The 72089-nt window shown below is 33.3% G+C and overlaps 4 protein-coding genes and 1 pseudogene across 9 annotated transcripts in view; all 5 read left to right on the top strand.

Moving 5' to 3' along the window:
- Positions 1-1334, top strand: part of LOC110113178 — a 1488-nt gene extending 154 nt beyond the window's left edge. The window contains exon 2 of the mRNA XM_020845640.1: positions 301-1334. Coding sequence (XP_020701299.1) covers positions 301-1334 — 1034 coding nt within the window. The remainder of the gene's footprint in view (positions 1-300) is intronic.
- A 4387-nt stretch (positions 1335-5721) lies between these two features.
- On the top strand, positions 5722-17504 carry LOC110113452 (probable mitochondrial adenine nucleotide transporter BTL1). 4 transcript variants are annotated; one of them, XM_020846071.2, is made up of 6 exons: positions 5722-6052; positions 6282-6431; positions 8516-8610; positions 11630-11963; positions 14758-14995; positions 16642-17504. In XM_020846071.2, exons 2-6 carry the CDS (start codon positions 6318-6320, stop codon positions 16890-16892), a joined length of 1032 nt encoding a protein of 343 aa, XP_020701730.1. In that variant the 5' UTR covers positions 5722-6052; positions 6282-6317; the 3' UTR covers positions 16893-17504. The 4 variants fall into 4 exon arrangements, with proteins under 4 accessions (XP_020701730.1, XP_028556917.1, XP_020701722.1 ...); XM_028701084.1 differs by having other exon boundaries at positions 6222-6431; XM_020846063.2 differs by having other exon boundaries at positions 5722-6079.
- Positions 17505-24112: 6608 nt separating this feature from the next.
- Positions 24113-26642, top strand: LOC110113436 (pentatricopeptide repeat-containing protein At2g34400). Its single transcript, XM_028701076.1, has 2 exons — positions 24113-25047; positions 25680-26642. The coding sequence occupies exons 1-2, from the start codon at positions 24149-24151 to the stop codon at positions 26629-26631; spliced, it is 1851 nt and encodes a 616-aa protein (XP_028556909.1). The 5' UTR covers positions 24113-24148; the 3' UTR covers positions 26632-26642.
- A 6174-nt stretch (positions 26643-32816) lies between these two features.
- Positions 32817-40434, top strand: LOC110113444 (annotated as a pseudogene).
- Positions 40435-50520: 10086 nt separating this feature from the next.
- LOC110113424 (putative inactive cadmium/zinc-transporting ATPase HMA3) lies at positions 50521-64305 on the top strand. Of its 3 annotated transcripts, none has more exons than XM_020846015.2 (10): positions 50521-50628; positions 52023-52231; positions 53323-53580; positions 56453-56550; positions 56975-57230; positions 57322-57459; positions 57955-58282; positions 58426-58628; positions 61871-62070; positions 62863-64305. In XM_020846015.2, the coding sequence occupies exons 2-10, from the start codon at positions 52042-52044 to the stop codon at positions 64093-64095; spliced, it is 2904 nt and encodes a 967-aa protein (XP_020701674.1). In that variant the 5' UTR covers positions 50521-50628; positions 52023-52041; the 3' UTR covers positions 64096-64305. The 3 variants fall into 3 exon arrangements, with proteins under 3 accessions (XP_020701674.1, XP_020701679.1, XP_028556937.1); XM_020846020.2 differs by lacking the exon at positions 50521-50628 and adding an exon at positions 51723-51877; XM_028701104.1 differs by lacking the exons at positions 50521-50628; positions 52023-52231; positions 53323-53580 and having other exon boundaries at positions 56457-56572.
- The last annotated feature ends 7784 nt before the right edge of the window (positions 64306-72089 follow it).

Genomic DNA, 72089 nt, shown 5'->3' with positions numbered 1-72089 from the left:
GTATTCTGAATTCTCTCCCGAGGAACTGGAGCAAGGTCTTCGCTCCAGATAATAACGCCCCAAAATCTCTTGAGTTTTTACATCATCCATCTGAGCCTGACATAATACCTTTTTCGAGTGAAAAGTTGTGCAAGGGAGGGGAAGAATGGGATTTATGCCTGGTTGGGTACTCGATCGGGCGCAGACTCTTTTATGAGGCTCTGCTGGGGGCCATGAACAAGACCTGAAGCTTAAAAGGTACGTTTAAGTTGCTCTCTCTCAATGATGGATTTTTCCTTCTTAGGTTAACTTGCCAAGAAGATTTTGATACGGTATGGTCGAGAGGAGTCTGGTTCCTGTTGGGTAAGCCTTTTGTGCTTCAAAAATGGCATCCCAAGTTCATACCGAAGAAGGAAGAATTTTCGTCTGTCCCGATCTGGGTGAAGATACACGATCTACCCCTTGCATGTTGGAATTCAGAGGGTATCTCTCGAATAGCTAGTAAAATTAGTGTTTCGGTGGCTGCAGATAAGCTAACTGAGCAAAAGTTCAGGCTCACGTATGCTCGAATTTGTGTTCTAGTTGACAACAAAGCCACATATCCGGAAGAGATTCAAGTATCTTTAGATGGCGACGTGGTAAGCTTAAAAGTTCAGTATGAATGGCGTCCACTTCCCTGCGAATACTGTAAGTCTTTAATGCATTTTTCTGCATCTTGTATGGAAAAGCCTAAGACTGATTCAGATGAACTGGAGAAAAATAAAACTGTTAATCGGGGTAGGAGTCACAGTAGGAATGCACGAAGCAGAAACAAGTCTAGGAGTCAGAATTTCTCTAGGCCTCCGCCCACTAATGTGGTGCATCAAGCCCCGCTCAGTAACGCTGCACAATCCACAAATCACAATAACGTCAATATATCAAATGCATTAGGCCACCCTTTGCATTTTCAGCCGCACTCCCCAACTTCCCAGAATCCCCATATCAATTTAGACAATTTTGGAGGAGAAATGCCTTCTTCGGATTTGCCTATTAATGAGGATGTTATTGTGTCAGGTATCCCTAACCTGAATTTTCCCAATGAGGCATTCTCTTCTTCGTCTACTTCTCTGAACACAAAATCCCCCGCCAAGACTAAAGATATTATATCCCCAAATAAGTTTGAAGTCCTCAATATAGAGGAAGTCAACTCTCAACACACTGAAGATTTAGAGGGCGTGGATGGAAAATTAGACTTATCGATTAGTGGCAAAAGCATAATGCCGGAGAAAAATAAACAGACTCAATCGAGTGCTGCGTCAAAAAAACCTGCAAGGGGAAAGCAGAACAAAAAACCCCAGTCTCACCCAAACTCTTAATGTTTTTTCCACCCATGGCGGCATGGAATATCAGGGGATTTAATCACCCTGATAAAGTGTTATGTTTCAAGCGACTCATACAATCATTCAAGCTAGACTTGGTTTGCATATTGGAAAATAGGATTAACTCTCATTCTTTAAGAGATCCTTTTTTCGAAGCTTCTCATTCTCTTTATTCTAATGAAGCAAGTTGCAACAATTTTGATTTATCTGCCTCGGGTCGGATTTGGATAAAGTGGAATGCCTCAAAACTTATGTTTAAGCCTTCTTATATCTCGTCTCAGGTTATTTCGGGGACAATTTGGGTTGCTAACCTTCCTCTGTTTCAGCTCTCTGCAATATATGCGGCTAACAGTCATGCTGAGCGCAAACATCTGTGGAATTCTATAGCACAATTGGCTCCTGCTGCTGGTTTCCCTTGGGCTTTCATTGGTGACTATAATTAATGTAGGTATGCCAATGAAAAATTAGGAGGTACTCCTATTACTCAATCTGCACTGTTAGATTTTAACAATATGATTTTTAGTAATAGCCTTGTGGATTTGCATTCGGTTGGCTTTAAATATACATGGTTCAATCAGCGCACTAGTAATCCTATACACATAAAACTCGATCGTGTTTTAGTGAATGAGGGTTGGTTGAATATGTTTACTGATTCTTACTGCTCATTTCAAAGCCCTTCCTGCTCGGACCATTGTCTAATCATTTTACACTCTGGGTCAAATGTCCATGTGAATCATCGCTTCATATTCAAAAACTACTGGTCTAATCTAGATAGTTATTGGGCCATTCTTCTTGAGGCTTTTTCCTCCCCTTGCATAGGGAACCCTTTATCTCATCTCAGTAAAACTTTGAAGCAGATAAAATGTGCTATTAAAAAAGAGGAGTGGTCCTCTTCCACATGCGTTTCTAGGCATTTGGATAACTTGAATAATAAATAAGCTAATCTGTTGGTTAAGCTTCAGAATGGCCCTATCAATCCTGCATTAAATCATTCATTCAAGGAGTTAAATATGGAGCTTGCTAAATTCAACTCAACGTATGCCTCTTGGATCATTCAGAGGGCAAAAGTGAACTGGATTAAAAATGGGGGAGGAGGACTTAAAATTCTTATATGCTAAAATAAGAACTAGAAGAGGTTCTAATAACTCTGTGGCAAATCTTCTTGCTAATAATTCAGCATCTTCTAGATCTGAAGTGGTTAACTCCCTTATTCAATTTTATCAAGGCCTCTATAACCCCTTTCCCCCTCCTAATGAGAATCTGAATGGTTTTCTTGTTGGGGTGTTGTTACCTCAAACTCAGGTTCACCGGCTTTCTTCTTTAGTGCTGGATGAGGAGATTAAACATGCAGTTTTCTCAGGCTCTACTAATTCAGCCCCGGGGCCAGATGGTTTCAATTTCTTTTTTTATAAGTCGGCTTGGCATATAATTGGTCCATCTGTCTGTATGGCCATTAAATCTTTTTTCCAAAAATGTTATATGCCAAATGGTGTAAAGGCTACTGCACTGGCAATTATCCCAAAGCACAAAAATGCTACTGCTATTTCTGAATACAGACCTATAGCGTTATGTAACGCCATCTACAAAATTATTGCTAAGGTGCTTGTGGAAAGACTGAAACCAGTGATGAACTTGATTGTTATGGACAATCAAGCGGGCTTTGTCAAATCTAGAGTATCCACTGATAACATACTTCTAGCTAATGAAATACTATTTTTTGCTGGTAAGAGAAGGAATTACAACACATTCTGTGCAAAATTGGACATAAAAAAGGCTTTTGACTCTGTTAGCCGAGAATTTTTGCTTGCTAGACTAGTCCAAAAAGGTTTTCCCAATCTTTTTATAAACTGGATAAAATCATGTATCACTGATGTGAATTTCTCCATAGTGCTCAATGGGGCTCTAGAAGGCTTTTTCTCTTCTTCTGCAGGTCTACGTCAGGGATGCCCTCTTAGTCCCTATTTATTTTGCATAGTCATGGATGCTTTCTCAAACCTATTGGAGAGTATAGGATTTAAAGGCATATCCATTGATAATTACTATCTTTCTCATATATTATATGCAGATGATGTATTAATTTTTGGGGAGGCTACATTGGAGAATTGCAATATTTTGGCCAACACTTTAAGGGATTTTGCCAATTCATCGGGTCTCCAAGTTAACTATGAAAAAAGTGCTATTATGTTCCCCAGAAATCAAAGACACACTCAAGATATATGTCAAGCTCTAACTATATACAATATTGTCAACAAAATAAATTACCTTGGTATTCATTTATCATATTATAGATTGAAAATAGAAGATTACTTGCCTTTAATGGACAAAGTCAACAAGAAAATGAATGGCTGGAAGGCCAACCTCTTGTCTTTTGCGGGTAGGCTGTAATACATCAAATTCACTATTCAAAACACAATTGCTTATTGGATTAGAGGGTCCATATTACCAAAATCAGTTTACAAATTTCTCAACAAAACAAGTGCTAGGTTTTTGTTTTTTGGGGACACTACGAATGCTAAAAAGTTACACATGATTTCTTGGGATAAAATTTGTAGACCCAAAAATAAGGGAGGTCTTGGCATTCCTTCCATCTCTGCTATGCAATTTGTGTACAATTGTTCAGTTATATTTAGGATGTATAACTGTACCACTCCTCTCTCCACGTGGCTTCTCTGTCAATACAAATCCCCTTGGAGACCCCTCAGTTTGAACCTTGTAACAAAAATATGGAAACTCATATGTAAGACTGCTTTTGAAGTTAAACATTTCTTTAATTTCAAAATAACCCAGAATGCTCCAATATCTTTGATCTAGGATCACTGGTTGCATAATGTGACTGTATCTGAACATTTAGGGGGTTATTCAATGGATGACTGTCCTGATTTTTTCTTGAAAGACCTGATAACTGGAACTCAATGGATTTTTCCTGAATCCATTTCTCCTTATCTGAGAAATTTGGTTGCTGGTATAAATACCATTGGGGATGAGGGACCGTGTCTGTTATGGAAAAATAGGTCCAATTATAAATTCAAAAGCTTTATAGAAGAATTCTATGCGGATTATCAAACTTGTTCATGGCATAAAATGGTGTGGGCTAAAAGAAACATCCTCAAGCATTCGGTATTTGTCTGGATGGCACTAGTTGGTGGTTTAAAGACAGCTGATGCTCTTATTATGAGAAACATTATAGTGCCTGGTACTTGCAGCCTGTGCCATTATCACAATGAAATTGTCACACATCTGTTCTTTGAGTGCTCTTATATTTTTACCATTCTCACTGCTTTATTTCCTGGAATGAAATACTTTCTTTTCAGGCCAACCATTATGCAGGTTTTTGAATGGGTAAAAGTTCAATACAAAGGAAATGCAAAAGTAAAAAATTACTTTTATGTGACTGTTTGTTGTGCTATTTATCATATCTGGAGAGAAAGGAATGGTAGGAGATTTGGTAACTCAATCAATTGTGACACTTCTCTGTTGCATGTCATAAAGAGAAATTTATGTGAAAAAACACTAAAATGGGGGAATTCTATGGATCTAATGGAATTACTGTAGGTTGGCAGACGTTCTACGTGCCTGCTTCTTTATTCATTCTATGGCCCTATTGATGCAAATGTCCCAGATTGGTGTATGAAGCCTCCTGGACAATGATGATGCTCCCAAAAATTTTGTATTGGTTACCTTGGAAGGTCTACGGGCAACCAGGGAGTTCAATATGCTCAAAATCCTGATTCACTAATTCTGAGTCCATGTTTTTTATGGCTTGGGAGCTCTTTATTTTTTGACGGTCCTCTCTGGATTAATGCTCGTCAGTATGTCTCTACAGGGAGCTTTTCATGGTACGCTATGGCTTGGGAGCTCTTTATTTTTTGACGGTCCTCTCCGGATTAATGTTCGTCAGTTTGTCTCTACAGGGAGAATTTCATGGTACTCTGCTGGATCAATCTGTCTGTAGGGATATATTTATATTTTGTTTTACTGATTTTCTTTTGTATTTTTGCAGCAAAGCTGATAGTTATAATGAGGATTTAAATTTTGTTTAGCAGCCTTTATTTGCTGATAGTTTTTGGTTAACTACTACTGGCAGGTTGTGGTAGTAGTCAACCTTATCATTGTATTCTTTTTGCTGGAATGAATTGGGCCAAGTCCTAAATTTTCCCAAAAAAAAAAAAAAAAAATTCAGAAGAGGAACGTTTCATCAGCTCCTTATTATAACCAATTTTGATATCATAGAGATATCTTTTTAAGCAATTTCTTCCTATAATTAACCTTCAAAGATATTTAGTTTATTACCAAAATTAGAGTTGTATAAAGTTAAATTTAACAATTTCTCTTTTTGTTAAAATAGTAGTAGCGCCTCATTTAATCCTCTATACAAAGGCAACAGGGAAAGCCAGATTGAAAACGATGATAGCAAGTTGCAGGTTGCAAGTTGCTGAATAGTTCAACTTCTGTGGAGTGTGGAGGAATCTCCAAGTCGGTCCGCTTTTGTTGACGCTTCCAGAGGCTTTCCAAGTTTAAAATATTCCAATTTGAACTTTCAAAGGGAGGTCTGCGAAGGGAGAAAGTGAGGGAGAGAAAATCTGCGGAAAAGCGAGGCAGAGAGAACGATAATATAAAATATATATAGATATATATATGTTCTGAGAGAGAGAGAGAGAGAGAGAGTGCAGCAGCCGAGTTGACGCAGAAAATCTTGTGTATATCCAAAAGAGGAGGTAGATAAAAGGAAATACCTTTCACAGGCAAGAAAGAAACAAAAATCATGCGAAATATGCCATTTTTGTTTTTATAATTTTTTCACGTTTCGAATTCCTGTATTTGAATGCAATCTTTGATTTTTTTTTCCAATTTTGTAACTTTCGGTTTTGCTGAAAATATCTTCAGAATCTTGTGATTATTTCTGGAAATAGAAGTTGGGAAGCTGATCCATGGTTTTTGAACTAGAATCGTCGAAGCGAAAGGAGCCCTGGGTGCTGGGTGATGCTTTTGGAGAAGGACATGGCGATTTCCAACAATTTCGAGGTGGTCAAGGGCTCCGCCGCTTCCCCCGCAGCAGTCGAGCTCCGTCTGCCTGACGTTGGCCGAGCCCTGAGGGTAGGTGTTTCTTCTTCTTCTTCTTCTTCTTCTTCTCTAGCAATTCAATGAACAATTCCCCTTCCTGCGCCTATTGCTGTCCTTAATTCATTTTAATTTCTTATATTGGTAAATGAATTTTTTCCATGTTAGTTTTGATTGTTACGTTTGTTGCACAAAATGTCTGATTTTTTTAAGTATAGCTCTTGATGGTTCCATGTTAAGTGATCATGGAAACCTAGTTCATAGAGTTGATCTTTCCTATTAGCATGAGTAATGGCTTCTCTCTGTTGGTTTAATATACACCATGCTTTGTAGGGGACATATTTATAATACTTGTTGTTTTGTTCAATGTTAAGTAGATTGCAATACCATCTAGATAACAAAATTATTCATATAACCGTGTTTGTATGTTATCTATTAAGATCAATGCTGATTATGATATTTATGTTGTTGCCTTTTGTTTTAAGCTGTCTTCTAGTCTGATATATTTTTACATTTAGGCCAATTAAGGCAGACTCACACACACATTGATACACAAGACTCGAATCCAAGACCTCGTAGTTGGTAACCTAAGCTCCCAACCAACAGACCAAGACAAGCTGTGTTAGCATTTGGATGGTGACAAACATTACAGACATTTAGATGCGATTACTATTGGATTTGAGTGCCTTTATGAAGTTGTCATCTAAAGACTAATGAACAAAACAAATAAGATCTGTTAATAACATAGCATTTAATAGTAGATGTCAGCGAATCAAGCAATGCAATAATTAAAATGCTTTTTGAACAGGGATCTAGTGAGCTCAATACTCCAACAAATAAAAAGCAAATGAAATTATTTAAACTTTTGTAGTTAGCATGCATGAAGAGGAAATTTTACTTGTTTTTGAACAGCATGAAGGAGTGCAAAATAAAGTACGAAATGACATTCTCATGTGTGCATTGATGTGAATATCTATGAAGCTTTTGCTTTTGAGGGAACTTGAATTGGATTGTTTGTCATTTTCTTAGTTCAGTCAGCTTAATCATAGAGTTAAACACTTAGTTCTATGATTTGAGTACTTATTTTTATGTAACACCATCATAGTTTCTATCAATCTTTCTTTTTTTCTCGCTCTAACGTCCAATCTGATGTCCTCTTCTTACCTAGCAGTTGGGCACTCCATTTTCCTTTTTGGTACACACTTATACGGTTCTGGTCAATTTTTTTTGCTTTTTTTCCTTCAACCTAGCACCACCATTATAAGAAAGCCTCCTTCCAAGAGATTGATATTTTGGAAATCTATTTGCTACCACCTTCAAAAATGAGGTAATCTTTTTTTTTTTTGGGTTCTTTCTCAAGCTTAATTTGGAATCATGCTACTGTTTGTTGTGCTTCTCTTAAACAGTTTTACTTACATTTTGCAACTTACCAACAAAGGTTGGATCTGTTATGATGTAGAATTAGAGTCTTCTAATAATCCACTCATAATTTACTCACACAGGCTTTTCTTAAAGCATCACTCACAAGCCTACATTTTGCACTGCACGTTTAGCCTGTTACTGAAATATACTTAAATTGCTTTGCTTTCATTTCATGTTTTTACCATTTGCTTTTGTGAAGTGATAAAGACTGGTACTTCTTAAAGCTGCTTGGTATTGCAACTTTAATTGGTTTTAAAGATTCTATGTAGAGGCCTTCAGCTTAGGTCATTTGGTTATTCTGTTGTCTCTAACAGATTCAGCAGCCAAGTAGATTGCAATTGGTTTTTTTCTCTAGGGAGTACCATGGGAACTTATACAGAACAGCTGCCATTATTAATTAGATGATTTGGCCAATGGATGCTTCTCATGTTATCTAGTCCAGCTGAAGTTCTTTATAGTAGGGGCACTTTACTGTTGGTTTTTGTTCTCTTTTTGGCAAAGTGTTGTTCCAACCTCAACTCCACATTCCCCTTTCCCCTTCCCCTAAATAAAGCCAAAGAGTGACTGAAACAAGAAATGTAAACCACAAGCTTCAAATGATTAGTGTTTTGGTCAGAATTGTCAAATGCAAGTTTTGATTGCTAAGAATTGCATTTTGTCCTCCTAGAAATTTATCATTTTTTCATGTTTTGTTGCAGAATTTTGTTATTAGTAGAGAAGCAGGAGAGTTTCTCAGCGGTGCGTTAGCTGGTGCCATGACAAAAGCTGTTCTAGCTCCTTTGGAAACCATCAGGTGCGCTTCATTCTTTAGTTTAATTTTGAACCCTTTTGCCTGTTTTGTAAATGTTAAGGTTGATAGGTTTATAATTCCATCTCAATCCTTGTTATATATATATTTTTAGCGGTAACTAGCCACAAAAAAAGTGTGAAATTTTTAATTGTTTTTGAAAAGTACGATCATAACTCTACGCCTTCCGTAGAGACTTGCAAAAAATTAAGGTTAACTTCCCATGTATATGATTGCCTTTGCTGCATTGTTAGTTAGCAATGACCTTAAAATGATAACTTTGCTTTAGCTTGCACGATGTGATTTGTGATTTGTTGCTATTTTGTTTTTTGTGTACTGATTTGAGAATTTTGTGCATGTGTATTGCTTCATATTTAAAATCTTTAAAAAGATTTGTGTTTCTCTTTGATCATCCTTTTCCTCGAAGCAAGCAAATGTGAAGATAACTATACTGTATTCATACTTGTTCATTCATTGTTCCCTTCTTCCTGTGTATCTAACAAACTTCTTAACCTTATGCTTCACATTCAATTCAACAATGGTGAACCATAACATATTGATCTATTCTCTCCCAAGATCAACTTGAATCACGATGAATTTGAATGAGAAAGAAATTTAGAGATTTTTGAGGTTTTTCCTTTAGAAAATATCATTGCTAGTTCTATTAATTAGAGAAGTTGAGTGTTGGGAAGATGAGGAGTAAAACACCACAAGCAGTGGAAAAGTAAAAGACATCACGATTTAATATAGAAAAACTCAAAATAGGGTAAAAACCACGGAGTCACACCACACCAAGAAATCCACTATGAAAATTGGGAGAAATAAGTATAGATATCTCTTCTCTCCCACTCTCTCCTTTCTTCTCTTCTCACATGCACCATTCTCACACTTGCCCTAACTAAAAATACAAGAGAAAGCAAGTAAAATAACTCCAAGGGATGCAATTATTCAGAAAACGAGAAAGAAAACCGTCCAGTCCGTCTTGCTGCGCTGCGGCGCCAGTTTGAAACATTGCGGCGCTCAAGACTTTGTCTTGAATCGCTGCAGTATCATATCTAGGCCGTTGCGGTGCTCTGCTCTTTGTTGTTTAACGCTGAAGCGCTCGAATACACAACGCTGAGGCGTTAAACCAAAAAAAAAAAATCCAGGTGCAAAGCACCCGAACCCAAGCAAGGGGTAAAACCCCCCGTACCCTCTGGCGAACACGACAAGCTTTGAGGTCCGAGACAACAGAACAACCAAATTGATCAACACAACCAGATTCCATACATAACAAAAGAGCCGATGTTAGGTCGATAGCCAATCGTAAAACCTATGCCAAAGCCCTTAAAATTAAAGTTGTTTGTTTAACATTATCGAACATGACTCATCATGATCTAATTTGATTATGATGAGAAGTGCACAGCTTTAACTAATTTTGGTGAAAAGTGTGTTAAATGTTGACAGCATTTAAGATTATAATTGGATTTTCTACACAACATTCAAACACTCTAAATGGTTCGACACTATAATTTGTGGATAAAATCATAATAAATTTCATTAAATGAAAGGGGAGACATTGAAAGATATATGGGAAGATTTTGAGATATATCAATAGCAATAATGTATAGATAGTAATGGATAGAAAGTTAAAAGAAAAAAATTGCTAAATTGAGTAGTAGTTAATGGTTTGGAGTAAGGTGATAACAATGATTGTTTTCGAGTTAATTTTCAAAGAGACTGTTATAAATGTGCTAGCTCTTATACTTTTCTTGCTAGATTAAAAGATAGTATGAGCAACTTCGAGAAGATATAGATGAGTTATGAACATGTACACTTAATAAAGCGAGAACACTTATTCTTAAAAACTTATTATGTTTTCATTGATTGTGCAAGGATTCATAATGTTCATGAAATTTAAGATAGAAATGCTTTTTGAGAAGCTGTATTTGATTTCACGGATCGTATGCATGGAGAAATGAGAAGAAAACTTAGTTACTTATACATGTATAACTACTAAATCATAATATGACTTATTTTTTAGATGGTAAGACATCTCGCAAAAATTGTTAGGAGATTCCAAGAGAAAGTTTGGCCAAACCATATATATAGTAGTAGTATGGATTTTGATTTTTGAAGTATAAAGTAAGATTCTAAAAAAAATTATTGCTTTATTAAAAGGTGGAATCTAAAAGTTGAGAATTTATTAGGGTTTTAAGAAAGTTAGTTTCGATTGGCTAATTGCAAATTTGATTGAACTAAACTTATTGCAAGATAAGATGACTTGTTGCATTAGAAAGATTTTGCAATAGATGTTTTAGGAGTCTAGAAATAGATTATATAAATTCAAACAGAATTGGTGGTGGAGGAATTAGGTACCAGATATTATTAAGGAAAAGAAATTTAACTCCTAAGTGTGACAAAAATTTAAAACCGCTAAGGCTTACAATCAAGTGCACCATGGTAATTTGGTGGATTTTTTTCTATTTTTTGTTTGCTTGTTATGATGCATTGTAAAAAGAAAATAGTAAGCATTACATAAACTAGTGGGTTGTTGGATGCAAGGCATGCAAGGTTGAGAAGCATTGCTCAAAGAAATTTGTGTTTCTGATGCGCATGAGACTTTGATACACAAGAACTAATGCAGATTTGACGGTCTATAATCTCTATATAAGCCACTTTCGCCATTGTAGATTTTCTTAAAAATTAATAGGCTTTACTCTGATCGACTCAAATCAGTTTGAAAGTTGACTTAAAATCGATTGCTTTTGAATTGACTCAAAACTAAATGAACTTAAAATCAAAATTTGGATTTTGAGTTGAGATGGACTTGCTTGAATTTGCTATATATCATTCTTACTCATCATTTTTAGAAAAAAAAAGTTTCTCTTGCTGCACTTAATGGCAATTAGTTCATTCTGGCGCCGTATCCTTGTGACTAGTGTAGTTAAATACAAACTTTTTTTTGTTTGGGTCATTGCTATTTTGTATTTTTTAGATGTGCATCCTACTTGTATGAAAATGTTATGTGGAATGCACTTTGCAGGACAAGAATGATTGTTGGAGTTGGATCCAAACAAATAGCTGGCAGTTTTCTCCAGATCATTGAAGAGCATGGTTGGCAAGGGCTCTGGGCTGGAAATACGATCAACATGGTGCGAATAATACCAACTCAGGCGATTGAGCTCGGAACTTTTGAATACGTCAAGCGTGTGGTATCTTCAGCACAAGAGAAATGGAAAGACCAGGGAAATCGAAAGTTGCAAGTTGGCAATCTAATGGTGGATCTTTCATTCTCATGGATCTCTCCTATTGCTGTTGGTGGTGCGGCTGCCGGTATCGTGAGCACACTCACTTGCCACCCTCTTGAAGTAATAAAGGTAGATGGAGATTTTGACAGTGCTCCTGCTATATTAAACTAGAAAATAGGTCACCTTTGACAAATGTCTTTTGATTATACAGTAACATGTCTGCTGAAATTCCTTATGTTTATGCTGCACATAATTGATCCTCCTACTTGCTGATCTTGGATGACTTTTCAATTGTGAAGAGGTTGATTATTTATATTATGCTGCACGTTTCTGTTACATTATTTGTATTCTTCAGGAATAAGAATAAATATATCAATGGTATTTCTTAGATCCATATATCATACCTTAAATTACGATGCCTTCCTCTTGGCTATCGTTGCTCAACTAATTTCCTTTAGATTGTGTCATTGCACGCTTATTGGATTGTTTTTGTACTCGCTGATTTCCTAATTGCTGATCTAACATAACTCTTTCCGTAGTCTTATTTTTCTCTAGGATGCTTGTGATAGAAAATAGCCACTAATAACGAAAATTTTTCTGAATTTCAGAGAAATTTAGCTAAAATAGAGCAGATTTTTATAAAAACTGTAGGAAATCTGAGAGAAAAATACTTGAAATTCACTAATAGAAGAAGAAAAACAGCACAAGATACACGGATCTTCAATTCGAGAGTAAGAACCAACTCTCCAAATCTCTAGCGAAAGACCAGAGCCCAAGCACTATACAAGAAATCCCAAATTCAGATTCAAATTCCAGATAACCCTAACCCTAGCAAGACCAGGCTAATTAAAGCAAAAGAACAAAAGTTAAAAAAAGGATAAAAGTTTAATCCCTAAACAGCCCCTAATTTGAAATTTTCCTCTAATACAATGCTTAATTATTGTGTGGGCCCCATCTACTTAGCCGCCCCCCTTGGGCCCTCCGCCTTTAGACAAAAATTGGTCCACTAGGGACCGGTTCAGCCGGCCCCCCTTGGGTCGGCCTAACAGCTTGTTTTGCTTAAGGAGTATCATGCTAGAAGAGAATGTTATGGAGACTAAAGGAAAATTATGATAAATCTATAATTAGTTAAGGTATATTGTATAAATTTAAGTATTTGGTAGTAAAAAAAATAGTAATATTTAAAATGTTCGTGACAAAATTACATATAATAGATTGAGAAATGATATTAGAATAATAGTTGGAGCATTACTTGTCAATATCAAATAATACAATATAACAAAAGAGTCCCTTAGAGCATGCACCACATTGCACACCACATAGTACTTGACAATAGCCAAATTAAAAAAAAAAAAAGCTAATTCAATAATGTTAGAAAGAAAATATCCTAAAGGAAAAAACATTATCAATGTCTCATAAATTGAAGATAAGATGGCTTTAACATATATGAAGTTAACCAAACAACTAAATTGAGAAATAAATTATAATGGCAAAGAATCGATTAGATTTGTAAATGAATAATCACAATTGTAGCAATACATGATATTAGAATAAAATGTTTTACTTCTTAGGCCCAAACATATGAAATAGTTTTTGCAAGTCTCGTATTAATATATATATCATCGTGGACTATATAATTTTACCTCCGTCATTATCATTTCCGGAGTCATAGTCTTCTTCGGCCCAAATATGCTCATCTAAATGAAAACTCATTTTTTTACTTAGATTGGTCTCAATTATATTTTATTTCATGGACACCACTAGCTTTCAAATTGGTGCTTCATGTCAACTCTTCCTCACCAAATGCTAGTTCATCTTCATCATCTGTCATTATCCAAATTTATTGCTAACCAATTATTAACATATGGGTCATCAAAAGAAATTGGGTCAAAGATGTCACAATTGTTTAGCATCCAAATCAAGGCCCTATTATACATCTAAACTAAATAACTCATGCTCAAGCCATTAAACTAAAAAAATTGAATCAAAACAATTAAAATATCATTTAGAAAGTTGAACCAAACAACTAACGCATGTTATAGAGGATATAGAATACAAATAGAGCTCATAGTAGACACTATTTGCACTTTTGTGCCTTGATATGCTAATAACATTGGAGTTATTCATTGTTATATTATAAGTTATAACACACTCTAATGCACTATAGATTTAAGTGATTTGTACATTTATGGCAGAGAAAATTAATATGGAAGGATAAGGAAGAGGGGTATAGGTAACTTTGATTGAAATTATGCAATAGAATTGCGTAGAATATATTTTACTCTTCATGCAACACTCAATAATAATGATTAGAGAAAAAAGTTTTATAAAATCAATCATAAATAGTTGGGAAAAAACTAATTATGATGATGATGATGTCTTATTATTAGAACTTTAAGATTGAAGCTGCCTTTTAATTTCATTAATGGTCACAGAGTTTTATGTTACTCGAGTAAGTTTCTATCTCCCTGATACAACGTCAATGATTTTATCGGCTATTCATTACAAGGTTCCTTTTAATTCCTAGGTTTACAATTGAAGTACTACCATGGAATCTTTACAGTGCAATTTCATGCTTTCTATTTGAGTAAACATTTTATGCTATTCTGTATCTCTGATTCTAACTATGCTTATTTATTCTGCATAGAGCTCTCTCTCAGTGAAGATGTTGAGCCCCCTATATGCTGTTTCACACTTTCTTTGATTTAGGCTTTGTTTAGGACAGCTTTTTTACTGCTTATTAAAGCGGCTTTCTCTTAAAGCGGCTTTCTAGTACAAAATTTTAATTTTTGTACTAAAAAGCCAATTTAAGAAACAATAAAAAAACCGTCCCAAATGAAGCCTTAAACTTTCTTGTTGTATCATTGAGGAGAAACTTCTATGACAGATTGTACTGATCTCTGGTCACATTTTTATGCTACAGGATCGTTTAACTGTGAATCGAGAGATTTACCCTTCCATTAGCCTTGCTTTTAGAAAGATATGCAAAGATGATGGTGTTGGGGGCTTATATGCTGGCATTTTTCCAACTCTTGTTGGCATGCTTCCTTACAGCACATGTTACTATTTCATGTATGAGACAGTAAAGTCATCATATTGTCAGTCAAAGAAGAAAAAGAATTTGAACCGCGCCGAGTTACTAGTGATTGGGGCTGTTTCAGGTGTGATTTATGGCCTTATTTAAAATGCTTGCTGCAATTATCATGCAATTGACACTTGATTCTTAAGGGTTTTTTACATGCAATGTATGGTTACGATTGGTATAGCTTTTTGTTATCTGCTTTTTGCTTTCTTGAACTGTAGAACCAGTTTTATGTTTAATTTGGGACAGTTTTCTTATTCTTTTTAAAAGTAATTTTTTAGTACAAAGTTCTCTTTTTCAAAAAAAAGTTTGTACTAAAAAACTGCTTTAAGAAGCAACAGTAAAGTCATCCCAAATGAAACATTATGCTACTTGGTGTAACAATTTTGAGAAAAAGTCTAGCTGTGTGAAAATTCAAAAGCAACTTGGAACAACACTTGTGATGGCAGTTTCTTTAAATTTTATCAAGTAGTTAAATAATTTTGCATTTAATTTAAATATCATTATGATTAGAATATTATATTATTATTATATGAAATCCAGAATATGCCCATTTTGCTGATTCTATTAATTCATCAGTGCAGTGACAAATTTTTTTTCAAACAGCTTTTTACAACATTTTAGACAGCCGTAATGTGATTTTAGCAAATAACCATTTATCTTAGAGTACAGCTATAATTTACAGTATAACAAATAACCATTTGGGATTAGATATGATTTTATTCTACTTTGGTAAATTTTTATTGCTAATAGTGCTCTTGATTTTAGTTAAGAAGTGATATGCTGGAAAGCTGATTCTATGAAAATTAATTCATTTGCTTGCTAATTTTATTTGTTTTCAAACCTGTTGAAATTCCTGGATGTTTACTATTATACTTTTATCAATTGGGCTTAGCGACTCTTGTTTCTGATTTTCATTGAAGGAAAGAGAGTTTTTGGATTGACTGTTAATTAGCAATTTGTGATTTTCAATTTTTATTTTCGTGGAAGTATTCATCATATCAGTTGCCTTAGGCCATCTCCAACCGAACTCCATATCACCATATGCCATCGCCCATTTGCTCCATTCGAACTCCAAATCGCACGCCAAATTCCGGTAGGTAAACAGCGCAACATCAATATTGGCGTCGGACTGTTCACCTACGCCGTAAAAATTTGCTGCGGGATTTGCCGAAGAAGTGCGGGAAAAAGGAGAAAAGCATGCCAAAGATGGTAACCTTCATAGGAAGTGAGCGAAAGAAGAAGAAATGATGTTCGATTGGAGATGAATGATTACATTTTGAAGTTTTATTACATTTTTGAGTGGAAAATGGGGTTTTCAGTAGGAGATGCCCTAAGGAAATCATGACCTTCATTTATCCTGCATTAAATTTGTTTGTTTTGAACTTATTTCTTGTGTCTATTGCCATTTTCTTAGATTATGCTATGCTTGCACCTCTTCTTTGTGGTTCTACATCCAATTCTTTGTCTGATACTTCTATACACAAAACAAGCTAATAGCAGACTGATCAACCCCTTTGCAGTTTCATTGGGAAAAATTGCTTTTAAACTCATGCAATGAAACTGATGTGGTACTCCACGGAGGAACTTAAAAGAACAATCTTTTCTTTTGAAAACACCAAATTTAAGTAGTACCCATCTCTCATCATTGATATCAAATTGGAATTTGTCATTTTGTAATTTTACATTTCTTTTTTCACTTCTTCACTTTGTTCTAATTTATAGGCTTCACGGCGAGCACCATAAGCTTTCCTCTAGAAGTAGCACGGAAACGGCTCATGATCGGCAAAATGCACGGAAAATGCCCGCCCAACATGGCGGCCGCACTCGCAGAAGTCATTCGGGAGGAGGGGCTTCTCGGCCTCTACAGAGGATGGGGGGCAAGCTGCTTGAAGGTCATGCCTTCATCTGGAATTACCTGGATGTTCTATGAAGCATGGAAGGAAGTTCTACTTATGGATAAATTCAAGCAATAACAACTAAGGTGTACAGGTTCTCTGAAAGATACCTGACTACCATGAATTTGGTGGATCTATTTAAGTCATCCGCCTATTAAGATACTCAAAGCAGAAAGTAGCATATTTGTTATATGCTGGAATTCCATGGTTCACAAGCCCCTTTAATACAATCAAAATTAGCCAAAGGCTCATTCGGTTGCTTTTAGACATTTTTTGAGGGATTTTGAAAGTGATTTTAGAGTTTAAGCATATTTTTCTAACTTCCAGCAACCACATGGGCCCTGAGATGATTCAGAAGTGATTTTGAAGTTCTCATAGCTGACAAGATTGATTTTTTTGGCGGCCATTTCTTTTGGTTGTTTTGAATACTGAGCTTTCTCTCCTTAAGATTTTGTTTGGGATGGTTTTCTTGCTGCTTCTTAAAGCAGCTTTCTAGTACAAAAGTTAATTTTTTATACTAAAAAGCTGTTTTAAGATGCAATAAGAAAGCCATCTCAAAACAAAGCCTAAGTGTCAGAAACAGGAACAGGATTTACAGGTGTATTGAGTTATTGCAGGCTTATTGCCTTTGCTGTCACTGATGCTATATCTACACTGTTTATCTGTTTAATTCCATTAAATTTTTCTTCAGGTTTGTTTTTATTATTCTATGAATGTCAGACTAAACAGAAATAGAATCTGAAGAGGAGCAGCAGCATGTTTAAGGTTTGTTCTATTTTCTCCGTTATCCCTTCCTTCAATTGTGAGCTTTTTCCTCTTTGATTGTTTATATTATTCCAATGGTTTATACACGAGATGGCTTATTATGACTGCCTTTGATTCTCTTCCTACTTTGTCATTTGAAATAATTGTAAATCCTTTTAAGGTTTTGTTTGCCTTAGCTTTCTTATTGCTTTCTAAAACAGCTTTTTAGTATAAAAAATTTTAATTCTAGAAGTTTTTGCACTAAAAAATTGTTTTAGAAAACAGTAACAAAGCTATCCTAAATGAAAATAAATTTTGTGTTGATTGTATTTATAAAATAATTATGTTTTTAAGAAAATAAATATTTCATTTTTTATTTTATTTTTAATGTAAAAAATAAAATCATTACATTTAAAAAATTTGGAGAATGCTAGTGATATTTAAAATCAAGATTGATTTTGAATTACAATTAATCAAATAATTATTTTAATTATATAGCATATAGAACCTTTTATTTTTTTTTTTTTGTATTATTTATGTTCATAAGTTTTGTTCTTTGAAGTGTAGCTCAGTGGTATTCTATGTTGTTTTATCTCTTTCCAAATATTTAAAAAATAAAGTGCATCAAATTTGAATAATAGTATGAATTTATCTTTCACAAAATTACAAACATTATTTATCAAATATGAAGATATGGTCAACGATATGCGTGATTGTTACACAACTGCCCTTGGCCTATTGGTTGAGAGCTTAGGCTTCCAACTAAGAGGTCCAAGGTTCGAGTCCATGTGTATGCGTTGTGTGTGTGAGTTTGCCTTAAATGGCCTAAATGTCCCAAAAAAAGATATGCGTGATTGTTCTTCTTGTGAGGGGAGCGAACCATAAGGGAGGCGAGCATTGGCCTTGGTTAGGATGATGAGCATTTATGTTGTCGGTGAAGATGAACGTCAACCTTGTTTGCGATGATATGTGGTGGGCGCTATTTGCTACCATAAGTGTTTGTTTTTGTGGTGAGAATGGGTGTAGGCATTGACATGCATTGACACTGGTGGTGACGGAGAGTGAAGACGGTGGTGGTGATTGAGGTCACTGACCTTAGTGGCAATGGTTCATGTCAACTTTGGTGGCGAAGATGTGTGGTTGTGACTGGCTTTAATTCTTATTTTTTTATTTAATCTTGTTGAGTATTATTTGTATTTTTTTAATTTATTAAAATAGTTTTCACTAATTTTTTGTTTATATTATCTTAGGTTTATTCATTCTTTTTTAATTCTCTGACACTAATTATAACTGCTTATTTAATGAGTGCATTTTTTTATCATTCATTGTATAAGTATAAATCATCCAAGTAAGTTTTCATTTACTTAGGCTTCATTTGGAAAATTGACTTTAAAAAATTAATTTTTTTTTTAAAAATATGCTCTATAATAAATTAATTATATGAGCTTTTTAGTAAAAAAAGTTTTTTTTATTATTATAAATACCTAGACTTAACTCTAGAAGTAACAAGCTCATATATATTCTTATTCTTTTGTATAATAGGACTAAGATATTTGAAATAATCACATATTTATTGTAATGCAATAGTGTTGGGTATGAGGGAGTAAAACACCACAATGATAAAGCAAGCAAGAAAGTAAAAGCAGCGGAAAAATAAATGACACCAAGATTTAACGTGAAAAAATTCAAAATAGGAAAAAAATCACGGAGCAACGCCACACTAAGAAATTCACTATGAAAATTGGGAGAAATAAATATAGATTTCTCTTATCTCTCACTCTCCCCTTGCTTCTCTTCTCACATACACCGTTCTCAATATATGCATTATAGAAATACATGAGAAAGTCAAGTAAATAATCCTAAGGGACACAACCATTCAGAAAAATTAGAGAAAAAATCATCCAGTCCGTCACGCAGCGTTGCGGCGCTAGTTTGAGGCATTTGAGATAACTTTTGACCACTGCTTTTTAACCGCTTTCAAGAAATTTTTGTACTAAAACCTGCTTTAGAAAGTAGTAAGAAAATTATCCCAAATAAAGCTTAAATTTGGAGTGTTGTTTGTAAATAAATAGGATAGGCCGAGATAACCTCAACTGACTCTTACAAACACCCAAATAATCAAACTATCAGCTATCCTACCATTGCACAAGTATTGGACAATTGTCTATTCGATCTTTTTAAAATCATATTGATTTTTTTTAATGAATCATCGATCGATACAATTTTTGCAACATATGTATGATTGACCATCTATATCATGATCATTTATAATAACCAGGGATATCAAAAGATCCTACAACTAGATCCAATGGTCACAAGTAATTCTCAAATGGATATCATGTAATAACCTTTAATACAATACATATTTTGATCTAAAACATTCAAATTATTTTTAAAAAATCATTATAAGTTTAATTTGTAAACCATTTTCATCATAATATAAATATTATTATGCTTTAATTATAATAATTTTCTCTTAATTTTATAGATAGTGTAAAAAATTGACATATGTTGGTACAATTGAGTTTTCTTGAATAGTTAAGTGTTCATTTTGAGAACTAATTTCACCAGTCTTCTAGACATGCTGGTTATTTTATAAGTATTTTTTTTTTTAATTTTTGGATCCCGATATTTAAATATATAAAAGAAGTTATATAAATTGCATGCTAAAAATTTAATAATTAGAATAATTGCCAAAATGCCCTTAACATTATTTATTCTTAAATATCATATTTCACTATAAAATCCAGAAATGGAAATTTTATATTCATTTTCCCCAAGGACAGAAGGAAAAAAAAAAGAAAGGAAAAAGAGAGGAGAGAGAAAAGAAAATCCATGGTATGAGGTTTTAGAGACAATTTTATAGTTGATCATGTTGAAAAAATTATTTGTCTTAAGGTAGTGTGTCGTTACCTTACCTCTGATTTTAATGATTTTGTGCATTTTATTTCTTATAATTTTAATATGGTCAAAACTTATAAAAATTACAATATCTTTATTTTTAGTAAACCTCCATCATATAATTTTAGTATATTGTAGTTTTAATCATTCTGCACATATGGACATGAATGTATTAAAATTTCAATGTATCTTTTTATATTTTTGGAATTTTTTTTTCTAATTTTAGAAATTTAGATAAATATAAATATTGGATAAATATTAGTCAAAGTCCTATAATATCAGTGTATGACATGCATACTTGTTATTTTGGGTATATACATGGTGAAAAAGAGATACTGTTTTATTTATTTATTTATGAATTTTACTAATTTTGATTCACTTGATACAATGAGTTGAACGTTGAGTATAATATCACTTGTTTATTATGTTACACATAAGGAGGGTTGATCGAAAATGATTAACTTATTTAGGTTGGTTGGAGATATGTTATCCTATATAGGACAGTGGATCGATGAGCTTATCTTTAAAATAAAATTTGTGAATAATCATCAAATACTATATGACATGCATATGATAATGACAAGTGTTATGAAATCCCTTAAGTAAAAAGAAGCTAAACTCTTAAACATTGAAGTATTTTTTGGTGTAATAATTTGAATTTCATTAAGAAACTTTGCAGTTAAACATGCTCAGCTTAGAGAAATCCAGTGATGGTTGGCTTCCAAGGAAGTTACACCAACTTAACAAAATTATAAGGCCCTTAGACAAAAGCGGACAATATCTCGATACTTAAGAGTTTGAGCTATTACAAATAGTATCAGAGGAATCTACCAGCTCAAAGATGAGAATTAAGTGTCATATAAGTAAAGTGTTACACCATAGGAGTCACCTCTTGAACCCTGTATGAGACAAAGTGCTATGTGGCGTGAGTCGCCACTTGAACTTGTAGAGGCCACCTCTAAAATCCTATTTGCTTAATGGATGATTCTAGGATAACGATACTTATGAGGGTTTCAGTCACTTAAGTGAGGAGATGGTAAAAATTATTAAGTAAAAAGAAGCTAAACTCTTAAACATGAAGATGCATTTTGATGTTATTGTTAAAATTTTATTAAGAAACTTTGTAGTTAATCGTTATAGTCTCAAAGAAATCCTAAGATGAGTGACCTCTTGGAAAGTTACAACAAAAAGACAAAATCGTGAAGCCCATAGGCTATAGAGGCAATTATCTCGATATTTAAGAGTTTGGGTTGTTACATGCATATTGATGTAATAATATGCAATATAAACTATTTTGTAATTGTTGTGTATAAGAATGACATAACTTACTGATCATTGTTCACTTGGTTACTGATTACTGCTCTTAAGATATGTTATTGTACTAATGTTTATTGATCATATGGCATGTTATTGGTTCATTTATTGTTAATGCTTTCATAATTATGTGTTCATACTAATAGCGATTGAATGATTACATGCATATTGTTCATATTACCTTGCATTGATTTCAGTCGTTGGTTTTGATTACCTACTAGTTGTTAGCTCACTCTATTGTTTGCCTTATTTTCAAGAAGGGGTTGGAAAATTTTTACTCGAAACTGATGGTTAATCCATCAAAAATTATGTCGAGCTTAAGTAGAACTGGCAGAATTTTTCAGCTATACCACAGGTATAAATGCCGGTGAATACCGACGGTTAATCTGCCGACTTTATCGTTGGAATTTCAAGTAGTCTCATAACTGCCAGAAATTCCGTCGATATTTTATGATTTTCCTGTGGATCAATTCAATTAAGTGAGGAAAAATATGAGACACAGGTTTTAATTTAATTTTTACATTTTATTTAGTTTTATTCTTTTATGGTTAAAAACTAAAAGATAGACTGATAAATATATGGATTAAACACTTGGCAAATGTATATGAATTTTGAGTAATTAATATAGTTTTGTATTTAATGTTTATATGATTTTTAGTTACTTCCACTGGATTGATTTATGTTGATGAATTCATTGAAGCTCTAATTAATTATCTAAGAGATTAAAATATGCAACTTTTATAAAATTTAATCTTAGGGCATTACATATCATTCCTTGTATAAATTTAATTTTATCATAATATTTGGATCATAAGTACAATTCACCAAATATAATTACTAAGAAGAATTTTCTTTACTTTATAATAAAAATACTGCCAAATTCTAATTATTTTCATCAGCTTTGATTTTTTTTTCATAAATCAAACTCAAATAATATACATCTAAACCTAATAACTCTCATTAGACTACTAAATTTTGGATATAACTTTGCACTTAAGTTTTAAAAATGTTCCTCTTAAGCAATCTCTAGATTATTAAGGATTTGTTTAGTACATAATTTCATAAAATCAGTGAAAAAATAGTTGCAAAAAATTATCCCAAACGAAACCTAAGAATATGTTTGCGACCTCTTCGGCTTCTAATTAATTTGGTTGTTAAGTTGCTATGTGAAAATCAACTTATTAGCATTTCTCATTGTAAATACAACTTTCCACAATAAATTTTTTTTTGAAAATCAACAAAAAACATTGGCTAGATATAATGACGGTCTTTGAAGCGAAGCAATGAAAAAGATGTCCCAAATAAACCCTAATGTTTTGTTTGGGATGACTTTCTTAATGCTTCTTAGAGCAGCTTTCTAGTAGAAAATTTTTAATTTTTATACTAAAAAACTGCTTTAAGAAGTAGTAAGAAAGCCGCCCAAACGAAGCCTAAGGGGCTATTTGGTAGCAGGATTTAGGCCGGATTTGAGGTGGATTTGAGCGAAATCCAGCCAAACGGCCTAAAATGCAAAACCAAATCTCAAGCAAATGAAAGTCGCTTTAGACGGCAAACTCTGCCTTTTCGTGCTAAATCCCAGATTTCCGAAATCCCATTTTTTGACAGATTTGTGAAATCATTTTGCTTGAGAGGAAGAGTCAGCTTGTTAAATCCACTCTATATCAAATAGTCATATGAGATTTAATAGGATTTATTATGAATGTTACCAAATAGATTTTAGAATTTAGGATCCTCAACATTTTCAAAATCCGAATAAGAATTTACGAAATCCTACTTAAATCAAATCATGGATGCTAACTAACAGCCCCTAAGTCTCCAAACTTATATAATCAAACCAATTCATTATCATGAGAGAAATTATTGTGTACGCAATTCGAACGCAGAGTAAGGTTTGGATGCTGCGTATTTACTGCTTATTTTACTGCATATTTTTTGATATATAATTTTTTACGCATTTTTCTACGTATTTATTGTGTATTTAGTGAGTATTATTTATTTGCTGCTTATTTTTCACAAAAAAATTATGTATAAAAAAATAGGCAAATTATTGCATCCGGTCACCGGACACGTAGAATAGGTTCGGACATCCAATAAAAACATGCCACGTCATCTGCACTTTTGACTGCGCTTTAAGTGCTATTTAGGTGTGCTTTAACTGCGCTTTACCTGCGCTTTTGACGCGCTTAATTTAAAATAATATTTTATTAATATCCGGACCTATCTCTGCGTCCGGTGACCGAATGCAATAATTTACCTAAAAAATATGCAGTAAAATAAGCAGCAAACAACATCCGAACCTTACTATGGGTTCGGATTGGATTGAGTACACAATAATTTCTGAGGAGTTTCTACGATAATCTAACGATTTAAAGTTTATGAAGAATTTACCGATCCTCTTAAGCTTCCCGCCATTCCAGGCACAAATGTTCAAACCGAAAGCCTTTGTGCCTTTGTCATCTCCAGCTCATCTCTTATCTCTTCTCAAACAATCCAAAACCCTAGAATCCATCAAGCAAATCCACTCCCAGATGCTCGTTTCCTCCCTCCATTTTCAAAACCACCTCCTTTGCAAGCTCGTCGACCTCAAATTCTTCTCCTACTCCTTCCTCCTTTTTTCCCAAATCCCCTCTCCAAATGACTTCTCCTTCAATATTATGATTCGTGGCCTCTCCACTTCATGGAAAAGCTACGCCTTAGCCCTCAAATTCTACCTCCGGTTACTTCAGTCTGGTGAAAGTCCAAGCAAGTTCACCTACCCTTTCGTCTTCATTGCTGCTGCGAATCTACCGTCCGCTTACCATGGCCTTTCGGCCCACAGCTCTGCTATCCAGCGTGGTCTTGACTTAGATCTCAACACCCAGCATTCGTTGATCACTATGTATGCTAGATGCGGTGATTTGAAGAGTGCATGGAAGGTGTTTGATGGAATTGCTGAGAGGGATGTGGTTTCATGGAATGCAATGATTTCGGGGTGTATGAAGATGGGTTTTTCCATGCAGGCTTTGGAGTTGTTTTGGAGGATGAGAAGGGAGGGGTTTGATATGAATGGGATGACAGCGGCGAGCATACTAGCGGCATGCGGAGAGGTGGGGGATTTGAAGTTGGGACAGGAGGTGGCGGCGTTGGTGGAGGAGAGTGGAGTGGAGATGAATTCATTTATTTGGTCCGCATTGATTGACATGTATGGAAAGTGTGGAAACCTTGAAGAAGCGAGAAGGGTTTTTGATGAGATATCGAATCCGGATTTACCTGTCTGGAATGCAATGATTACAGGGTATGTCTAGATTTCATAATCTACTTAGTTTATTTTGGTTAGCCATTGAACTTATTTTATCACAGACCATAAAGAATGGATGTACTGCAAAACCAAGTGGTCTTTTTTTTGTTGAGTGTGATAAGCTTGCGTCCTTCTAGATTAGTGGCATGGAAAACGAAAATATTTTATTTAGGTCCAGTTAACATGATTTTAAGCTGAAGGTATTATCTGATAAGTTAGCAGTCAGAACAAAATGCAGGTTCCTGATATATCCATAAAGGGATTCATGAGGATGACCTAAGTAAACCATCTTTCTTGACTTTATTCTTATTTGATTTGTTATTGATGGTGGTGATTACAGTCATGGTGATTATCAGGTTTTTTTTATTGATGATTTTTCTTATCATATTTTCCATTTTCATGTTGATTGCTTCTTTTGGTATGGATCTACCTGATCACACAGCTGCGTGTTTTCTTTAAATCTAGGTAGGCAGTGTTCCATAGAATTATTCATCCTTCCGATTGACATTGCTAACTCTGATTGAATGTTCTTTCCTTTGTTTCCTTGTGTGCAATAAAATGAAAGAAATAATTCATAAAAGATGCTATCTTTTTGTAACTTTTGGTTGACTTAATTATGTCTGGACCAGGTACTCACAAAATGGCTTATCCAATGAATCCATCAAGCTATTCAACACCATGAGAGAAGCAAATGTGGAGCCAGACAAAATGACATTAGTTGGAGTACTGTCAGCTTGTGGTGCCACTGGTGCCCTAGAATTAGGAAGGTGGGTGGATGATTTTGCTCTAAGGAGAGGTCTTCACCACAATGTTTATGTTGGTACAGCTCTCATTGACATGCATGCCAAATGTGGGAATGTGGACCGTGCCATTACCATTTTTACTTCCATGCCTAGTAGGAATATTGTTTCTTGGAATGCCATGATCTCTGGTCTTGCCTTCCATGGTAGAGGCAGGGAGGCCATTTGTCTCTTCTCCAGAATGAGGAATGAGGAGCCAACTCTTCGGCCAAATGATGTAACTTTTATCGGAGTACTCACCGCCTGTGTGCACGCTGGATTGGTTCGAGAAGGCCGCGATTGGTTCAGTTTGATGAAGCCTAAGTTTGGAGTAGTTCCAAAAATTGAACACTACTCCTGTATGGTGGATCTTCTAGCTCGTGCTGGAAACTTGGAAGAAGCATGGGATCTCATGGAAAAAATGCCAGAGAGGCCTGATGCTGTTATGTTGGGGGCTTTGCTCTGTGCTTGCCGAAGTTTTCGAAATGTTGAGATTGGAGAGAGAGTTATGAGTAGGATTCTGAAGTTGGAGCCTTTAAACTCAGGAAATTATGTTATCTCTTCAAAGATTTATGCATGTTCAAAGAGGTGGGATGATTCTGCAAGGATGAGAGGGTTGATGAGAGAGAGGGGTGTTTCCAAAACACCAGGTTGTAGCTGGATTGAGGTAGACAATGAAGTCCACGAATTCCATGCTGGTGAAGGTTTGCAGGCAATATCCACTGAGATTCATCAGATCATTGAAATTTTGATAGATGAGATGATGATTCATGGATACAATCCAAACATCAGCCTAGTATGAGGAGCTTTTAAGGTAGTTTTAAAGGGAATGATTGCTATTATAAATTGGAGAATAAGTTGTAAAGTCAATTTATTCTGGGTTTTAAAGATGACTCTTTTGGAATTACTGATGGCATCAATTTCCTTTTTCAGTAACACAGTCTGCAAGCTTTGGTAACTTGGTTGTTGGAGCTGCGATCAGAAATGGCTTTGATGCTGGGAGATTTACAAACGTTCAATCAGTAACAACCATCACAGAGCCGTGCTACTTATTTTGCAGTAAGTTCTATACTCTTGCTTCTCAGATTTCTAAATGGTGAAGTCATCAGTTTTATTCTGTACATGGCTTTCTTTTTTGGCCAATTATAACATATTCACATTATAGTAGAGGCAAGAAGAAGAGAAAAATAAATGCAACTTTTCAAACAAATTCAATGGTCAATAATGAACATGAATTCTTTTAAATGTAACTAAAACCTTGATTGGTTGTATGTATGTCGGGACACAAGCTAAATCAAAGATTATTTTAGGTGTTTGAATTTTTTTATTTTTTATTTTTTTTTCATTTTTTATGTAATGTTTCTAGGCTCTCAATTCAGTCTATGATCTGGACAATTATATTTACCAAGAGCCATTGTTCTTCAGAAATATGTAAAGCTCGACAAGAGAATAAAGAATAATGCTACCCTCTTTAAAAAAATTCACTTATATTAGGATCTGATGTGGCAGGTTTCAAATTTAAATTTGGTAATCAATTACTTGAAACCTAAAACAGAGCTATCTAATGCCATTAGTTGAAACAAAAAAGTTGGATTTTGGCTTGCTGTTCAAGCAAACCCATAAACTATGTTTTTCCTTTGGATTCTCTTCTCTTCTATATCCGTTCTGGCGTTCACTCATCTTTGCCACCCCATTGCATACTCAATGCCGGCAAAATGGAGGGAGATGAAGATGACATGTTTATATTTACCAGATGCTTGTCAACTCCTCTCCATGTGTTCTCCTTCTCATTGCTAATGCCATGTGACACCTCTGGGATCAGAGTACTGTTCAAAATGTCTTAACCCACCTAGAAGTCAGGTAAACTGTTGAATTTCTACATTTGAATTCTTTTGCATGTGTCTGAAAATTATCTGTCTATAAAAAAAGTCTACATGTGTTTTGAAGTAAGTTCCAGAGATCTGAATGTATATTTGTGAAATCTAGAATTATGGGTCTTGTCGGGTTGGGTTGTAACACCCTGCTCCCTTCCTCACCACTAATCCCACTCCCATCCTTGTCACTAGTCTAGTAGTGAGAAAATGATGTAGATGCCTTCATGCTGTTCTCAAACAATGCAATTTGGATAGTTGCCTACTTTAATTTTGTCGTCTTTGCTTCTATCCCTTTCCCCCACTAGCCGCTGGTCCAACCTAAGGAGATGAAGGTGTTTCCAGCCCCAGCGTCTTCCCTCTTATTTATTTTCTGTTTTTGTCAGTCAACAACCCACTCCCCTCTTTGATGCAATTCCAGCAGTGATAGGACTGTCATCCTTCAATAGCCATTAAATGGCAAAATCCATCTCATAGCAGGTTAAGAGTATCCATTTTAAGGATTGTACTTGAACTTGCTTCTTGTATCATAATTTTGCCAAATCTCATTTGCTGAAATCTTGGTTTTGCATATATAGTTTTTAGATAGAATCTTATATTTTCGTTGGATTATTAGGAATTCAAAAAAGTGAAGCTGCGTCACCTATGTGCAATATGCTATCATGTTTCCAAAATTATATTCTCCTTTCCATTTTTTGTTGCAAAACATTTATCTATTAACATGTTCAATTTTTCTATTTGAATCTCCTTCCCAGAATAGAAGCATAGAATGCAGTTCGTTTGGGACGGTTTTTTTATTGTTTCTTAAAGCAGCTTTTTACGTTAAGAAGCAATAAAAAAACTATCCCAAACAAAGTCTAAATTGCTTTTGCTTATTCTTTTCTTAAAACTTCTAAACTTTCGTTAATATCTCAATGCCCTCAACTTCTTTTAATAAATTGCATATGCAAATAATATTCGCATTTTAAAGAGTATCGCATGCATTTTTTTAATGAGAATAGTCAATAATATGTTTTCCAATTTTGAAATAATTTTGATTAAGATCGGTTGATACTTTAGCTATATTCAGGATACGTTAGCTTGTTAAGATCCCTGTAGATTTAGGACCTGTTTGTTTTGGCTTAATTTTTCTTTTTTGAGGTTCAATAAGTCAAAATCAATTATTTCAATTTTTTGGAAGCACGACTTCCGTATAATTCCTTATCATGTAACTTTGGTTTCATTTGGAACGACTTTTTTACTGCTTCTTAAAATAATTTTTAGTAAAATTTTTTAATTTGATATCTGCTTATTCCTTTTAAAACTCCAGTTGCGAAAGTAATTTGTCCAAAATATCCCTTAATGATGTCATATCTATTAAGCAACTCGACAATATCTTGGATCACAAGAATTTAAAATGATTTTTTTTTTTCATATGTGTGAGCGGTCTGTTTTCATTATACAATAAAAACTTAGCTTTTTTATAATGTTTATGTATGAATAATAAAAGTTAGGAGTATTTACATATATATCACTTTATATCATACTATTTACATATCTAATATCAAAACTTTAAAATTTCATGTCTTCTAGCCATAGGTCAAATATGAGCACAATGAATAAAAAATTAAAGTTTATAGGATGATATCCGTGGTAAGAATGGAAAATAGGAGTGATATATTTAATAATAAAGTTGTATATAGATTATAAATATAAAATATTAAAGTTTGGGATGTTAGATATTTAAATAACATGATATAGGGTAGGCCGGGGTGCAATATTTGACATGACTGGAAAACTCGATTCGAACTCGACCTGAAAATTTTGGGTTATGGTCAACCCGTTTGAGAAACGGATCAGGTTTGGGTTCGGGATTCTAACCCGTTTGTAAAATTGGGTATGGTTTGGGTTGACCCAGAAACCCGAAATCAATATGGGTTGACTCGAGAACATCACACATCACCTCGTCTCATCATTTTTGTTGTGTGATAGCCTATGATGCACCGACACTCCATTTTAAGAGGCAATGCAGTGTAGGACACGGACACGCGTCCAACACGGCACAGACACGTGTCCGACACGTTCTGGGTGTGTCCGGATTAAAAAAATATATATATGCTTGAAAGATATGAGAAAGATATGCTTGAAACGATATTTTTCAAATGAGGAGGAGAGAAGAAAAATTAATATTGATATTGAAGGCCAAAGACCAACATCTGAATCTAATTCTATCATTCCCTCTATTGAGTAGTTGAACTTTCATGTTGTACTAAATGGTTTTTTGGTTATATTTTTGTGGTTGTACTAGACATTTTGTACTAAACATCTTTATGTTATAAGCTAAACAAGTTATCATGACTTTGATTTAATATTGCTTGCCATTTTTAATATAATATTACCTTAATTTATATATATTATATTAAAAATTATTATGCCGTGTCCACGCTGCACTCGTGTCCTATATTTTTAAAAATGCCGTGTCCCGTGTCCGTGTCGTGTCCGTGTCGTGTCTGTGTCGCCTTGTCCATGTCCGTGCATCTTAGGTGATAGCGTCTAACATTTTGTCAAGTCCGAAAATACCGAACTGGAAATTTGGAAATAGTGTTGGCTTGTTGCTGCTACCTTGCAGTTGATGTCGTCCCGTTCGCGCAAGACCTAGATGGCCAATTTGTTGGGAAATTTCAAATTTTCATATGTGGGACAATATATTTATACATATAAATAAAGAATTATACATTAGACACTTTCTAAAATTAAGCCAATTAAATTCGTGATCTATTTAAGTATTAAATAATTATTTAGCTTATGTAGCATCTCAATTAAATTTGTATGGAATTAATTTATGTAGAGGTCGGGTATTTATTTTATTTTAATGATGGGTTGAAATAAAATATTTACACTTAAAGTATAAAAGGGTCGTGGTCCCTAGTTTAAGTGGTTAAGTTCTCATTTCCCTCATCTTCCCATCTTGAGTGAAAAGAAGGGGTCTCTCGCTCTCTAGGAGAACGCCGCTAACAAATGTGGAAGGCCGAAAACCTCAATTATGCATTTCAATGGATCCATGTACGCTTCCGAAAATTTTTCTCGATGATTTGACATCTTTCGGAGATGTTCGAATTATTTTTTCTGTCTCCATTAAATCCTAACACAATCGGCTAGACCTGCATTGTTGCTGTGCCGCAGCGTGCTTCGCCGCATTAGAGCCTCGCCAGTTTGCCTGCTCTTATAGTGCGCGAATGCACGTGATCCCTTGACACCTATAATATAGAGTGGTATGTATTTAAATCTCCCTAAAATTTAAATAAATTAATATTATTTATAATTTTGTAAAATTAATTTTAAATTTTGAAATTTTATTAATGTGGATATTATGCACGTGCAACATACTAGTCAATACAACGTGGTCAAACTATGAAGTAACTGAAGAGCACAGACTTACCCGGTCCAGACCATCGGCTTATATTAATGGATTCGAGCCCCTCAAATTCTAACCTCATCCCTAACTCGTAGAGTCCATCGATCCTGTTCCTGGAAAGCTATTCGTCGCGGTGGTCTCTTTTCTCAATTCTCATCGCTCCTGAAAATCAGGCAAGTGAAATCCCTTACTTGTTACCCGAAAAAAAATCCATCTATTAGTCCCATTGATCTCCTTTTTGTGTTCATCTGCAATTCGACGGCTGTCCATCTTTCTGGTGTTTATGTTTTTAGTGAATTTTTTAGATTTCGCATAATTTAATGGTATTGTCTATAGCGTGTTAGTATTCTGCATTCGATTGAATTAAATTTCCATGAATGGTGTTTCTGTATTGTGCGGTTCGTTTCATTTGATTGCGGCAGCGGGAGTTGGTGGATCTGGCGCTGGGAGAATTTTGGTGCTTGCTGTTTGGAAAACAGCCCTAATTTAGTCCAAATTTGGGTTTGTTTATGCGCAGTAGATTCGTGTTTTTATTAGTTTTTATTTTTTTGTTTAAAAGGGAAGTGCCTTGCCGCGCATTGGGACCGCTGAGTATCCGTCATTGTGTAGTACTAGTTGGATCTTGCTTGAGTGGTACGGGTTGGAATTTCTTGCTTCTTCTTTGGCTGAACATGGCGTCAGAGCACTTTGATTTCACGGAATCTTGATCCATGTTTGAATTCACGGAGTTTCATCGTTTTTTTTTTGGCTTTAATTGCCTTTCAATGTCCTTCCTTGACAAGCCTGTATTATGATATCTATACTGTTGGAAAATCTTCTGTTTGGGTCCTATGCGTAATGCGCGTTTGAAATTTACTTCCAAGAATAAACATTCATTTTCATAAAATGCGCTTAATGCTTTCTTAGATTGGTTTGTAATATAAGAAAGAAATTTTAATAGTAAATTTCATAAAAATAAATAGTTTTGAAGTATATGCGTTCAAGCATATCTAAATTAACTATTAACAAATTTTGAGAGAGGCTTTGGTCCTATCGATAGGATCAGAACATTTTTCGTGCCCGAGTTTATTCCATCCATCAGAATTTTGATTTGCCATATCATTCCATGAAAAGTAGGTTATACCGTAGCTTACAACGAAGATGAAGCTTTAAATTGTTTTTGGTAAGCATATGATTAATTGGAGGAAACAAAGGCTGAAAATAACTTTTTGATAGATGAGGAGCTTTTTTGCCATCAATCTTAAATAAAATTGATTTGTATATTATAAATATGGAATGCAAATCTTTTATTCGCTGCTAACTAGAATCCAAATTAATTCCTAAGGTTGATAATGAAGCGAGAACATAGATGAGGGTAACCTAGTTATGTAGATGTCTTGGTGGAAGAGAGTTGTGTGTTGAGAAAAAACATATGAAACTTCATGGAAATGAATTTCCAAACGGTAGGCCATCGAAGGAAGAAGGAAGAGGAATCAACTTCAACGACAACAAGCCTTTATTCTACCATGTGGAGTCGGCTATATGAATTCTTTCTCCATTCTGTCCTATTAAGAGTCAAATTATCATTTAAATATAATAAAAATGGTCATTCTAATACTTTATAACCAAGTCTTTTAAGTCTGTCTCTATCTTTCTTAACATATGCCAGATCTAATACATCTTCTCTCCTAACAGGATCATTGGAAGGCCGGCGTTTTATGTGACCAAATCATCTAGGGCGACTCCCTCTAATCATAGTTGCCACTGGAGCTATTCCAACCTTTTAATGTATATGGCCGTTTCACATTCCATCTCTAAGTGTCAAGCCACTCATCTACCTGAACATCATCATCTGTGCAACACTTTAACTTACGTTAAGATAGGTAAGATGATTTTTTAATATTATGAATCAATGAAATGTAGACTTATATTAAGATTATAATTTAAAATGAAATGATTTGATTCTATTTTAAATGTATGGTTGAGATTCTATATTGGTGGAATGTCAGTCCTCTTCTTACTAGCATTATGGATTAATATATGTTATCTTTTTCTTGCTAACAGAATTAATGTACAACTAAGGTTTATTTTTGTAAATAGATGCATATAAACCTAACTCTCCTGCAAATTGGATGAAGCAAAATTCATGCAGAAGTGACCTCAAAATTGTTTTTTAAGTGAAATAAACTACTTGCTACTTTACAACAGCGTAAATACCCAAAACAATATGCTTTTCTTTTACTTTGAATGTGGTTTGTAGTCATCTAAATTTAGAGGCTATTTGGTTGCAAGTATTAAGATATTTGCATTTTGAGATTGCAGTCTTAATTAAAGATATTATATTTTGATTTTTCAAGGTTATTTGGTTTATTGTATCCTAGAAATCAAATTTTTTATTTCATTAGTCATAAAACAAATCTAAATTTTTTACACTATTAATATAAATTATTAACTTTAAAAATTAGCTTCTTTCTAAGGCACAAATAGGTTGATGCTGAGGACGATGAGATGGTAGCATAAAGCATGGGGACTGTGGCTAGGGGTAGTTGACGTTGGGTCGTAGGTTGGTGCTGGGGCATGGGGATGGTGGTGTGGCTCAGGGCATGACAAGACATTCGACAACACAACAACGATGGCTTCGATGATGATGCGAGCTTTCACGGATGATGCATGCTTTAGTGACATTTGCCTTTGGAATTTGTTTGATTTATGTGAATTTGGAATTTGTCCAATTCGAGCGAAGTTGAATTCATAAAAAATGACCCTTTTGGGGTATTACAAGCTATGAATGAATTTCCCTACAAAATATCTTTGGATCTCTTTTGCTTCAAATAACACTAGAAAATTCAAAACCCACTCGCTTTTTATTTTTTTTAATTTACACCTCCAAAAAAACCAAACCAAACAACCCCTTATTGTGAGATAAATACAGCTACTTTATATTAAATCAAAACACCTCAAATATGACTACATGCATTTATTTTATATCGATTGTACTTGTCTTTCAAATTTATTTGTGCTTTTTATATATTTGCAAATCTTTAGTTTAGTTCCAGTTGATCTTTCCCACAGAAGTGCTGAATTCCCATTATTCTGAGAGCTGACCTTAACGGCCAAATAGAGTAACAAGTTTATGCCCTAGAAAAATTGCGTGAGAATGCAAACCATTTATACATAGAGCTGGAATCATTGAACTTATGGATACATTAACTACAACTAAAGGAGTTTTGATTTTTTCCTTGAATTCTGTTGTTTTTATCTCTGAGCTATATTGATATGGTCTTTATATAATAAAGTTTGTGCATCTTTTAAGGAAGCCTGACACACTAAATTAAAAAATGTCTTTTAGTTTAGCCGTGCTTTACAAGTTGCCCCATTTTTAAATCTTCTCTCTCTTTCATTTATTCGTTGAGTTGATTTCTAGATAAAGGTGGGACAGCATTTTTAGCTAATCCCTCCCTACTTCCTTTTCGCTTGTATTTTCTTTTTTTTTAAGGTAGAAGTTGCATTTTTTATTCATTTTTTCTTTATAGTATGCCCATCTTGGTCATCTTTTCAAAACTTGATGATATAATGTCTTTCAGGTATTGTATTTGCATATTTTCTGCACCTAATTAATTTTTATCCTCTTAATGGTTAAAAATTTCTTTTGATTAATCAGTTTCTCTTATGCACAGTATGGCAGGACTTGCAAAAGAAGGGTCTCAGTTTGATGCTGATCATTATGATTCAAAAATGAATGAGCTGTACTAAAATCTTCGAACTCTTTTGTTTTTTATCCTATATTTTAATTGTTTTGCATCAAGTAGTTAAGTTTGTTTTATGTGGTAATTGCAGGCTTTTAGCTGATGTTCAGGATTTTTTTTACATCATATGATGAAGTTTATGATAGCTTTGATGCAATGAGCCTTCATGAAAATCTTTTGAGAGGAATTTATGCTTATGGTATTCCAATCCGAACTATTTTATTTTCTCTGTAAAATAATGGGTGGATGCAAATTTTTCCAGCTGAAACGACAGCGAAGGCTTAGTTTTATCTGGTGCTTTGCTTGATTGCCGTGCAACTAAATGTCCAATGCGTTTCTGCAGGTTTTGAGAAACCTTCTGCGATTCAGCAAAGAGGAATCGTTCCCTTCTGTAAGGGCTTAGATGTCATTCAGCAAGCTCAATCTGGGACTGGAAAAACAGCAACTTTTTGTTCTGGAATCCTGCAGCAACTTGATTATGGGTTGTTTGAGTGCCAAGCTTTAGTTCTTGCTCCTATTCGTGAATTGGCTCGGCAGTTAGAAAAGGTTATGCGTGCACTTGGTGACAGAAAGTTCATGCTTGTGTGGGAGGGACTAGCGTTAGGGAGGATCAGCGTACCCTTTCTAGTGACGTGCATGTTGCTGTTGGTACTCTTGGCGGTGTTTTTGACATGCTACGGAGGCAGTCCCTTCACCCTGACTACATCAAGATTTTTGTTTTGGATGAGGCTGATGAAATGCTCTCACGTGGCTTCAAGGATCAGGTTATTTTCTTAACTGAAAATTTTATCATGGAATGCTAAACATTGTTGTTTTATTTTTTATGTTCTTAAGAGTTTTTTTTGTCATGTGAATAAGAAATTTTTGTTTATTTATTTAATTTGTTATTTTAGAAAGCAGTTGTGCGATAGAAAAGTCCCCCCTCAAACTTGAGGGAAAATTCTATAAGATGGTGGTGAGACCTACAATGCTTTATGGTGCCGAATGTTGGCCATTAAAAGAGAAACATAATACTAAGTTAAGTGTTGCAGAGATGAAGATGCTTAGGTGGATGAGTGGCTTTACCCTTAGAGATAGGATACGAAATGAGCATATATGTGAAAAGGTTGGAGTAGCTCCAGTGGAAGATAAGATTAGAGAGAGTCGCCTTAGATGATTTGGTCACATTAAAGATGGTTTGGTCACATTAAACAGAGGCCTTCTGATGACCCGGTTAGGAAAGTTGAGGTATTAGATTTGACTTATGTTAAGAAAGGTAGAGGTAGAACTAAAAAGACTTGGTTAGAAAATATTAGAAATGATATTTCTTTATTAGATTTAAATGAGAATTTGACTTTTAACAGGGCACACTGGCAAAAAAGGATTCATGTAGCCGACCCCACGTAGTGGGACAAAGGCTTGATGATGTTGTTGTTGTTGTTGTATTTTAGGAAGCAGTGTTTGGAAACAATTGGTGATTTTTAATTTTTATTCTAGGTTACAATAAGGTTTCATTGCTGCTTCATCTTTTGCTGGACACCTTGATCTTTCTCCTTGATTGTTTATTCCTTCTTAGTTTAAGTATCAGCTTTTGCTTTTGTTATACAAGATTTCATTGGTTTATCTTCTTGACTCAAAATTATACCTTTGAATGCTGAACGTGATCATTTAATTTTGATGTACCACAGATTTTGTTTTTAATGCTTATAGAATATTATGATATCTTAAATTCGGTTTGAAAACAAGAGATAGCTTCATTGCACCGTCCTTTCAACAACCACTTCCTAATCTTGGGGTGGGCTTTGAACAATGTTTAGGTTGCCTTTATTGTATCTTGGAGTTTATGCTTCAATTTATGGAATCAAACTCTTTGCAATGTGATAGGAAATACTTGAGTTCGCAAGCAAACCTAATTAATAATTAGTAAAACGGCGAGAAAACGAAACAATCGTGGTGGACGAACGAACAAACGATAGCAAAATCTTATAACAATCAAAGGAAAACAAGAACAGAGCAAAGCTACAAGAGATCCTCAATTCGAGAGGAGGATCATCTCTCCCAAATCTCTAGACAAGATTGTCTAGAGCCCAAGCCTCCAAGAAATCCTAATTTCAATCAATCAAAACCATGATCTTTCCCTAATCGCTCTCATCCTCTTTAATATAAAACTTTCCTAATCAATTTTCCCTCCCAAAGCCCTAGCCGCCCCCTTCAAATAAATTTTGAAATCAAATAGATGGGTGGGACCCATCTCTTTGGGCGGCCAAGGTAGAGGCGGCAGAACTAGTCCGCCTCCTATAGACTTGAGCCGGCCTTTGGGCCGGCTCAGCCGGTTCACATTGAGGCGGCCTAACACAATGCAAGGGTGAGGTTATGCATATCAGCCCCTTCCCAAGCCCCACATTACAGGAAACCTCTTGATTTGGTGGTTTTGTTTCCGGATGTGAGTGCACATGTTTGTTACTTCGATGAGATTAAATTACATGGAATTGAGTTCCTAATGTTGAAACTCAACCTTTAAAAATGTGAGAAGCGGGTTTCGTTTTTGATGGCTAGGAATTGACCTTTAGGTCTGTTTTTTGGCTTTAATGAAATATAATAATATAAAATTAATAATTTTGATAGATTAAAATGTTACTTTTGCTTGAAATAATAATAAAGTAATGAAAAATAATAAGGTGGAATAAAATGAAACTCGCTTAACACAAACACTAATTTATAAATAGATTCACCGGAAGAGAATCTAAACAAAATAAATGGATGTCATTGCTACTCACTTTAATGCAAATTTATTTCTTGGTCTTTTGTGTAACTTTTGTTATATCTGCATAGGTAACCTTGTAGTGAAGACCAGCTGTGCTTTGTTTTTCTCAATCTGTGAATAGCCTAAGCTATGAATGCGTTTCTGAGTTTCTGTTAAATAATAATTTCTTTATTTTGTTCTCTTTCTTTAATTTATCCAGTTTTGCGAGAAAAATAGTTAGTCTTACGACTCTTTCATGATCTGTTTACAGGCTTATGGATTTTTAATGAATTTATAGTCCGAATAGCTGAGTTTTTGCTAGCCTGAGTTATGAACATATCAAGTTCTAAATTGCATATTGGTCTTACCATTGCAGTGAAACGTCCTACTTGTTCACCATTGTCTCAAGGGAATGCATATGGTCTATGTTTTAAAATAGTTTAAATGCTCGTTCTCTTTAAGTTTCCATGATTTATTTAATTTCAATAAGAGAAACATATTTTAATTTTTATGAACCGGATCTTATCTTTTCATGCTGCGAATGCATCTATTTTAGCAGGAAAAGGTAGTTAAAAAAATATAGTTTTGGAGGAAGTGCATTGTTTTATTCTGCTAGTGATGTCTTTTCTCACTCGCACAAAAATATTGTAGGGGACCAGGGGTGATGGCTGCTGTTATTCTGAATGCACAATTATGCCCTTCTTGCTTCAATACTTGTAATAAAATTACCAAAATACATTCATACATGCATGTAACACTCCAGCAACTTTGTTTCATTTTCGTATTTGTTGGATCTCTGGTTTGTGTACTCTTTATTTACACAATTACATATATAATTAAAAAGGAACATTGTTCTTTAGACATCATTTGAAAATTCACTTGATCAAGCACAAATCTTTATGTAACTTTTTAATTTTAAATTTTTAAAATTAAATTCAAGATCAAGATTTTCAAAATTAAACTTCATATTCCTTGGATTTATAGAGAGTTTAGGAATATGAAGAACTCCAAGGCTCAGCCTGATAGTCAATGCTGATGATCATCGCTAGCAATTGTTGCCGCCAGGCCATCATTGCTCGATCTTACAAGTTTGACCATCGTAGCTCATCTAATATCATCCGAGCACATCATCTAATCGTCGTAGCTTGTCCAGTTCCCCTCGCTTGATATTGCCTGTTCGTTGTCCTCTAACCAATATCGCTCGATTATTGTAGCCCATCTGCCTTTGATCAACTACCATCACTCGACCATTGTCAGCTGACCTTCGGCATTACTATTTGCAACATTTTCAACACTATCCACTGCATTTACAAGAAGTCAAGCTCATATTTTATACTTCGTGATCCCATCTTCCCCAACTGAGGGGAAAGAGTGGACTTCTATAACCTCATTTGCATAGTCGATTATTTCAATTGACTCCCTCGTGATTTTTTTCCTTTTTGGATTTTTCCAGTAAAAATTTTGATGTCTATTGAAACCTATGTGTGCTCGATTTTTATATAAAGTTAAGACTTTAAATTTTATATGTCTAAGACCATGAATATTCTTAACACCTAATAGTTTGATGATGTTTATAAGAAACATTCCTAGAATACTATAAATAATTCTCCAATGGTTGATAACTAATCCCTCAATCAAAGACAACATATGAACCTCGAATGCCTTACCTTAGATCTAGTTCAATTAAATGATGACACTCAACAAGCACTTGATGTATTGTTGGAGTCTTCATGATTCTAATTGATGGATCAAATAATCTCTAAATATGCACTCTATCAAAATGAGCATATTGATAAGTGGAATGTAATGAGTTCAAGATCAATAAATTCTAAGGTTATAATGTCGCTTAAATTTTGAAAGAATGATTTATGATCAAATGAATCAACACGAGCTATCTGATGTAGTTTAGAGATTTTGACTAAATTTATTAAAATGTCACTCTACAACGACAAAATCAAAATGCCACTCTAGAAAACCTAAAATAGACCTCTATTCTCATCATGAAAGACATTTGAATTTGAAGAGAGTTGGAGATCTAAAGAAATCTAGAGCCCTGTTCAATACTCGATGCTGACGATCACCGCTAGCAAATTCCATCACTATTCTAATATTGTCAATCGATGCATAACTTGTATGCTGTCGTTGGATCATTGTTGCCCGATCACTGTTGCTTGTATCCTCAATCACTTTTATCTACCTTCTGTTCATTACCTTCAAGTATCTGATATCTATTTTTCATGTTTTTGCTACTTCAGATATACGATATCTTTCAGCTTCTTCCTGGAAAGATTCAATTTGGTGTCTTCTCTGCCACAATGCCACCCGAGGCTCTCGAAATCACCCGCAAATTCATGAAGAAACCTGTCAGGATCCTTGTGAAGAGAGATGAGCTTACTCTTGAGGGTATAAAGCAGTTTTATGTGAATACTGAGAGGGAAGATTATAAACTCGAAACCCTCTGCGATCTCTATGAAACTTTAGCCATTACTCAAAGTGTTATCTTTGTGAACACTCGCCGCAAATTGGCTTACTGACAAAATGAGAGCCAATGATCACACAGTTTCTGCCACTCATGGAGGGGAAATTATTGGGTTCGGACACCGGACGCTGTTCAGAGCCCAATGAAACTGTGCCACATCATCTCCTACTCGGTACTGGATAACATGACTGACACCTGATCGGTCTCCGAACCGTAAGCTGTATCCGGTGTCCAAATAATTTACCCTCATGAAGAGATGGATCAGAACACGAGAGATATCATCTTGCGTGAATTTCGATCTGGATCTTCTCGCGTCTTAATCACTACTGATCTCGTTGCTTGTCGCATCGACGTGCAGCAGGTCTCCCTGGTCATAAACTATGATTTGCCGACCTAGCCGGAAAATTATCTCCACAGAATCGGACGAAGTGGACGATTTGGTAGGAAAGGTGTCGCCATTAATTTTGTCACTTTAGATGAGACGACGATGCTGTATGATGTTCAGAAGTTCTACAATGTGTTGATCGAGGAGCTTCCATCAAATGGTTGCCGATTTGCTGTGATCAATTTAACTTAGGGCTCCCTATGTTTCTTCTCCATCAGTGCCTATTGTCATAGATTGAATTGTGAGAGTCCTTTTTTTTTTTGCAGCGATTGTAATTGAAAATTTTGTAGGGTTTAGTTTTTGTTTATGCATCTCAATGATGTTTTTGCTTAGTTTTTTTTTTTTTTTGGTGTAGTGGTCTTTCAAGTTGTCCAATGTAGTGGGTATGAGAATCGCAAGCAACCAAACCTAATTCTAATTTTACATTTATTATCCTTCATTGGATGATCAATGCGTAATAATTTTTTTTTAGGGGATATTTTAGTTAATTAAGATAAACTCATATATGTATTACATATAGGGCTGCAAGCGAGCCAAATGTTTGACGAGCTACTCGTTGCTCGGTTTGATTAAAGCTCATTTGTGATTGTTTAACTAACTGAACAAACAAGCTTGAACATCATTTTAAATACTTGATCATTAAATAAACAAGCTTGAACACTAATGTGTTCAGTTCATTCATGTTCACGAACAACATCATTTGAAGCTCGTGAACAAGCTCGATAAGAAGCTCGATAAATGCTCGATTCGTGTTAGTTTTTGAGTTCTTTAATAAACTCGATAAAAATTTGATTAATGTTTAATTATAAAATAGATAAATATACATAATATAAATATTTTAAATTGATTATAACATAATGAATTTGTTCATGAACAAGAGGCATTTTACATTTATTCATATTTGCTAGATTATTTGTTTAAGATGTTTATGAACAAATTTAAAGTTTGTTTGTTCAATATATTATTTGCTAAATATGTTCACGAATATAGTTCGTTAATGTTTGTTTGTTTAAAGCTCAATAAACACTAAACTAACCAAACATGAAACAAGCATGAATACCGATAAATTAAACGCACCAAATATGAACACAAACAATAAAGCGCGAATCAAACATGAACCGAATTTGAACAAGATAATACTAAACGAACTCAAACATGAACATTCACATACTCGGCTCAGTTCGTTTGCAGCCCTAATCACATATGTAAAATTTGAATTTAAAATTTTTTAATTGGTAGCTAAAACTTCTAACTAACATATTAAGATTTTGTTTGGGACGGTTTTTTTATTGCTTTCTGAACCAACTTTTAAAATAAAATTTTTTAGCTTAAGAAATTTTGTACTAAAAAATTGTTTTAAAAAATAGCAAGAAAGTCATCCCAAAAGAAGATGAAGATGAGTTGCAATTTTTCTTATAAACATAATATATATTGTTTGATTGTCTTTTCATTCATTTATTAATGATGCTTATTCTCTGATTCTCCCTACTTGAAATATTTTGCTTTCCCAATTATGTTCTTAAAGAAAAATTCTTTTGTTCAAAGTTGATATGAATATAAGGCGCATTTTTTAATGTTAATTTAAGCAAAAAAAATCACGTCAATGTTAAATTTAATTATTCATTTATTTTGTGATGCAAGACATTAATTAGCAATTAAGAAAGCGCTTGCAAAAAAAAAAAAAGGCTGTTTTGAGTTTTTTTTTTCATAAAAAAAATTCTTGAATTTACATCTTGAATCAAATAATACCAAGTGCTAATACATTAGGAAACTTTAGAGTTTTTTCAAAAGCAAAAATTATGTTGGTTAAGAAGGAAAATCATGATGAAATATTTGTGGTTTCTGCAGAGAAGGAATCATTGCCCAGCTTGCAGCATAGTGCATTTTGATGCCATGACTTCGTAGAACTGATCAACTGAACAACAGGACAAATAATGCACCAATTTGCATCAAATCTCATTAGTAGCTTTCTCTTAACCTTTTTTTTTTCCTTTAATCTCATCACCTCAAGAAATCATTCTGTGTGGAGAGCGGACGACGAGAATCGTTTCGATTTGTTTCGCTTTAGCTGTCCTTTTGTTGCACTTTTATAAATACTCGGTAAAATGGCATTAAATATGCATTCATAATTGCCGTTTTGTTGAGTATTTGCAAAAACACAACAAAATCGTAACAAATATCCTACTAATTGAATATTTGCTGCCCTTTTGATGAGTATTTGCAAAATTGCAGCAAAAGAACAAATAAAGGACAGCAAATTCGGACAGTTCTCGCCGTCTGATCTCCGCACACCAACACCTCTTTTATAATAGCAGTCTGTCTAAGGCTAGAAATCAGCATCAGTTCATAAATCTGTCGCAGTGGAAAATCATCACTGTTTGGATGCTGTAGCAATGGCATTCACATCTGTAGTAGGACCGTTTAAAAAAATGATCAAATCTCATTAGTAGCTTTCTCTTAACTTTTTTTTTTTTCATTTAATCTCATCATTTCAAGAAATCATTCTGTGTGGAGAGCGGACGGCGAGAACCGTTTGGATTTATTTCGCTTTAGCTGCCCTTTTATAAATACTCGATAAAATGGCATTAAATATGCATTCATAATTGCAGTTTTGTTGAGTATTTGCAAAAACACAACAAAAGCGTAACAAATATCCTACTAATTGAATATTTGCTGCCCTTTTGATGAGTATTTGCAAAATTGCAGCAAAAGAACAAATAAAGGACAGCAAATTCGGACAGTTCTCGCCGTCTGATCTCCGCACACCAACACCTCTTTTATAATAGCAGTCTGTCTAAGGCTAGAAATCAGCATCAGTTCATAAATCTGTCGCAGTGGAAAATCATCACTGTTTGGATGCTGTAGCAATGGCATTCACATCTGTAGTAGGACCGTTTAAAAAAATGGTTGATGATTGTAAAAACCATGAAAGAAAGATTCTGCATTAAAGTTTAATGCAGATAATTATGTTTGATTACTTTCTCCTCGCACTGATCTTCTTTCTGAAATAACAGTGATTCCAATTTTCTTTTCAGAAAGTTTCTATTTTCTGGTTGATTTTGGCATCGGAATAGCTCTTTAGAAGGTTTTGCACTAGTCTTTCATAATATGATATTTGCATGTGAAACTTTTGAATAATGTTTCGAGGTTTCGTTCCGAACAACTTTCTTATTATTTTTTAAAGCAACTTTTAAGTTTAAAAAGTTTTAGTTTAAGATTTTATTTTTTACTAAAAAATTATTTTAGAAAACAATAAAAAAGCTGTTCCAAATGAAGTCTAAGGCTCCGTTTGTGATGACTTTTTTACTGATTTTTAAAGCAGCTTTCAAGTACAAAAACTTTTACTTTTGTACTAAAAAATTGTTTTAAGAAGCAATGAAAAAGCCGTTTGTTTGGGACGACTTTTTTATTGATTCTTAAAACAGAATTTTAGTACAAAAATTTTAATTTATCGCAAACAAAGCCTAAGTCTTTCAAATTCTAATTTTATCTTATAAAAAATGTATCTTTTTGGAACTTCTGCGGTACAACTAGCAAGCATAGAGAATTTAAGTAAAAGACATGACATTTTTTTTTTCTTTTTATTATTGTTAAATAAAATATGAAACTTAATAGATTATGAATGAATAAAGGATGTTTATCCCAATTTCTTCCTCTCCTTCTTCTTTAAAAAAGAGGTTTATTTTTGCACTTATACATCACAAATTTCCAATCCTTCAGGTTTCTTCATACATCTATTCATATTCATGCAATTTGGCAAAGCTGTTTGTTCTTGTTTTAGTGCTCCTTCAACCACCTATTTAATACATCTTAATTATACCTTCTTTGTTACAAATTGGGAATAAGTTCACGGGCGGATCCCCATTGTGCCCCTCCATCTATTTTTTAGTCTTTTAGGCAATTGACCCAACATAAGTAAACATAGTGTGTAGCGGTGTAATTGTTAGAAAACGATGAACCAAATATAAAGAGAAATAGTAAAGAGAATTCATCATTTTATTCATTATGTTGAATTCCAAAAATATTCTTACAATCAAAATTTGTTTCGGGGGCAGCGATATGTGCGAAACGTACGACGATCAAGGATATGAACAAATATCAACTTTCCTTTTTTATTTAGAGGCCTTAGTTATTTTTGGTAGCTAAAATATATATTTTAGAGACCATTTTTTTGTCTCTATTTTTTTGTCGCTATTGACTCAGTTTCTTGTAGTGAAGGGTCGAGCCTCGGCAAAACCAACAACCACTTATAAGTCCACCCCAAATTAAGGCTGATTCCGCCCCTGAATAGGTTACTTAATTCTAATTTGCAGAATAAAAAAGGTTCCTTTCTCTACGCAATCAAATACCCAATTAAAATGTTTTCGACCACTTGAGTCGGGTACTATTTGGTAAATGTATATCATGAAAGTTTATTTGCTTGTGCTTTAAGTTGATAATGAATAAAAATTATACATTAGTTAACTTGCTAATGAATAATTAATAAAAAATAATCATAATAAATGATTTTTTCTTTTTTTGTCAAATGAATGAAATATATAAGAAAAATAAAAAAATAAAGAATGATAAGTTGGTTAGGTTTGGTTTTTCTTGAGGAAAAGTTTGACATTTGGATGTTTACATATGTATGAATAAATAAGGTTATTAAAATAAAACATCAAATATGGAAAAAAAATATTGTTAGTGGAAATTCCAATAATTTTAAAGCAATTGAAAATTTCATGGTATTTATTTTTGTCAGATTTTAGACTTTTCATCGATGATTACTATTTTTTTTGACTTTTTGGCACATTTTTTAAGAAAGAATCCATTGAAATTTTCTTTTCTATTAATAAATGAAAATCCACTAAAATGAATAAATTTCCCAACCCAACATCTTTTCCTCATTTTCTATCATTTCTGCAATTTTGGAAGCCCTAAACTATCTCTTGGTGTCATCAACATCCTATCTTTGATTGATTATAAATAAAAAAATAGAAAAAAAAATCCTATCTTTATAAATCTTAGCTCTTCCATTTTATTTTTTTATGTAATCTAAGGATTATCCTCAACCATATTTTGATAAAATTCATAGAATTTAGGATATTAATAAATTATTATATTTCTTATTTAAATAATTGGTTTTATTGTAAAATTATGATGCACATTAGGGAAAGGCTGAGTGTAAAAAAGGGTCAGCGGGTTCAGTTTGGGTCCCACCTGAAATAGTACCTACCAGAATCTGATCAACCAAAATCTGACATGTTTAATAAATGAGTAAAAAATATAGATCCAAAGCTGACTCGTTAGCAACCTGAACCCAACCTAATAACCCATTTTAATTAAAAAATATATTCTTATTAACTTGTTAACCCTAGATTTTAGGTTAATTGATAAAAAATAATATTATATCAACAAAATAAAAGTATTTAAAGAAAAAAGTAAAATGGGTAATTTTAGAGTCAAAATCAAATTAGCGGGTCAACTGAAACCCCATCCGTTTATTAAATTGATCAACTCGAATTCAATTTTTTTGGGTCAAGCCTGAGTCGGGTTGACATTTATTGATGCCCCTGCCCCACATTAGGGGGGTTTCAAATATAATTGATTTTTAAAAAAAAAAAAAAATCATAAAATTAAAAAGAAAAAAAGGAAATAACAACCACCAAACCACACTAAAAAAAAAAAGAAAGAAAAAGAAGAAAAGGAAAGACAATTTGTAAACAACCGCCACCAAATAATATTAGATTTTCCGACGCAACATTCCATTAATCAAGCTTAGTCACACTAACGTCTTTGTATCAAACAAAACATTAAGTAGGGTCATACTCACCCCCCATAATCTTTCATTTGCTCTCCAATTAGGAGAAAGTGATTATTCAATTCCATGCATTAGCTCTTACTTTAAAGTGATTCACATACAACCAAACAACAAACTTTATATGAAAACTTCATTTTTTCAACCATAAAATAATAATAATAATAATAAAGCATCACAATTAACATTTAGGAGATTTACTTAATTTCTAATTCCTTAATGAAGATTTCTCACAACAATTCATTGTGTCAAACATGCATGAAACAAACATAGGGTGGTGGCTTATGGAAAAAAAAAAAAGGTGTGGAAGTGGGAGATTAGTAGACACAAACAACTAAAGATAATGCATTGCCATAGAGAAAATGCTCTACATGTGGATCAAATGATAAGGTTCTTAGTCAACATGCTTCCTCTTGTTCCCTTCCTTCTTTTCTATGTCCTTTTCAAATTATGATTTGGAGGGGATTTATATTGGATTTTTAATGTCTAATGTTATAAAATTTCAAATAAAAAATAATATAAAATCAATATAATATATAATATATATATATATATATATATATATATATATATATGAACAAGAAAAATGTAAACTCATTACTGAAAAATAATTCTCACTTCAAAATAAAATAAATGACAACAAATGGCGTGGAACAAGAAAGAAAATACAAGTTATATAAGAAAATAAAAATATGAGTATTAGATAAATACTTTGAGGAGCTTTCAAAATGGCTCAAAGTTTTAACATATTTTCTATTTTTGCCCTCATCCCAACATTTGATAGGGGCAACAAGGAAGAATTTTTAGTTTTGGAGGAACTCATCGTCTTTAGTATTAGCAATAGAGGGATTAATTCTATATCATCAATAAAAGGAGAATATAATATAGCTTTGAACATTGTTGAAAATCTTTTATGACAACCTGTATTTTGAAAATAAATTTAAAAATGAAAAATCTGAATTTTTATTTAAACTGGAGCATTAATGCAGCGCTGAGATTGTTAACGTTGCACTGGGCCTGTGAGCATAGTGTTGCCAAATGTTGCAGTTGCGGCATTAAAGGCTCTATTTTACAGTAATTTTGGATTCAACATGCAGTGCTGCGGCCCTAGGTAGTGGGGTTGCGATGCTACACACTAAAATACCTTTATATGCATATTAAAATTCATTTCTCTCTACTCACTCTCCCCCTCACCCACGAGCGCCAGCTTGCCGTGGAAGGAAGAAGGGGAAGGAAGAATGATCTTTCAAATTGAATTTATTGCATATTCTTTCAATTTCGTGAATTTTTATCTCATAACTTTTAATATATTATAATATTAATTATTCTTGACATTTTGACTAGTTGATTTCTTTTACCATCTAAAATAGAAGTTATTGAGTTTTGTGCAATTTGTATAGAATAATAATTTTAGTTTTTTTTACACAAGCATATTATTAATACAAATATTGTGAATGAATATGAGCTTGTGATTGAGTAATATTTGATTGTTATTATTGTTATAATACTATAATAATAGTATGTGTAAGGACAAATATATATCGATTTTTACTAACGTTGGTTGGAAACTGACTGACTTAATTATACAAGATGGTAGTTAGACGGGCATTCTTTTAAATATTGTGGTTTGTTGTTATCATGTACTAATTCAAGTGGTTCATTGATTGAGAGTTATGAGGAGTTATTACTGTCTCGACAGATAAAGAGTAACGACTCTATTTACTAAGCCAATAACTATTGATTAGTGATTTACAAAATACTAGAAAAATACTACACAAACCATAATTCTTTACTTGTTTAATGTGATTACTAGAATGTATGTTATTACATTGATTTACTGTTAATTACTATATTTCTACCACTGTATTGTTTTAATGTTCCATTCATTATTATTATTATTATTATTGCCACCAGTTTTATGAATAATAATATTATTACTAATGATACTAATATTATTAGTGATACTATTATGGATGCACTATTAATGTTATTATGATTGATTCACTGTTTACTGATTTACTGTTATTAAGAACGTGATTCCTATTACTCAGCATGTGATATAAGATATTTATTGATATTAATAGAATAGATGAATATTATGTGTACTCTTATATGATTTTATTGTATTGATATGATTAAAATAATCTTTATAGATGTTTTTTTACTGATTAATATGATTTTCTTATTGATTTAATAATACTACTATGAAGACCGTTTTATCGATTCGACACTCGTTCAGGTTTATTAGTTAACTAGTTCACATAATTCACTATTTCCACACTACACTATTTTATTGGCATTCATATCGTACTGTTCTACTATTATATAGATTTTATTGCTATTATATATGGTTTACTATTTCTACACAACTTCATGATCTTATTGACTGCTACTACTATGAATTGACTGAAGATATGCATACTATTCATTTATCATGTTTTGAATTCAATTGTAGAATTTAGTGACATGTTAGACTTTCTAGCTCATTATATATTGTTTAAATGATTTCAGGTCATTGAAGATGATCGGGAGTATGAGACTGATCAATTACAGGATCCTCCATATTTTATATTATTTTGTTTAGTTATTCTTTTATAGTTAGTAGCAGATAGACTGTTTGTTGCGATTGTGTAACTCTTAGCTATTGTATAAAATTTTGGAGTATGAATACAAATGTATATTGATGATTTGATCAATAGATTCATTTATGTTGATATTTAATTATTAAAATAAAATAGATAACTATGATTGTTGATATTATAAAAGATACAAATAATAATTCTTCAATATTAAATTATGGGGCATTACACCTTTAATGGTTGAGAGATTGATAAATTACTGAATAGGTCATGTATCTAGAGTAATAACACCCTTTTCCAAGTCAATAGGAGAAGGAGAATGATTCAAAAGTGACTAAACAAAAATATCTAAACTATTTTGAAAGTCATTTTCTAAAAAACCTAAATGTTTAGATAGAGAATAAAGCTAGATTTTGGCGACTCTAGTTCTTTTTCTGTTGTCGACCTAGTTCAAAAAATTATCTAAATCAAGATAGGTTACATTTCACCTATCTTAGCTTTTAAAAATATGATAATTTTTAGATTTTTCTGAATTAAGTTTATAATTTTATAGTATAAAAGTGAGAATAATTTTGTACCCATTTTCACTATATAATTTTTTGTATGTTATAAATACATTAGTTGTAATCATTTAGGTATTTTTTAGTTATTTTTTATCAAGTAAATAAAAAAGAGAGAATTTTAATAAATTAGAAAATAATTTTGATCCCTGAAAATAAGACTACAATATGATAAAAACTTCAAAATAAGATTACCGCCATTTTTAATTTTCTACGCGATTTATACTGACGGGAAAAAATCCGCCGGAAAGTCGCCGGAAAATCTCATTACAGCCAAAAATTCGTCTAGTTCCGCCAGAAAAAACCACCGATAAAGGTTGATTTTCCTAGAGTGCCCGACAAATACTAGAAACTCTTACGTGAATAAAATTAGTGAAAAAAATCAATTGATAAAGCACCAAATAAATTTTCTCAAACTAATAATTGAAGCTTCAAAACAAAATGATTTCTAAGCACCAAATGAATGAGAAAAAATTTGTGGCCAATTCCTTAGTTTTCTTTTCAAAAGCTTGAGGGTATTATTAGTTCATTGGCAGTCTATGAAAACAAGCTTATTGCTCTTAATCTTTACTTCTTACAAAATGATTGTTGTAATTAGCATTGCTATATTAGGGCTAAACACACTCATTAATGACTTTATTATCAATAATTAAACTTTGATATGCCTTAACTAATTAAACACCCAAACTGTTTTTTTCCAAAACCATTAATTGTACTTAACAACCAATGGGACTCATGTTATTTTGCCCATTTTCTTAATTTTTTTAAAATTTATTAAATTATTTCACAAAATAATTAAAAAATAATGTCATTTATACTTGAATTTTATTCAATATAAAATTAAAAAATGGAGGCTTTACCTTTTTTTGTACCATTTATGCCTTACCCCACTACTTTAATAAAAAAACTAGCATCATCATGCACTTCCAACCATGGCTTTATCACAAGCTTTTCCAAACATTGCCAGCTTAATAGTAATATATATATTAATAATAAAAAAAATACTTTAATAGTATCAAGATGGCCGGTCTGAAATATAAAGACATTAAAATACATGCAGTAGACACTAGACAGTAGTACTAAACCCTTATGGTTTGAAAGACTAAATATTTTTATGATTTTGTATAAACAATATATATTTTTTTTATCTTTCTTCTAACTCCCTCTGCCTTTTAAAGGCCGGCCTTCACCCTCAACTCTCCCCTCCCAATCTCCCATTGCCTTCTACAAACTCTACAGAGCTATATTCTATCCACCCCCTCTCTTTCTCTCTCTAACTTCTCTCAGGTATTGCATCTAAACTTTCTCTCTCTTCTCTCTCTCTCTCCTGCATGAAAATATTTTCTTTATTAAAAGGAAATTTATCTCTTCTGTCTTCATTTTGTTCATTATCTATTAGTCTCTCAACTTACCGAACGGCTTTCCAATTGGTTTCTGAAGCAGTTTTTTAGTACAAAAATTAGAATATTTGTATTAGAAATTTGATTTAAGAAGTATTAAGAAAGTCTTCATAAGCTTGTTTGGGACGATTTTTTTATTGCTTCTTAAAACGGAGTTTTTGTAAAAAAAAATTGTATTTTTTTAACTAAAATTCCGTTTTAAAAAAGCAATATAAAAGCACGGAACAAAGCCGTAGGTTTCATTTGGTACGCCTTTCTTACTGCTACTTACGGCAACTTTTTAGTACAATAAATAAAAATTTTATACTAAAAAATTGTTTTAAGAATCAACAAGAAAGTCGTCCCAAACCAAACCTTAGTCTTGATAAATTGCACCCTACTTAGCATTTAAGTCATCTCCAACCGAACTACAAATATTTTTAATATAAGCATTATGAAAACAAAAACAAAAAAACTTCAAAGGCGCAATTTTTAGTACTGACGTTGTATTGTTCACATAAGATCAGAAAGATTTTACAGCATAAAATATTAATTTTTTTTTTTTTATTAGAAATAAAACTTTGTTTAAGATAAATTACTGTTTGAAAATTATTATTATTATTATATTTTGAAGCGAAAAATGAATAAATATAATGTTCTATTTGTATCTAGTGTCTATTGCCAAAGAACAAAACAGGCATCTTTGCCTTTTTCAATATTGCCAAATAGCCCTTCTCATCCAATAAATTACAGGCCAGCCTACATATGCCGGCTTGCAATTAAAAATTTACTAAGATATTTTTAAGATTTATTAATGATTTAGGCTTCGTTTGGAGCGACTTTCTTACTGCTTCTCAAAAAAATTAAAGTTTTTATACTAAAAAGATGCTTTAAGAATCAGTAAGAAGATTTTATTTGGAATAATTTTTTTTTATTTTATATAACTGATATAGAAAAATAATAATTTTTTAAAATACGCCATTATCCCACTATTTAAAGCAAAATTACACTTCTTTGCACTTGAAGAAATTTTCAATCAGTACTCCTCCTACTGTCTGCTCAATAGAAGGAACAAGTAGAACAATACCAAAGCTTCTTCTTTCTCTTTACTTCCTCTTCTTGCTGTTCTTCCCCTCAGACATTTTTTTTCCTTTAAAGTAAGTATTAACCTGATTTTTCTTCTATTTTGTTTTTTTTTTATTCAAAATGTATTTTAGTCACACTGTTTTCACCTCCATGTTCACGTGATTTTCACTGTATATTTTTGACAGAAAAAAAATTATTATTTTTCCTTGTTTTCAGGCTTCAGTACTGAAGGAAGATGGGAGAAGAGAGCAAAAAAATTCAGAAGAGCTATTTTGATGTGTTGGGGCTCTGTTGTTCTTCTGAAATTCCTCTTATTGAGAAGATTCTGAAACCCTTAGATGGGATCCAAAAGGTCTCTGTGATTGTTCCTTCAAAGACTGTCATAGTTCTTCATGACACCCAAAAAATCTCCCAGTTACAGATAGGTATATTTTTTTTATATATATATTTTGCTTTTATATATTTTTTTTTAAAATAGGAAGTAAGAAAAACTGAAATTATTTTATTTTAGTTGTAATTTCTTTTTGTAGGGTTTAAGGTTTTGCATGCTGTTTTCTATTATTTAGATTTTTTAGAGGAAGAAAAAATGTATATTTCAAGTCATTTATTTGGATTGTTGATGCAAAATAAGATTTTATTTGGCAAATTTAAAAATACAATCTTGATGTAATATTTTAAAATAATTTAGACTCCTTCACTGACGAAAGGCAAAAATTGTTTTTAATAATAGCAAATAAATTAATTATTTTTTTAAAAGATACAACTTAATTATTTATTATGATAAATATTAAATAGGAATATTTATGCTTGTAATATTAAAATCTTATTTATTTATAAATTAATATGTATAAATTGAATTCTCAAACTTATATATTTGTGTGTGATATAATAAAAATATTTAAAATTTGCAATTTTGTTAGAATGTAAGTTGATAATTTTGTTGTATTAAATTAGTTTAATTAATCTTATCATAAATAAAAAAAGCATTTAAGTGTTTATTTTATAAAGAAAAAAATTGTAGTTTTTAAAGGAGAAAAATTACAAATGTACCTAAGACATCATTATTTTATTTTATAAATAAGAGACCCTACAACTCATGTCCTGTATGTTGCCAAATTCCACTTTCTTGTCACTAATATGGTTTTATTCTAATTAATGACGCTATTAAGTTATAATTAACAGCTTAACACACATTAATGGAACATTGTTATTTTCATCTTCAGCTAAAATTCAATAATTATAGAATTGAATAAGTGCAAGTCTAGTGATTAGCAATTTATTAACTAATAGTTATAATAATTTTTAATTAAAGATAAAAATGCCCCCTTCTTATTTATTTAATCAAACTTTTTTTATTTCATATTAAAATATAAATAATTAAAAACAAAAAACAAAAAAATCCATCACAGACGACAGCTTATTAAATACTTAAAATAAAAAGTATCAATCATGCATCTATTTTTACATTTTTTCTTACAAATATTCATTTGTTTATTTATTTACCATTTTTTCATAGTCAAAGCGTTAAACCAAGCTAGGCTCGAGGCCAGCATAAGATCATATGGAACAGAGAAGATGATCAATAAATGGCCAAGTCCTTACATATTGGCCTGTGGAGTTCTGCTTCTCATATCATTGTTTCAAAGCTTTTATCGACCGCTTAAATGGATTGCCATAACAGCAGTGCTGATAGCCCTTCCACAAATCATTCTAAGAAGCTTTGCAGCAATCCGAAGATACACTCTTGATATCAACATTCTTATGTTGATTGCAGGTATTTTTTTTGTTATTTTCTTTATTTATTTTACCATATTAAATAAACGCCGGTCTTACGATCATGATCAGGTTAGAAGAGTAGATGTATTAGATTTGGTCTATGTTAACAATGCATTAATGAAATGAATTTTTTTGTATTAAATTTAGGCTTTGTTTAGGACAGCTTTTTCTTGCTTCTTAAAGCACCTTTTTAGCATAAAAATTTGAATATTTGTATCAAAAAGCTGCTTTAAGATACAATGAGAAAACCGTCCCAAATGAATCTTTAATTGAAAATTAGATTTTTTAATTAAAATTGGATAAATATAATTATTTGTTATTTTAAAAATAAATTATTTCATGTAGAATTGGCAAGAACAAAGTCAAAGCTTGTTCTTTTGTATGAGTATTTTAAAAATTGTATTCAAAGTCAACTATTTATGTAAATGTTCAATATTTAATTATTTTATTTAGTAGCTAAACATATGGCTAATGATCATATAAGATAATTAAATTTAAAACTAATTTTGAATAATTTGTTTAACTTTCAAAGTGGGTTGTCATAGAGCTATTGACTTGTTAATCTAAGAATAATGGTAATTAGAAAGCCCATTGAGTGAATTTGATAGAGGAATTTTATGCTAAGTCAACCTGACTAAATGATAAAATACATTGAGCTTTCAAGCCATTAGATATGCTTTGAGATAAGTACTTAAATAATTGTATTGCACATACTTTGAAGTTGATCCAAGGGACTTTAAACTCTATCTTAATAAAAAAATTTGATCATCATATCATGATTTATCAATTTGTTAAGGAATAAAAAATAATCAATCATAATTATATTTGTTATAAGAGAACTTATATTTTCATCTACAATAAAAAAAACTATCCTTCGAGAGAACTTAATTGTAAGTTCGCATGCAAATCTGCTAAGCATTGAACCCTGAACTTCTTTGTTCGAATCCAAAGCTTCCAACAAATATTTCATTTATGACAGCTTTTTATTGCTTCTTAAAGCAGCTTTATAGTACAAAAATTTAATTTTTTGTGCTAAAAAATTACTTTAAGAAGCAGTTAGAAAGCCATCATAAACAAAGCAAAAGTAAGTGGGTTGCTTATTATAAATTGTCTTTTGCATCAATTACTTTATTAGAGATAGAATTGCAGGCAAAATGATACTTATTTAGAAAAGTATCAAAATGGTCTCTTTTCACTCTTTATGAAAGATAAAAATAGTTCTTAATTACATTAAAAGATCATTTTCTCAACTCTTTAAAAAGGAACCAAAATAATCCAATCATCAGATCATTTTGATCATTATCTTTTTTTTTTTTTATATCATTTTGATCCTTTTCTTCATTATATTATATTATTATTTAGGGTTCTATATATACTGCTAAATTTTTATTTATTTATACATGTAATACATAAGTTTTTATATTTATTTATGTAAAAACAATCTATATTTTAAATTTATTTATCATTAATATGAAATTATCTAAAATGAACAACTTCATTTAATGTATTTTTTAATATGATTAATTTAGACACTATGATATTATATAAATAAGTATAAACTTCAATTCTTACATATATAAACTTATATGTATGCATGTGTATGAAAACTAATGCTTTGTTCAGCTTTTGATCTTTATTTTTTCATTGCTTTCTAAAAATTTATGTACTAAAAAGCTGTTGTAAAAAATAGTAAGAAAGTTATCCCAAATGAAACCTAATTCTGTTAATTTTAGAAAATTTATCGAGTTTCCTTAAGCTCCAATTCTAAATAATAAAAATATAGGAGATTTACGTATATATCATAGAATTTTTACGTATTTACATATATACCATGTAAATTTTTTATATTTATTTATAAAATATCCCAACATCTATATCACATCAAAAGATGCCCATAAAAATATATATTTAATTCACTTTAAAACAAATTAGCAAATGAATTAGCACCTAATTAATATTTTTTTCATATGATTGATTGCTTCCCATTACCACTTTGGCTGCCATCATTCTAATAATGGTGAAAAAGAAATGTTTATCACCTTCTTATGCTCCCACTAATGAGATGGTGATATAATTAATTAAATTATGATTACAATAATTGTATTTATGGTGTCTTCCAATATGGAAAGGTTCCTTCTCTGTTCTCCCCTTTAATTTAAATGGGGGTATGGACATAAAACTAAGGAAAGTTTGGACCTATCTGTTGACTCACTATTCCATTAGGACATTTGAAACTTTAGCTCTTGAGTGGATGATAGGAAAAAAAAAATTAATAAAAAATATTTCCCAAAAGCTTTCTAAAGTTTTATACTACTGAGATGATATAAAAATATTAGAGGACTTGCATGCATACCCTTACACTTTTATATATTTGCATTAACTTATATTGAATGTTATATTAGTAAAATATAAGAATTTAGTTAAGCAACTCAACTTAGTTTTTGTTTGGGATAGTTTTGTTGTTACTTTATAAAATATCTTTTTAGTATAATATTTTTTTACTAATAAGCCATTTTAGGAAGCAGTATATACAAAAGCTGTCCCTCAGCTTTTTTCTTGCTTTCTAAAACAACTTTTTAGTACAAAAATTTCTTAAATTTGAATTTTTTGTACTATAAAGCATTTTAAAAAGCAGTACGAAAACTGTCCCAAACGAAACTTTAGTCTGTTGGTTGGGAGCTTTGACTGCTAACTAAGATTCAATTTTACATATATGATGTGTTTGTGAGTTTGTCTTAATTGATCTAAATGTTCCAAAAAGAAAAATTAAGTTGAGATAAATACATAAAAATTGTATGATATTTATGTAAATCTTTTGAAAATGTTTTATGTTGACAATAAAGTATTATGGGTTTCTTTCTTTTTGGCAGTGGGCGGCGCAGTTGCCCTTGGAGACTACACAGAAGCCGGCTTTATAGTCTTTCTTTTCACCATAGCTGAATGGCTTGAATCCATGGCAAGCCGCAAGGTGTTTCCCTCTTCATGCATTGGTATTCCAAATTGAATAATATATTTATTTGTCAAGGCAAATTTCTTTTTTAGAGAAATTTAAATCAATTAAGACAAATTCATACTATGAATTATTCTGTGCGGATGCCGAACACCGTCCAAAGCCCAATGAAAATGTGTCACGTCACCTCCTATTTGGTACCGCGGCTCCGTACCGAGCTCGGTACTGGATGACGTGGCTACACCTGATTCGTCTCTAGACGATAAGCTGTGTCCAGTGTCCGCACAGAATAATCTATCAATTCATACACACATCATATATGTAAGACTCGAATCTAAGACGTCTTAGTTGATACTTAAAGCTCCCAACCAAAAGGTAAGACTCAGGAAGTAAAGAAGAAAAAAAAAAACAACTACCGGACTGACCAATATTTACCTTTCAGGCAACAACAGGAATGTCATTGCTGATGAATCTGGCACCTCAAAAGGCCATTCTAGCTGAAACAGACCAAATCGTTGATGCAAATGATGTGAAAGTGGGCACCATCCTAGCAATTAAAGCTGGTGAAGTGATTCCCATTGATGGGATTGTGGTAGAAGGAAAAAGTGAGGTTGATGAAAAGAGCCTCACTGGTGAATCCTTCCCTGTAGCCAAGCAGCTACAATCCTTAGTTTGGGCTGGAACTCTTAATATTGATGGTAAAATACTCTTCCATTGTAGTTTTGATACTCTCTTCTCCTTTTGAAATGTTTTTTTTTTGGCTGTATAGTAAGTATGAGATGATTGCAGGCTACATTAGTGTGAAGACTACAGCTTTGGCTGAGCATTCTGCTGTAGCTAAGATGGCAAGGCTTGTAGAAGAAGCACAAAACAACAAGTCTAAGACACAGAGGATAATAGATTGCTGTGCAAAATACTATACTCCAGGTTTGCTATGAGTTGCTAAGAATTGAAGCATTTTCATTGTGATATGAGAAGCGTTGGGAAACATAGTATTATTAGTGATAAAAGCAGAAGTTAATGACATTAAAGAAGTTTGTTTCTTCCAAAAGTTCCTATGAATTCTCCTTTTTTTTCTCAAATTATACTATGAAAGTGATCCACTAATGGCAAACACTTCGGTTGCCAGGTCCCAAGTCCTGAATGAGAAAAATGGAGGGTTGTGTTAGGTAGTCGAAAGCCAGCGTAAAACTTATCAAAAAATCATGACATGAATCATTTGAAAAATTGTGGTATTTAATAGGACACAATGGCGAAAAAGGATTCATGTATCCAACCCCACGTAGTGGGACAAAGGCTTGATGTTGTTGTTTGTTTGGGAGAACTTTCTTACTGGTTCTTAAAGCAGTTTTCTAGTTAAAAAAACTTTAAATTTAGACTTCTTAAAGCAGTTTTCTGATTAACCACATCTGTTATATGCAGCTGTGGTGGTCATTGCAGCAGTAGTTGCTCTGCTACCAATTATATTGAGTCTTCATGATCAGAAGCATTGGTTCAAGTTAGCACTTGTGCTTCTTGTCAGTGCATGCCCATGCGCTCTTGTGCTTTCTACACCAGTTGCCACTTTCTGTGCCCTCTTGAAAGCAGCAAGATTCGGTCTTCTTGTCAAAGGAGGAGATGTTCTTGAAGAACTAGCAAAATCAAAAGTTGTGGCCTTTGACAAGACCGGAACCATAACAAGAGGAGAATTTTCAGTCATACAGCTTCGTCAATTAAGCTCTGAAGTCACCATGGACACACTTCTTTCTTGGTAAAGTTTATGGGTTCTTACGCAAATTAGTATAATCAAACAAAAAACTATCATATACTTCTAAGCATTCTCTCAATATCTCATGACCCTAATTGTAGAATTTTCTATTTATTAACTGACAGAAAGAGTGACAAATTCTTCAGGATTTTAAGTTTGGAGAGCAAATCGAACCATCCAATGGCATCTGCACTAGTTGATTATGCTAGGTTCAACACCATGGAACCAAAGGCAAAGAATGTAAATGACTTCCAGATTTACCCAGGTGAGGGGGTTTCTGGTGAAATAAATGGGAAGAAAATCTACATTGGAAACAAAAGAATTGCAAGGCGAGCTGGATGTACACAAGGTAGGAAGATCTTGAGAACTAATGCTCAGTAATCAGGCTTTGTAGGGCTATATTAATATGATACATAAAAGAAAAAAAATCAAAATGCTCACTAGAGTATTTGTAAAGGGTTATTTTAGTTCCAGCTATCTAATGTGTTCAATTTGTCCCTTGAATACTCAAATATGATTCAAAATAATCATTCTATTGGATTGTTTTGAATAAAATTTAGATCAGATTTATGAGTTAAGGGACTAAATTGGAGAATTTAATAATTTGAAATTAGAACATACCCCATACATAATCTGGGACTACTTTAACCTTTTTCTCTGTTACATAATCCACTTAATAATAAATTTATATAACATTTCATTGACTTACATGTGTGGGAGTATTTTTAGCATAGATTTCTTCTAAACATGAATAAACCTTTTGAAATCTTTAAAAAAAAAAAAAAAAAAGTTAGGTAAGTTCTTCAGTTAAAAATAAGGTAAAGATAATATTAACGTATTTATTAGGTAAGTCTCCTAATGTTGAATAACACAAAGAAATCCTCATAATTGGGGCATTATCCCCAATTATTTACTTCATTATTACATCCTCTTATAAGAATATCTATATGTTCCTCTTACAAATCAATAATCTAGACAAAATTACTTTCCTCAAAATATGGTATAAAAATAGAAAAATGTAATTTCCGTCTTAAATAATCTTATACATTATCTCAATACTTCCATCCCAGGCATGTTGTCAATTCTGGGACATTATAGATTCTATAAACTATCTCCATCTTTGGTACACAAGTGTTTTGTACCTTACACCTCTCTATGACTCACCACCTATCTTCGGCTCTATGACTCACTGCCTGCCAGTTGTTGCTTGTGTATCATATATTCTTACTCACATCTATTGATGTTTGCTTCACCATATCCTCTCTTGCATGTTGCTTTGATGCACACCGTCGCCCTGTTTGATCTACTATTGCACAATACAACTCGCATGCCCACCAATTTCCACCCATGCTAGCCTGTATATTTGCATGTTGCATGCATGCTACCACACATGCTAACTAGATTGCTTGCGCCATAACTCACAAAACCTCACAAAATAACAAGATTGCAACTCTATGTGCTTGCGCCCATTGTTCCTGCATATGCTATAAGCATATATGCAACATGTCATCATCCCTTGCATGTTTACTTGTTGCTCTCTGATCTTCTCTTGCTACACTCCAAAGTACTCGAGGATTTGATCTCCTTTTTTTCTTCTCTGTTTTTATCTCACATAATTCTCTACCTAATGTGAAGCCCTCCATCAACATAATACCACTATCAATTTTAATGGCACCAATGACCTCGTATGGTCAAGTTTCATTAGTTCTCTTAGTTGGTTCACTCAACTTGATGTCTCTTATCCTACTTGATTACACCGGTCAAATTATTTTTCCTCTACACAAAAGTCATTGAATGTATCTACTTTGATCATGTGTTTTGCTCGCCATATGGACTCTCGGCGACTCGGCGTATTATTCAATATATCTTTTTTGGCTACTGTATTCAAAGTGATTATCAGTGTTATAATCCATTTATATAATAATTATATATTTTCATCGATGTAATTATTTATGAGATTACACTCTTTTTTTTCTCCCTCTTTCACCCCAAAGCCCTCAACTCTTGTTCTTTATGAGATTATTGTCTTCCTTTATATGAACAATGTGAACTTGTCTATATTGGAGAGATTTGGGGATCAAAGACGCTTTATCACTAAGGATTTGGAGATCATCCAAATACTTAGAATTAAATTTTTAATAGTAAAAATAAAATGTTACTTTCTTGAATGGAATATGCTGCTAAACTTCTTGAGGAATCGAGTCTCCTTAATTGTAAAGCATGTTGATCCCACTATGGAGACTTAGATCACATATAATGAAGATGAATATCTTATAATCCATCTCAATATCGAATGTTAGTTGTTAAGTAGAATCTAACTACCCCCAGAGCAAAAACATTTTATTCTTTGTCAGCATAGCAAGCCAACGTATGCAAAAGCTTTAGAAAATTGCATTAAGAAGTTGTTCAATGAATTCTTAGATATACATATCTACAAAGCTCTCCAAGAAAATTGTGGTTATATACTAAATTTGAGCATTCTCTTATGATGATTATATTGACTCTGTTGAAGACAAGAAGTAAATCTTAGGACATTACATTGCTAGAAGAATTTTGGTCAGTTGTAGAAGTAGAGTGTTGTGGCTATATTGAGTGATGAAGTTGAATATAGGGCTATGGCTCATTTTGTATGCAAAATGATAATGCTACAAACTCTTTTAGGAGAGTTTTGTTTCCTTGTTATTCATCCTATGTCTCTATATTAAAACAACAATTTTCTTATCTATATTGCTAGCAATCTTATTTTTTATTCACTAATTACACCTATTGAAGTATAATGTTATTTCATATGAGATGATATGCTAACACAAAAAATGATTACTCCTTTAATACAAACAATCGGTGGATGTCTTTATCAAGGCTCTCCGACATTTATCTTTTTATTATTTATGTAAGAAGCTAAAGCTCATATGAATATAAGCTCCATCTTCAAGGAGAGTGCCAGCATATTTAGAGTATTGGTTTGTTATATATCCTAATATTGGAAAGAGAACATGTCAAAAAGATATCCACATAATTGGAAGCAATTATTACGAATAGATGCCAAACAGCATCTACAGACTAATTAGGGCATGCCACATCATGTGTATTGATGCACAACTGTGTACTAGACCAATACACATCTGTGTATTGAGAGACGTGACACGTTTTGATTGACCTCCAGAGTTCGATGTCCGCACGTAATAATTTCTCCATAATTATGATATTATTACCAATGATTTATTTTAGACCGTATACACTTATATTCCTATATATCGTCCCTCTCACAGATCAATAATATACACAAAAGTTTGTTCCTATCAACAAGATCAAATAAGAAGCCTTGATTAAAAATCAGAAAAAGATTACACAAGATGATGATGATGGCATTAGACAAAAACAAACAAGTTTAATAATTGAGCATTATGAATTTTTACTGCCTTCATAAGACTTGCAGGTAAAATCATTGACTCATAGACTAATGTAGAAATTTTGCTGATTCAAGTAATATCTTGCAAGGAATTAGTTCTTGCAATATGCAAATCTATCAATATGCTATATCCCTTGATTACTAGCCTAGTAATATTTCGTGGCTTTTTTCTCTACTTTCAGCGCCCGATGTAGAAGACATGAAGGAAGCAGTTACACTAGGTTATGTGCTCTTAGATGCCATGCCAATTGGAATTTTTGCACTCTCTGATACCTGTCGTACTGGGGCAAAGGAGGGTATTAAAGAATTGAAGTCACTGGGCATTAAAACTGCAATGCTAACTGGAGATTCCACTACAGCAGCCATGCAGGCTCAGAAACAGGTATTTAAAGCTTTGAGAAAGCATGTGTGATATTGTTGACTATCATCATGAATCTTTAGTTAACAAGTATACTAAACAGAGGGGCAAAAACATCCAAGATAACTGTTGACACATAAAACATAGAAGAAAATAAGTTCTAATTGATCTGCTTTTCCTTAAAAAATTCCTTCAAGCAAGTATTCTTCAGGTCAACTAAAGAACAGAACAAATGGCTCTAAATGAAAATTTTCTATTTTTAATCAAGTCAATTCAGCTTTACATAAAAATTTATACATGACAATTTCCAATACAACAATAACATCAAGCTTTTATCCCACTACGTGGGATCGGCTACATGAATCATTTTTCTTCATTGTGTCCGATTAAGAGTCAAATTCTCATTTAGATCTAATAATGAAAGTTCATTTCTAATATTTTCTAACCAAGTCATTTTAGGTCTACCTCTACCCTTCTTAACATAGGTTAAATCTAATACATCTACTCTCCTAACTGGGTCATCAGAAGGCCGCCGTTTTATGTGACCAAACCATCTAAGGCGACTCTCTCTAATCTTATCTGTCACTGGAGCAACTCCAACCCTTCGTATATGCTAATTTTGTATCCTATCTCTAAGAGTAAAGCCACTCATCCACCTGAGCATCCTCGTCTCTGCAACACTTAATATTATGCTTCTCTTTTAATGGCCAAAATTTGGCACCATAAAGCATTGCAGGTCTTACCACTACCTTATAGAATTTTCCCTTAAGTTTGAGTGGTACATGACAATTTCCAATGAATGTAACCAATTTGCAGTTGGGCCATATTATTGAAGAAATACATGCAGAATTATTACCAGAAGACAAAGTACAAATTATCAGTGATCTCAAGACAAATAAAGGGTCAACAACAATGGTAGGGGATGGTATGAATGATGCACCTGCGTTGGCCATGGCCAATGTAGGGATCTCCATGGGTGTATCAGGTTCTGCCGTAGCAATGGAGACCAGTCATATAACTCTAATGTCAAATGACATCCAAAAAATTCCGAAAGCCATTCGACTTGCAAGGAGGACACAGCACAAGATCATAACAAATATCATCTTCTCAATCATCACAAAGGTTTCCATTCTGGGATTAGCAATTGGAGGCCATCCACTACTTTGGGCAGCCGTATTAGCTGATGTTGGGACATGTCTAATTGTCATTTTAAACAGCATGACATTATTGCCGACGAACAAGAAGAAAGTTAAAAAATGTTGTCAAAGATCAAACCACCAAAGGCCAACATGCAGAGACAAGTGCTCCAAAGGTCCATGTGGATCAAACTCTGCAAATTGTCACAGTTACGATGGTTTACATAAGACAGAAGAAGGCAAGAAACCGTGCTGTGAAAGTCCAAGTGAGAGTAAAGAGTGTCAAGCAGAATCACCATTACAATGCTGCCAAGGAAAAGTGACTTGCAAAGCAAAAACTAGATATGAGCACTCGATTTACATGAATTGTGAAAAGGATTCCCATAGAGATGATGAATCATGCTTAAATCATTCAGTTAGAGAGATTAAACATACGGTTCCTTGTCCGGGATTTCATTTGCACAAAAGTAAAGCAGATCATGAAGAGCATAATGAACATAGCCCATGTGAAGAGCATTTAAGCAAACAGCCTGATCATGGATCCCACTCTCATCATGAATCAGGAAAGCATGAAGCAGAATCAAGACATGGGCATTCTGACCATGACATTACCTGTAACTTAAAGATAAATGCAACTAAAAACTGTTGTAATGCATTTGTTGATCAAACCGTGGGAGCTGGGGCCAACTTGAAAGCTTCAACAATATGCAACGGCTCTGAAACGAAAACTTCTGACAGTTGCTGTGAAAGTGAGAGGAAAGACTGCCATGGGAAGCATCAATGCTCGAATTTGCTGGCTTCCAAGTTCAAGGAGAATGGAGGGTGTTGTAGAAGTTACAGGAAGGAGTGTTCTAGGAGAGAGACCTGCTGTGGAAATGGAATGATGCAAGTGCCAGAAATCATTATTGAGTAACTTATTATGATGTTATTCCGAACTTCGTTAGCACAAAAATGGCGAATTGAATGCAATTTTTATTTTCTTCATAAATATGTATTTGGGTTCATTTAAGAAATTCAAACATTCTAACCAAGAAATTTGGAGAGAAAGTAGGCGGCTGTGTATTTATTTAAAATGCATGAATTTTAAAAATACAATGCAAGAAATCAATGACGTTTTGTTGGATATTTTTTAAATAAATGTTCAGAGTAATTGAATGTGCTTGGTTGGAAGAAAAAAAAAAGATTGAAATACTTTTTGTATTTGTTATAATATATTTCAAAAGTATTACAATGAGAATGTGCGTACGTGTGGGTGGTCGCAATGACAGGCCATAATTGAGAGTGGGTGCAGTGTGGGATTGGAAAATCATTTGGTTTGAATGATTTCTAAATAGTAGAAAAGAATAGATTTTGGGTACTTTAAATTTCTCAAAAATTTATTTTGTATTTTTTTGCTGTACACCATGAGATCTTGATTGAGTCCATCATTGTTCACCTCTGACTAAGTAAAATATCTGATGGTATACATTTTACTTTTATATTTGTTGTTTGATATACCATGGAAAGCCTCCCATGCCATGCGAAAAATTGTGCAATTTGAATGTAACATTAGATAATTATGACTTTAAATATGAATATGATGATACATAAATTACTAGAAATTCCAAAATGTGATAACATTGTATGTGTAAAAGCCTACCCATTGAACATTTTCCATTTCACTTATAATTTCAAAAGAATATCCATAACAGTGTTTTAAGACTTTTAAAGAATTATTATGAATATCAAAAATGTCTTATTTATTCAATATACCCAAAATTTATCACAGAAAAAAATCATCCATTAAAATTTCAACTTCTTATAGTCAAAACGTTTAGAATAAAACATACTACAATTTACAAAAAAATAACACAGTGAAAACGTCAACAAATCTAAGAGATACATATTTTCGGATAGGGCTATAATAAATGAATGGGCATCATACCTGTCATAACCTATATAAAACTAACAGGCAGCAGCACTATTATAGCTTAAAGGTGGATGGCGTTTCGACGGATAACATACTCGAAATATATTTTTGGATTATGTAAGTTTTGACGTCCATAAATATGGGGATAAATTATACGCCACCAAAAACTACCTTAATCCAATACAAATCTCGAGGCATATTCAAATTGAAAAATTTTAAAATTAAATTCAGGATCATCTGAACACCAATTTCAACACACTTATAGTCAAATTGAATGTCTCGAAGAGACGAACCCAACGACACCAAGATTGTTTCAATCCGAGCCCAAATGGTTCCAAATCAAGGGGCCAAAGCATACTTGGAAACTTCAAAGTATTAGTTGAATAATCAAATGATCTATGAATATGACATGCTTAAATTCGAATCAATCGGCTCGACCAGACAAATCCAACGAGCCCAAGATCATTTAACTCTGATATCATTAAGGCATTTAAATGCTTGATAAATGATCCATGATCGAGGAAGTTGATATCAATCGTCCATTGGAACACTTCCAACTTGCCCCTGATTTTCTCCATATTTAATAGTCATGCCACTTCCAAAAAAGTATAAATAAAACCTTCATTTTTCACATGAGAGGGGGAGGAAGAAAGAAGAAGACTTAGGAGCACTTGTGCTGTCAACCACAGTTAGATTTCTTTTTGACCATCAACCATCATCAGACTTTCGCCTATTCGTCGACTACAGTCGAATCTCTTGCTGTCGACCACCCTCATATTTCTTCTTGACCACCGACCTTTGCCAGACTTCCAGATGTTCCTTGACTACCGTCGAATCTCTTGTTGTTGACCACCGTCGGATTTCCTCTCGACCAATGATCGTCGTCGGACTTTCGCATGTTCGTCAACCACCACCAAATCTCTTGCTATTGACAGCCGTCAGATCTCTTCCCAACAACCGACTGTCGTTGGACTTCACGGCCATAATGGTAGGCTACAAGCTAATTGCAATCGGTCGTAAGGAGATTATGACATTCACGGCCTATTGTTTGTTGACGAATTAATGTGCTTTGAATAACGTTAATTGTATGTAGACTCCATTCATTTTAGATTTATCAAATGCATCATATCATTATGCTCACTGCATGTCAAATTCTTCTACCTGTAGGGGACAGGTGCATTTGTTCGCATGACTGATGTGAATGTTATAAGTCATCTTCCATTGTTCATAGGCAGGTTGATATGAACCATAGAGGGTTAGCACCCTTCTTTGCATAACTCTCATGCTTCGCTTATATATGTGTTATTGTATTCTTTGCAACCTCTTTGGTTATATTTGTGAAGTAACTATCAGTGTTGTCATTCGCAAGCGGATGTGTGTTCGTTTGTAGTTAACACTTGTCGTCAGATGAATGTCACTCATCGTTGATTCTTTTCTTTTTGTTGATTGATGAGTTATTGCATTTGTCATCGGCCTCATTTTGCACGTCGATTGATGAACTGTTGCATTCACTCGTGTATATTTCGGTGTGCTTCGTCAGTTCACTAATGCTCATTTGTCATTGCAAATTTCTCCAATAAATCAATTTATGAATGATGGTCCTTTATAACAGCTTATATGTGGGTTGATGTATTTGTTGCACCTCCTTATCAGTGTTTGCACAGGATGCATTGTACTTACACCACGTCTCACTGTTATTATTCATAGACAGCTTGACGTGTTTACTTGCATTTTGATGTTAACTGCCGACTGAGTTATACTCATCGACAATTTCCTTGTGCATATTAGCTAGCGACTTGCTATACTCATAATACATCAATCTTTAGAACTTGTAAGAAACTATAATCTTTTATTTGCTTGACATTGCATGGTTGTGAGTGGTACAAATGTTGTTGCAGGTTAATTGATCTTCATTGTTGTATACAATCATTCACAAGTGTTGCCATGTCTGCTGCACATTAATCTTACGTTGTAGAAGATCGGTGTATTTACTTGTATATTGATCATCACTTGTCCCTTAATTAAAATCTTGTGTTCACGCTCACAATCATGTGTGGGTCGTCGTCATTTACGAGAATATGGATGTCGACACTGCATTTACTGCACATCGAGCTCAATTGTCTAGCAGATGTTTGATGAATTCATTTGCAAGTTGATTCGCACTGATTCCAAACAAGCCATGTTCATTATACTCGTCTTAAGTATATTTTATTGACAGAGTATCATCTTCCTTGCATATCAATCATTACGTCCACCAATAGTTCTCTTCATTAGGGAATTTCTGATCTGTAATATACAAGCTTGTTGATTGATTGATATGAACACCACACATTTCATATTGGTTATGTATAAACCAAGGATCCTATAGCATACCTATTATTCTCGATTGTGAGTGTATTGTTATGTGCTCGTTTGTGCATTAATCCTCATTGATAACAAAGACAGCTACCTCCTCTACACCTCTCCTGTTGTACTTGTGATCCTGCCATTTTCACTTATGACTTATGACATGACTGATAACATCCTTGTTATTACTAGTCAACATTACATTTGTCGCATTGTGCATTTGTAAAAGGCTACGTGTCATGACTTTGTAATCTTCTTGTTGCATGCAAACAAATTATACTTGCAAGCTCTTTGTCCTCAAAGATGGTTCAACATGTATGATGAGTTTGATATTTATTTGTAATCTTCATTTGCATTCCAATTGAAGTGATTATTTCTCAACCTTCATTAAAAATTTGGCATTATTATTTAAAGCAGTTTTTTTATTGATCGTTCATTTTATTTAAATCCAAATTCAAGTCAAGCTCAAAGTCATTTGAGTTCAATTCATTGTGTACTGTGCAGGTTCCCTGTTGTCCGAATCAAGTTCAAGTCCGAATCTTGTTTGAGTTCATTCATTTAAGTTTTAAATATTTATTAATCATTTAAATTCTACACTACATGAACACTTAAAGGTACTTAATTTTCATCCTCATACGCAACATGAGCTCTCCTAGGCTTACCGGCCTCGTCGCAAGCGTCGTACCGATTTACTATTATATTATCATAATATTATTATTATACAACATTAATGATAATAATAGTGATATTATTATAAATAATAATATAACATTAACATTAATATTAACACTAATAATAATAATAGATATTTAAAAAAATGAGAGAGGTATTACCCTGTCTCGATTCGGCCGCAGGTAATGCTCGGCTAGGGCACGTTGGTGGATCAGGCGGCTCTGGGGTCGGAGGGATTGGAGTTCGGCAGCCAAAGGAGGTGGAGAGGGAAGAGATGGACGGCTACAACGGCAAGAGGCGAAGTCGGTTGAGGGATTTGGAGCGGCTGTGGGATGGAGAGGCAAGGTCAAAGGGGATCAGAAGAGTAGAGGTCTTCGCCTATGGGTGTTTCCGGTCGAAGGGGCTCGGGCAGGAGGTCGTTTGGTTTGCAGAATTCGGAAGCAGCGAATGGAAGAGGAAGGTTCGGAGGTTTTGCGAGCTGTCTGAGAGGTTTGATAGCAGGACTTCGTGAGTGGAAGATAGACGAAGTTCTGCGGCTTGGGGTTTTCGCGTGAGAGAAGCGAAGAAGAAGAATCCAATGCCTTCATTCGGTCGGCTTTTAACGACAAGAGCGGGAGCGGGAGCGGGAGCGGGAGCGGGGTCGAGACGATCTACGGGCACGCCTGAAAGGGATAAATTATTAGGTACGGAGTGCGGAAGAATCTTCTGCACACTACTATAAAATTGCACTCGGCTCGGTACCGAGTGGTACCACTGGGTACCAGTGGTAGTGCTTGATACCCTGTGTCTCTGCAAACGATTCTCATCCGTTCGCACCTAATAATTTTTCCCTGAAAGGACATTCGGCGCCGTTTGCAGTAGATTATTCTGTGCGAAAACCAGTCACATACGTAGATCAATTAAAATGCACAAATTCACCGAGTGGTACCGAGCAGTATCGAGCCGTGGTATCGAACACAAGGATGACGGACACATTCTAGTTGATTTCTGGACTATGTTTGATATCCGCACATAATTATTAATTCTGAAGCAAAACCTTAATGACTATTAACTTTTTTTATTATTATTTTTTTCAAGATAGTTTGCATAATACACTTAAATTGTAGGTTCTGCTATACAAAATGGTCAAATTTTGTATATTTTGTCCTTTATCTCAATAATATTGTACAACTTATGCACTATTATTTCTCTATTGGGAATGGGCTCAAACAAATCATAATTGAAAAGAAACAGACTTTTGTCATGCTCACCGACATATTATATCTATGGTACTTCTACGGGTGCGCGTGCGGATCAGTGGTTGAGCGAAGGGTTTCCTCCGCCGCGGCTCCCATTCAATCCATCAACGGCCCAAAAAAAAAAAACACTTCTACGAGAATTTCATATTATTCACTTGCATTGTATTATAATTACTAGCCATCATGAATTGTGTCGGATGTTTCTAAGGTTGATAATGAACGGCAAAGATGAACGCATAAATTGATAAATATACTATTTTTATAACTCTTTTAGTATATTCTTGACCCCACAAATTATCAAAAAATTATAGGTCTTAATAAGTGGGCCACGTGAAAAGCTGAGCAATAAAACTCAGATGATTTTAAGAAAATAATTCATAAATTCCCTAGCTAGTGAATTTATGTTAAAAAATATATTTTTTGTTTTTGTTTTAACATATTTGATAATTAAATTACACAGATCATATATATCAAGAAAATTGTTTTAGATGATAGGATAAAAATACAAATTTGTAAAATTAGAAGGGGCTAAAAATGCCAAAAGTTACAGACCAATTAATTGATCCATTAAACCTCTAAAGTAAAATACATCACGTAACTCATGAGATCCTCATCATGAAAGTTACTTTCAAAGAAAAAAATACTTAGTTGGAGTGATTGATCAATACATGGTTGTTTTATGATTTTTTTTAAATTTTTTTTGGAAAATATACTTCTTATTTAATTTTAAATTTTTTACTATCTTATAAGTAATATTTTCTTTTAAGAATAATAAATACAACAAAAAAAATTTAAAGTTTTCAATGTTGAAGTGAAGGTCAAATGAAAAAAAAAATTGTTAGAATTAAAAAAAAATATTTAGGCCCCCTTATAAAAACTTTCTGGCTCCGCCAGTGTATTTTTCTACCTTCATTCTATGAGTTTGTGCAGAATTTTAATACATTTATAAGATAAACTGGTCATATTTTCATTACTCTCATTTGAAACCAAGCAAGATGATATAATTTTAGTAAATATTTCTTCACATTCTTCTTAATGCATCATATAAGACTAATACTAACTGATTTATTTTACCAAGCAAAACAAGACAGAACTACCAACAAAACTCTACTAATCATAGCCAATGCATTTACAGCTAGTTATGCTAAGTCCTTTTACCCCAAATTATATTTTTTTCAGCAGTAATAAAATTTTCTGATTTGTTTCTTTTCCATAGCCTTTATCTACCTTAAGATTCATATCTTGGCCTCCAATATCTTTGTATGCATTCTGTTGTTCTTGTTGACAGCGATTACAGTGACTGCCCAAATCACTTGAGCTTATAGGAATTGGAATTTTAAAAGCCTTCATAGCTTCTTTGTACTGCTATTTTGCAGACATCTCCCAAAGCTTACATGGCTTTTTTGCACTGCTATTTTGCAAATATTTAGGCTTTGTTTGGGACAACTTTCTTATTGCTTCTTAAAGCTGCTTTTTAGTACATAAGTTAAACTTTTGTACTAGAAAGCAGTTTTAAGAAGCAGTAAGAAAGCCGTCCCAAACGAAACCTTAATAGAGAGAAGATTCAATCTGAATGATTGAACCTTATAACATCAGTAGTTAGTGAATCAAATCTCTGAAGCGCACACTTCTATTTAATGATTATGACAAGAAAATCCGATTCTCTCCATAGGAACGTACAGTAATTTTTTTAGGAAGACATTCTTTGTAAATTTGTTGTTTTGGTTTTTTTCATGACTAGTTCAAACAGTCAAACAATGCAAACAAAGTTTCAGGATGGTTATCATGTAGCATAGCCTGAAAACTTTGTGAAAAGAGATTATTAAACTATTGAATCATGAGAATAACTTTGAAATTTTCAAATGAAAAACTTTTTAACTTAGATTTTTTTTTTTTTTTCTAATCTAAAGAAGATGAGAGCCATCCAATCCCCAGCCTCTCACTGATTCCACTAACCACCATCACCAGCTGATAACAGATCATAATTTAGAGGTATTTGAGAAAATATGAATAAGCTTTATATCCTCCATGCCTTGCCCTTGAACTAATTATAGTTCTAGCAAAGTACAAATTTTAGAAGAAAACTTGGTTCTTTGGCTGGAAATAGAATTACCTTGTTGCTCTATGAAGATACAGGAGATTGCTTGAACTGTGTCTACTTCCTCCTTATTTGTAAGAAACTGTAACAAAATTCCAACAAAGGGAGATCATAGAAGAGCCTTACATGAGAAGAAGAGAGCATAATGTAACCAAGAATAACTTGCCGGCAATTTGCAGCTGAGTTCTACCGGCAAGTCATCCTTGGCTGCATGCCTGTACTCTCTGCCTTATCATGCATGGCTCTTATGAATTTTTTGGCTTCTTAGCTGCCCAATGAGGATTCTACCACGTTCATCAAGATAGTATCTTGTATATTTATAAAGTTTCTTCCTGGCTTTGAGAACCCAACTTTGATCTGTCTTGATATATATGTTACTGTCCATGATTTTTTCTTCATTTGACTGAATCTTCTTTGAGACTTGTTCCCGTTTATGGGAAAAGTACTGGTTTGTTTGCATTCGTGTCTAATTTTGTAAATATCCTCGTCAATGGAGTCAAATCCTCTTTGTTTATCATGAACATAGAGAAATTTTGGGCGAAATATTCTCATTAAAATATTATGAAGGTCAATAGGGCTGCAAACGAATCGATCCGAGCCGAGTATGTGAGTGTTCATGTTTGTGTTTGTTTATTATTAGCTTG

Source organism: Dendrobium catenatum, unplaced genomic scaffold (assembly GCF_001605985.2).
Source record: "Dendrobium catenatum unplaced genomic scaffold, ASM160598v2 fragScaff_scaffold_1638, whole genome shotgun sequence".
Classification (NCBI taxonomy): Eukaryota; Viridiplantae; Streptophyta; class Magnoliopsida; order Asparagales; family Orchidaceae; genus Dendrobium; species Dendrobium catenatum.
The sequence above is the reverse complement of the archived record's forward strand: the minus strand, read 5'-3'. Positions and strand labels throughout refer to the sequence as shown.

Bases quoted from the DNA above. Each gene is read 5' to 3' on its own strand.
- LOC110113452 (XM_020846071.2), top strand. From the start codon at position 6,318: ATGCTTTTGGAGAAGGACATGGCGATTTCCAACAATTTCGAGGTGGTC. The intron at 11,964-14,757 runs GTAGATGGAGAT...TTTATGCTACAG, and splicing joins ACCCTCTTGAAGTAATAAAG to GATCGTTTAACTGTGAATCG. The intron at 14,996-16,641 runs GTGTGATTTATG...TCTAATTTATAG, and splicing joins AGTGATTGGGGCTGTTTCAG to GCTTCACGGCGAGCACCATA.
- LOC110113424 (XM_020846015.2), top strand. From the start codon at position 52,042: ATGGGAGAAGAGAGCAAAAAAATTCAGAAGAGCTATTTTGATGTGTTG. The intron at 53,581-56,452 runs GTATTTTTTTTG...TCTTTTTGGCAG, and splicing joins CATTCTTATGTTGATTGCAG to TGGGCGGCGCAGTTGCCCTT. The intron at 57,231-57,321 runs GTAAAATACTCT...AGATGATTGCAG, and splicing joins TGGAACTCTTAATATTGATG to GCTACATTAGTGTGAAGACT.
- LOC110113436 (XM_028701076.1), top strand. From the start codon at position 24,149: ATGAAGAATTTACCGATCCTCTTAAGCTTCCCGCCATTCCAGGCACAA. The intron at 25,048-25,679 runs GTATGTCTAGAT...TGTCTGGACCAG, and splicing joins TGGAATGCAATGATTACAGG to GTACTCACAAAATGGCTTAT.